This window comes from Sorex araneus, chromosome 8, assembly GCF_027595985.1.
Source record: "Sorex araneus isolate mSorAra2 chromosome 8, mSorAra2.pri, whole genome shotgun sequence".
NCBI classification, from domain to species: Eukaryota; Metazoa; Chordata; class Mammalia; order Eulipotyphla; family Soricidae; genus Sorex; species Sorex araneus.
The window spans coordinates 31,391,426-31,452,373 of NC_073309.1; the positions used below are offsets into that span (position 1 = coordinate 31,391,426).

Sequence of the window (60,948 nt, forward strand, 5' to 3'; positions counted from 1 at the left end):
AGATCAACAGCAAGGAGTTTATACCCAGAGACAACACAGCATGCACTGTGTAGAGGGTCTAATTTCTGCTACCACTTGGTTTAGAATTCAGCGTTTTCATCTTTATTTTATGCCCAATGCAGAAATGCCTCAAGTTTATTTACCAACTAGACACTAATGTGCATTCTAAGGGAAATTACCCTCACCAGGATTCTACTATGGTTGTAAAATGTTAAATAACAAATCACTTAGTGGGGAAAAAAAAATATTTTTTGCTTTTAAATAAAGATGAGAGGGATAGTAAAGTTCATAAAAATAAGTCAGTGAGTGCTGTGCTTTGCTCTCTTCAACGCCTCACTAATATCAAGGGTCCGTCTGTCTCCATTTATCTTAAACTGAACCAAGGCTCCCAGCTCTTGGAAAGGAGGCCACAAATGATCAATTACATCTTAGTGCACAAAGCCAAAGGTTAAATGTATTATTGCTCACCACATGCCGACCCGAACCTCAGGATTAATGCCTAAACAAAAAAGGGAAATATATTTAGGCCTATGAAGGTGCCAGTTTTAGTCTCTCAAGAATTACAAAAGGGAAACGATGACCCCTACTGGTGACAACTGGAACAGCCAACAACCCCCGAACACGCAAAGCAGAGGGTCCGCGTGCTCCTGCAGGAGCAAGCCTCCTTACTTCCGGCCCCCACTGGCCAGGAGACCCTGTGTGAGAGAAGCAAAGGACATTCTTGCGTGTAGGGTGGGGGCCGCGTTTGTGTTTTCAGAGCAGAGAGACTGGATGAGATGTTTTGGCCCATAGTGGGAAGCCTCAGGACAGGCTTCTGAGGAACAGGCACGACTGGGCCTCTCCCACTTCCTGCTCTGCTTTGTCTGCAAGGTGCCAACTGTCCACCCGGACAGGGTGGACAGAGCAGAGTGCTGCCAACCACCAACCCCATAGCTTACAAATCAGGCATTCAGAGTTCACAGCTCAGGTCCCAATTTAGATCCACTGCCTTGAGCTTCAACATGGGACCCGTCATTGCTCAAAGTCGCTTCTCGCAGAAGGGTCGTCCCTGATCCTCTAGACTATAGCAGAAGAGCCTCTGGATCAGGGTGGGCAAAGCTGGCCGTGCCATCACCACCCAGAAGCCTGCTGTGTGAGTCTCTGGTGCTGTTTGCCAAGAATCTCCTCCTCCCCACTGTCACACACCCTCTAGGACGCTGCTTTCTGGCCCTGTTGTAGGTGGGGGGCAGGGGCGGTCACATGGACACTTTTAGGGCCATGGAACATGATGCAGAAATAAAACTGCAGCTGTGGGTGTTTGTGGTGCAGCGTTACCCATTATTCTTGTCCGCCATGGCTGACTCATCATACATGCTACAGGGCTGTGAATCTTCCCTGTAGAAGAATTTTAAAAAATTTTTAAGGACTGTAAACAGCATCAGATAACCTAGAACTTATCTACTTTTTGAACTGAGAGGTGAGCCAAGAATCATCCCAGGAGTTTGGGATGATTATTGTTCCTGGAGTATATGTCGCCTCTCAACACCTCCGAATTTCACAACACTGACAGCCCCGTCGAAGCACAGAAAATTAGATGGGAAAGTAGCATAGAAGCCCACTAAGCTCAGTAAGCAAAAACAATAGCACAGAAGGCTCAACTAGCAACAAGCTGTTCAATAACTCCTCAAAGACTATAATAACATTATTGTGAAGTATAATCATTTTCACAAATTTTCTTTCCCTAAACTTTTTTCGGTAATCCCACTTTCTATTTTGTTGTAACAAGCAATGTATGATTAATTATTTTGTACCTGCCAAGGAGGGAAACTTTGGGGGCAGGGGACAGGAAACTGGGGACAATGATGGAGGGAAGGTCACATCGGTAGTGGGATTGGTGCTGGAGCACTGAAAGCCTGAAACAAGTGTCTTATAAACTTTGTAAACCATGGTGTTTAAATAATGTTTAAAAATAAGAAAAGAAAAGAGGGGGCCAGAGCGATAGTACAAGTGGATAGGGCATTTGCCTTGCACGCAGCTAACCTGGGTTTGATCTCCGGCATCCCATCTGGTCCCCCAGCACCGCCAGAAGTAATTCCTGAGTACAGAGCCAGGAGCAACCCCTGACCATTGCTGGGTATTAACCCCCTAAATAAATAAATAATTTCTTAATTAAAAAGAGGAGACTGGAGCAATAGCACAGCGGGTAGGGCATTTGCCTTCTACGTGGCCGACCCGGGTTCGATTCCCAGCATCCCATATGGTCCCCTGAGCAACGCCAGGAGTAATTCCTGAGTGCAGAGCCAGGATTCCCTGTGCATCGCTGAGTGTGACCTAAAAAGCAAAAAATAAATAAATTAAAAAAATATATATATAAACACGTATTCTAGAGGAAACAGAAAGGAAACTGATGCTCTCATGGGCTTTGGGGAAAACTTCCCTTTTCTTAACATTATATAATTGCAATGTGAAACACAAAATGCAAAGTTTCAGGGAACATATTGCCTATTAAACTTGGCACACCTGCATTTGGAATCTCCTGAATGTTCATTGAGAAACTTGGATTAGCTTTGATGAATATAATTTTTTCACTTTACTTTTTTTTTAATACTTAAAAACAGCCCCCCACAATTCCTGAGAAAGATTAGCTAATGATAATCCCAAAGCCTTGATAGTCATTATCTATGAGGAAATTGTATGTACAGATAGAGATCAAATATTTTAGCAATTTTTACAAGTGCTCTAAAAATGTTGAAATTATTTAAGACTCTAATGGCTCTTTTGAATGTTGAAATTCCCTATAATAATTCTAATCAATTTTCAATGCAATCCAAATTTTTTTGTAATAAGCGAGATGGAATTCTGACTTGCAGAACACACATGAACTTTCAGAGCAGCCATGCTGCAGTGACGTGGACGCCACTCAGAGTTCCTCATCCACAAGTGGACAGAAATATTCAAGGCAGGTGACGTTTCTGTGTTCCACCCAGAACAGCACATTCATAGGACCTCTTCTTTTACTTCTTTGCCATTTATTGTTGTTGTTTGTTTTGTTTTGTTTTGTTTTGTTTTGTTTTTGTTGCTTTGGGAGGTCCTACCCTGAAGTGCTGGAGGCTGCTTCCAGCTCGGTGCCCAGAGAATCATGTTCAATCACAGGCAGTTGAATCTATGCAAAGGCCTCCTCCTTGAAAAGCCTGTGCTTATTAGCCCTTTGAGCCACCTCCCAGCCCCACGCTACCTCTTCTTAAACTCCTCGATGCCATACATATATTCACTCATCTACTGAAAACCAGACTCTCTTTCCTGATTGTACCATCCTACACTGACCTCAGTGTCTACTTTTCATGCTTCACCATGCAGTTCCATTGACTTACTCCTTGACACCAAACTCTTTCCTGCTGCCATAATCTTCATTCTTGGTTCTTTGGGGGGCAGGGGGGAATGTGAGAGGAGGCTGATTTTTGAGCAACACCCAAGTGGGCTTTGGGCTTATTCATGGTGCTGCACTCAAGAATCACACCTGACAAGGCTCAGGGCACCATTATAGGGTGCCAGGAATTAAACCTGGGTTAGCCGCATGCAAAGCAAGCATCCCACCTGCTATACCATCCTTCCATCCCCCACTGAAGCTATTTGTTACATCTGCCTGAAATATTCCAGCCAATTTTTGCCTGGCTAACCTCCCTCCAATGCAGCCCTTCCTCAAAAAAAAAAAAAAAAAAAAAAAAACTTGTGTGATCCCTCTCAAAGTACAGGTTTCCCTACTTATTCCATGTTGCCTTATTTTAAAAAATGAAAATAGAGCCCGGAGGAGCAGGTAGGGCCTTTGCTTGCATACAGCCAACTTGGGTTCTATCCCCAGCATCCCATATGGTCCCCCAGAACCATCAGAAGTAAATCATGAGTGCAGAGCCAAGAGTAACTCCTGAGCATCGCCAGGTGCGACCCAAAAAGCTAAAACAAGAAGGGATTTACAAAACTAAAAACCAAATCTTTGAAAAGAAAAAGTCCTATTAGGAATTTTTTACTTCTCTGTATGTTATACTTCAATTAAAAAAACAAAACCTAAGAAAACAAAAGAAGGGACTGGAGCAATATCATGGCAGGTAGAGTGTTTGCCTTGCACACTGCCAACCCATGTTCGATTCCCAGCATCCCATATGGTCCCCTGAGCACTGCCAGGAGTAATTCCTGAATGCAGAACCAGGAGTAACCCCTGAGCATCGCCGGGTGTGACCCAAAAAGAAAGAAAGAAAAGAAAAGAAAAGAAAAGAAAAGAAAAGAAAAGAAAAGAAAAGAAAAGAAAAGAAAAGAAAAGAAAAGAAAAGAAAAGAAAAGAAAGAGCAAAAAAGCCCAAAGAGATTCCCCCTATGTTACAAATTCTGAAAATTACTATCCCATCGGCAAAGGCAACTAAGTGGCTTCCTGCCATTCCATTTTCCTCCACCAAATTTTAATATGTCTCTGCTTAAAATCATCATTTTTAACAAGTGCAGAGCTGGCTATTTATTTTTGTTATTGTTTTCTTTTAAATAAATAAAAATTTATGTTTAAAAAAGAAAATAGGTTTGCTTGGGGAAATAAGTGAAAAATGAGCCTCCAAAACAGTATCTGGTTTAGAATAAGAGTTCAATAATTCATCACTGTAACTTTTTCTTTGTGGCCCGTGCTGTAATTATAAAGAGATATTTATTTATGTACATTTGTTTCCCACAGTGATAAACTCCATAAGCTCAGAAAGCGTGTCCTTTTTTTTTTTAATCTATTACTATCTACCCTAGATCTGGCACATTCCCTAATCGGTGAATATTTGCTGGGTGAAGAAAGGAATTTATCTAATAAGGATACACTTGGAGGTAGGCAGAAATAGTTCAAAGGACTGGAGCACATGCTTTGCATTCAGGAGACTGGGTTCAGACGACAACATCACGAGATCCCTCAGCAGCAACACCACAAGCAACCCCAAGTGCCAAGCCCCATACACTTCCAGGTATGACCCAAAAATCAGACAGATCGACAGAGGGAGAATTCACTCAGTCATGGAAATCTACACAGTAGCGAATTCACATACAAGTAATTGAATGGTGAACCTTAAAAAGCCAGCAATGCTCATGTAAAAATGAACTTGACCTACTTCCTCTCACTTCCCACCTGCCTCCTTAGTCACACACTCTACCATTCTGCTTTCCCTTATTCCTTTTGCTTCCTGAATCTGTTTCTCTGGCATTCTAATTTTTTCTATTTTCTGTACCATACACATAGGGCATCTGGTACACAGTATGTGCTCAATAAATATTTATGAAATAAATGCTAGGATGGATGGATGAATGGGTGGATAGATGGAAGGATGGATGGAAGGATGGATACATGGAAGCATTATTCAATACGTGACGATGGATGTGGTACTTCTTTCTTCCCTCACCCCCATTCTATCCACCACACACACACACACACACACACACACACACACACACGTCAAGGAGGAAATTACTTCTGATGATTCCAAAAGATTTTCCAAAAAATTTCCCTGATTCTCTCCTCCTATAAAAAAGAGTTGGATAATCGCTTTGTAATTCATCTAAAAATCTGCACATGCATGAATCTGATGAGATAGGCCTGTGGCACTGGAGGCTGCATCTGGGTAGCCTCTCCATCACTCCTAATGACCAGCCTTGAAATGAAATTACTTCATTCTGCAGAGTTGAGTGTGGGGAGTTTTTCCCTCTCTGAACAGCAAGCACATACTGCAAAGACATTCTGCTTCTATAAATATGCTTTTCTAAATGTTAAAGGGTTAGAGCAATTTCCAAAGGTCTCTGCCTCAAAGGAGCCCTCGGATGATATTTAATTGAACTACTTTTGCTTTGAGAAGTGAGGAAACTGAAATGTAAGAAGTGGAAATGCTTCTTGGTTTTATGTCAAAACATAAACTTCTAGATAAAATAATGGAGAGAGAATTTTCTGTTATTAAACTCAGGAAAATGAACATAAACAGCTCAACCAAAGAGAGCAAAGTATAGAATTTTTGTAGGACAGTTGAAGGAAAAACAATTTCCTTTAAAACTCTATTTTCAAAACCTTTAGTAACTATCAAAGGCATCTCTGCTGATGAAAATCATCAGAAATATTTTTCTCCCCTTTGACATTCAAATATAACATAAATATAAACGTATCTCCCACAAGTTTAAATATTAACTTCGTTCATGTTATCTCTACAGCGTGTCCAGAGCAAATGACTTTGAACACAGAAAACCAAATTCTGTAAAACTTTAAAAGACATCAAGTGAGTGAAGCCAGCTCTGAAAATGGTAAAAGATCAATTTTTCAGTTTGTATTTGTGAAAATATTTGAATGACATTTGGCTTTCTTTTTCATTTTTGTTTTTTATTGCAGTGGCATTGGGTTTACAGGACTGTGTTTTTAAGTTTTAGGGATACAGTGATACTACACCTACCAACAAAGCGCCAATATCCCTCCACTAGAGTTCATAGGCCACGCTCCCCTCAGAACCTCAGTTCTTTGGTCACTGCCTAAGGATTTTTTCCCTTGCTTTGATTCTTTATATAAATCAGATAATTGGCTTACCTTCAGCTCAAGTCAGAGGAGTATTCAGCAATTAATATTTTGTTGCTATTCCCTGTATTCAGAAGGAGATGTGATTTTAAATTTTATGTGACATTCTCCACAGACAAAGAGAATTGGGCCAAGGTGGGGAGAAGTCTGATGGATTATCATTCAGAGGATGCTGAAAACAGAGAAGGGAAATTGTGAATTGGTTTTGATTACTGCAGAAAGCTGCTGTGCCCTGCAGAACCTCAATGGGCACCAGCAGTTAGACTAGGTAAATGGCACCTTTCAGACTTTCACAATGAATGGTTTGTGTATCTATACTTAGAATAGGTCATAATGTCCTGTTGTCTTTTGCTTGACCACCCACCGTGAACATCTCTCCAATTTAAAGGGAACCCAAGCCACAGGAAGACGGGGCCCCAAATTCCATAACTGTTGGCATGATTTAGACTAGACTTAAAGTCAGTCAGGACTAGACTCAAAGTAAGTAAAGATTAGATTCAAAGTAAGTGAAACCAGTTCTATGACCCATAATCTAAAATATGTGGCATGTAAACACAGACTAAGTGGAGATTATCTGAAACAACAGTAGTGCCAGCCTCAGGACTGAACTTGGAGAGACACTGGCAGCTAAGTTATCCCAGGAAGGCCCAGCTGCCACTGGACCATGATCTCTGGACCCTAGGCAGGATGTAGGCAGATTGAGTCCCTGCCCTGCTGAAGGCCCAGTAGCCCATCCACCCACATCCAGCTCCTACCACTGCCAGAGAAATATCCCAGCTTCAGGATTGATCTCAGAGAGGCCAGAGAGACACTTGCTATAGATTTCCCCAGCTCCAAGGCTGCTAAAACATGCAGCCACACACACAGTCGCATAACACCTCCAAACTTCCCAGAGCAGACAACCCAGGAGAAACAGAAAATTAGATGGGAAAACTGAGTAGAAGCCCACTTAAGCTCAATAAGTGAACACAATAATACACAAGGCCCATTTACATTTAATAAGTCCTCAGACCATGACTTTATCAACACCATTAGGAGATCTATGTTGTAATAGGCATAAAGGAAATTAACCAGTGCCTGCTAAGGGGGAAGACTTGGGGGGATAGCTAGGAAACTAAGGGCATTGTGGGAGGGAAGGGCACACTGGTGGCAGGACTAGTGTTGAAATAGTGAATGCCTAAAACAACTGTATTGTGAACAACTTTTCAAATCGTGGTGTTTTTAAAAAATACATAGCAATAGTGGAGTTCAGCAGCAGTGACGTGGGGCAAGCCACTGTTCAACTGCTCTCGGGTGTGTGGGAAAGAATAGGAGGAGAAGGGGCTGGAGCGATAGCACAGCAGGTAGGGCGTTTGCCTTGCAAGGACAAAGTAATGTCATCCTACAGACCAGAGTAATAGTACAGTGGATAGGGCACTTTTTTTGCATGTGGCTGATCTGGGTTTAAACCCTGGCACCCCATATGTTCCCCTGAGTCCTACCAGGAGTTATCCATGAGCGCAAAACCAGGAGTAAATCCTGAGCACCACCAGGTTTGGTCCCAAAACAGAAACAGACCCAAAAAATCAGGTATAGAGTGGGGGATGTAGCTTAGTGACAAAGCACATGTCTTGCATGCATGAGACATAAGTTATACCCATGGAACTGAAAAGAATAAATAAAAAATAAATCAGGAATTGCTGTAGGGATAGTCACGGGTATTTCTTTGTTCCTCAAATGAAATTCTTTGCCCTGAAAATGCCATTAGAGACCAATGCCGTTAGAGTGGAATAGAGAGTCTAGAAATAAAACTACACCATGTGTATGACCATCTAACCTATGGCAAAGAAAAGGATTTAAAACTATACAAAGGAGAAAAGAGAATCTCTTTGACAAATGATTTTAGGAAAACTGGACTGCAACATGTAAAAGTAAAGAAAAAATTAAATTACTTTAATACTATATTAAAATTAATGGATCAATTTTATTTAATAATTAATGCAATTCTCAAAATTAATTTTTGAATGTTTGGATATTAGACCATAAAGTATAAAATACATAAAAGAAAATAGGCAACACACTTAGGGTCTCAATATCAAAGATATATTTAGAGACTCAACTCTAATGACAAGGGAAACAATAGCAAGAAGAAATAAATAGGATTACATTACATTTAAAAGTTTATACGCAAGTGTAGCAGCAAGAGGAGCTGCCACAAAAAACAAAAAGGCAGCCCAATCATGGAAAGATGGTATTTAAACATCGTACATCTGGCAAAGGGTAAATGATCAAAATATATAAAGAAGTCACACAAGTTAAGAACAACAACAATTAGAAAAAAAGGGCGGGAGACTGGAGCGATAGCACAGTGGGTAGGGTGTTTGCCTTGCACGTGGCTGACCCGGGTTCAATTCACAGCATCCCATATGATCCTGAAAGCACTACCAGGAGTAATTCCTGAGTGCAAAGCCAGGAGTAACCCCTGAACATCGTTGGGTGTGACCTAAAAAGAAAAAAGTAAAAAGAACAACAATCAAAACTGGGCTATAGATACATTTTTCAAGTGCTTAACATCATTTATTATTAGGAAAATAGAACTCAAAACCACATACATGAAAATAGCCTGTATCAAAAAGATTGAGGGACTGAGGAGAGACCAAATTACAGAGCATATGCCCTGAATTCAATCGTTGTCACCACATGTCCCTAAGACCACTAAGTGTGGCTTGACAGCAACAAAGCACTACCAAACTGAAACAGTGAGCCATCCAAGCATTGCCAAGAGTGACCTCACCACCTCTAGCACCCACCCCTATAAAAAAGAAAGTTTGGAAACAAGTGTTGGTGAGGAACCCTGGTCACTATTGGTGGGAATGTTAATTGACACAGTCTCTGTGGAAAGCAGTATAGAGAGTCCTTAAAACTAATAAAAATGGCAACTCTGATGGTCCAGCAATACCACTCATAGACATTTATCTGAAGTATGTGAAAGCATCAATTTGCAAAGATATTTGCGTGACTGTGTCCATAGCAGTATTATTCACAGTTGTGAAGACTTGGAATAACCTCAGTACCCATCGGCACCCAACAGCAGTGCCCATCACCAGATGTCCCGCTAAAAATATGGTACTCGATGGAATACCACTGACAATTAAGAAAGATGAAATTGGGGGCCGGAGCGATAGCACAGCGGGTAGGGCGTTTGCCTTGCACGCGGCCAACCCGGGTTCGATCTCCGGCATCCCATATGGTCCCCCAAGCACCGCCAGGAGTAATTCCTGAGTGCAAAGCCAGGAGTTACCCCTGAGCATCGCTGGGTGTGACCCAAAAAGCAAAAAAAAAAAAAAAAAGAAAGATGAAATTGGGCCAGGAAGAAGTTCAAGGACTGGAGCATATGTTTTGCATACAGGAGGCACAGGTTAGATCCCTGGCACTGTATGGTCTCCCAAGCATCATCGGATATGGCTCATACACACACATACAAACCTTTAAAATAAGAAGAATTTTTTTTAAAAAAATATGCAATTGTGATTTGGGGACAAAATGGATAGATTTGAGGCAAATATGCTGCATGAAATAAATAAGGATGTGAAAAACAACTACCATTTTATTTCACTCAGATGTGGCATAGAAATAAAACAAAAACAACAAAACTAACGCCTAGACTCAGTGAAAACTCTGGTGGTTACCTAAGGGCAAGGGGCAGGATGGAAAGAACAGGTAGTAGGATTGATTTGGTGGTAGGATCACCCTGGGATGCTAGGGCTGAGAATGGTGACAAATGCACACATATGGGATATGAAGCTGAACCCTGCAATCCCATATTATTGTAAACCTATGATACATAGATTCTAATTTTTCCGAGTGTCAAATCTGGTCCTGTGGGTCCTAGTTTGCTGATGCCTAATGACCCTCCAATGGCCACAAATAGCTACAAAGTCTATGAGTGCATCCTCCAATAGCTACAAAGTATATATGATCAGACTCTTGTTTTTTCACTTTATTTAAACACTATGGTTTGCAAAGTTGTTCATAATACAGTTGTTAGGAGACTTTGATGTTCCAACACCAATCACACCTCTCTAGTCACCTTCCCTCCACCATTGTCCCCATTTTCCCAGCCCCTGATAGGAACAAGATACTTTGGTTTATACTCCATATTACAATCATATGCCTAAAGGAATTATCAACAATACTTGAGTAAAAGAAAATTTATTAAAATTCTTAGAACTCACCATGGAATTGTCAAGTCCTTGAGAATACATTAGACTGTTCATAGCCAGTTGAACCCTCCGTGTTATTGTTTTTGTTTGTTGAATTTACGTGGCTTCTATGTTACTCTGTGGTTCTCATCTAATTTGGTGTGCTCCTAGTGGAATTTCAGTACTACGGTCAGACTTCTGAAATCCAGCCCTTTCAAAGAGTAACATCATTTCTCTGATCCAGAGGTGGTAATTACTGCAGCAACAAACATCCTGGATTTTCCATAACAATAACAGACAGAGGGCTGTGTTTACAGGGGAGCAAACCTTTCTGACACATCCGCACTGTGGGACAATAGTCACCTACACAGAGGACAAAAGCCCTGCCGCTCCCCCTTGTGGGTCCCTCTATATAACAGGTAGAACATCACAATTCAATGCCCGGAATTAGTATGCAAAGGCTCATCTCCCCTTGCTAGCGTTCCTGCCTGAAAAACCAGGCGGCAGTCGCATCCTGACAGCACGAGAATAACCAACTTGTCATCCTGGTAATCGTCTAACTGCATATAAGTGTCTGTCATAATGAAAATTGGTCTCTTCCATTTCAATTTATTTTGTCAACAATCCAAATGGAGCCTGAATATATCTTCCAACACCACTGCACGCAGACCAAATAGGAAAGAGAACTTTAAAATGAACCTCATCATCATACGACTAAATATTTACATTAAAAAAGATTCTCTCTTCTGGAAGACATCCCAGCTCTACTGTTCTCCCCTGCTAGTACACCTGCAGCTTTTTGTAACTAATTAAGGAACTCCAGAAAACACATTCGAAAGGGCCTCGGCAAACAGATGCACACTCCATTAATTAAACAAGCCAGAGCAATCACCCGGGCTGTAATTGGAAAATGTGCTTCTTTCCTCCATTTTAAGGCAATCACAGTTTTTTGCAAATGTTTTTTGATAGTTTCTCAAAAGGGAAAGTCGGCTCGCAGCCGGCTCTGGCTTCCTCTGGTGGGGTTAGGGGGAGGGGGGCAGATGTTTGAGGAAGGCTGGAGGTATGAGGCAGTCACCCAGGTTCGCTAATTAGCTTCTCTGCCCTTCCTCTCCCTCCTGAAGACTGTGCTAATGAGAAAGAGAAGTTTAAGTGCTAAAAAAGAAGGTAAGCTTGCTAATGCTTCTTAAAAGCACACACACAAAAAAACCCTTCCCATGCAGTGCACTCTTCAGAGCTCTAATTGGCGGTGCTCAGTGGGCTAAGGTGTGTGCAGAGGCAGCTACAAATGAGAGCCCCCTCTTCGCCTCTGAGCTCCCACCAGAACCAGTGTTGGCAGCGGGAAAGGGTGGAGAAGGCTGCAGGAGGAAATGAAATAGCGTGGAGTTTCCTACAGACTGGTCCTTGGCTCCCAGCAATGCTTTAAAGGAGGCCTTGTCTTAACTAAAACTCTCTCTGCCATGGGGTTTTAGCCTGGTCTTGGGCTTCCTATGCAGAATTTACATATACCATAACCTCCAGGTAAGACATACTCAGCCATAAGCCCGTCCACCTCTATTTCTTTACTAAGCAGATGGGGCTCAGCTCTGCTTGCCGGTTTCCTGTGAGGAGCCACTGACAGAGAGAGCACTGGAAGGAAACGGAAAAGCTGGAGGAGGGGAAAGGGGGGCGCCCTTCCCTGTTGTTTTGCTATTTCTTATTAGTCCTATTGATCCTTCACTCCAAAAGCAACAGTTTATTCCGCTCCCTGGTTTCTTCCAGGGTTAAGCCCAGGACTATGGGTTCCCAAGCTGAGAGACGAACAGAGACACTCACTCGAGAATCCAAAAGCAGTGGGAGGTTTATTCCATCATAACGGGGTCAACTCTCTCATCCACAGAGTGGTCTCTTGATAGGGAGGGACCCTGACGTCAGGCAGCAGGCAGTTTATACAGGGTTTGATTACATAAGCAATACATGCTTTATTGTTTTAGCACAGCGGGTAGGGCATTTGCCTTGCATGCGGCCAGCCCAGGTTCGATTCCCAGCATCCCATATGGTCCCCTGAGCACCCCCAGGAGTGATTTCTGAGTGCAAAGCCAGAAGTGACCCCAGTGCATCGCCAGATGTCAAGCAAAGGTGTTTTGGCAATTATCTGTGGTGAAAGTAGTCAGGCAAAAGTTAAACAATGGTTTCCACTAGCAGTTTCTGGTTACATATGCTCCTCATTCTTTTAGGGTTAACAAAAAGCAGTTTCTGGGGTATTCTGACTGGGGCCATAGCGATTGATTGAGCCCCTCTTGCTGGGCCCAGGAACTTTCTCGGGTGGATTCAGGTTGGCTAGTTACACATTGTTTCATTGCTAGGAAACTGAGACTGCTTCAGTTTCAGGAACTGAACCTGAGGCCTAACTGATTTTGTTGATTTCTGCCGCCTGTCATGGCATCAGTTACGCCCTTACACCAGCGCTTCCAGAAACAAGCTCATTAAAACCCTCCATGCCCCGGTAGAACACACCAGCTGAGTGTGTGCCCCTCTTACTGCTCCGATTCCAGTTCCACAGGCCCCTCCTCTGCAACATCTCACTCATCATCTCAATTTTCTTCTCTATCCCAAAGACTCATCTAGGCTTCATCTGTAAAGTGCCTCTTTTGTCTTCTATCACTGTAGCACTGTCGTCCCATTGCTCATCGATTTCCTCGAGCGGGCACCAGTAACATTTCCATTGTGAGACTTGTTGTTACCATTTTTGGCATATCGAATACGCCACGGGTAGCTTGCCAGGCTGTGCCATGCGGGTAAAATACTCTCGGTAGCTTGCTGGGCTCGCCAAGAGGGGCCGAGGAATCAAACCCAGGTCGGCTGCATGGAAGGCAAACACCCTACCCGCTGTGCTATAAGGTCACTTAATAAGGAGAAAATTAGTGAGGTTCTATCCCCCGATTTTATTATAGCAAACATTATACCAGGTCTCGGAATAAGGAAGAGTGGGCCCTCTTCCTTATTCCAAAAGCAAGGAATTTTATTGCTAGCTAGAGTTAGGGTCCACACTGACACAGCGGCTCCAAGAAACGGACCCCAACTCTAGTTTCAGAGGGCATTATGTAGCATATGGTTAAACAAGCTACTCATTCTTCAGTTGAGCCCACTTGCTGGGCCCAAGGACTTTCTGGCTGGCTGGTTTTGCATTGTTTTATTCCAGGAAGAATTAGAAACTGTTTCAGTTCCAGGAACTGAACCTGAGGCCTAACTGATTTTTCTCATTTCTGCCACCTGTTATGGCATTGCCATTGCCTACCGTGTGACTCGTCTCTTCAATTTGACTCTGACATGGATCCAACACTTAATACCAACAGTGATCCTAAAAAACTGATTCTCAAAGATGGGATTCTTGTGTTGGTTTGTTCCTGTCTTTGGATATGAATGCAATGTGGAGGTTCTTCAGAAATGGAATGATGGGAGTCTGGAACGATAGCACAGCGGGTATGGTGTTTGCCTTGCACGCAACCGACCCGGGTTCGATTCCCTGCATCCCATATGGTCCCCTGAGCACCGCCAGGAGTAATTCCTAAGTGCAAAGCCAGGAGTAACCCCTGTGCATCGCCGGGTGTGACCCAAAAAGCAAAAAAAAAAAAAAAAAAGGAATGATGGTAATAGTATTGTTTATCAAATTATCACCTGTAAATGATCATGATAAAGTATTTAATGAAGCAATTGCCTTTAGTGCAGCAGAGTGAGCTGCTACTCTCAACTGTTAGAGAGGAATGACAAACACTCAAAAAAAAAAGAGAAAGAATTAATACTGCTAAAATGTCCATACTAACTCAAGTCATCTATAGATTCAGCAAAATCCCTATATAAAATTCAATGGCAGATGCTTCACAGAAATGGGGCAGGGGGTGGAGGTGGGGGGAATTCCTAAAATTTGTTATGTAATAACAATTGACCCTGAATAAAAAGGGTAAGAAGATTTATGAAAAAGAAAGTTGAGGGAATAATTTTTTTAACTGATTACCGTCTATACTTCCAAACTATAGTTTTTTTGTGTATGGAAATAACAAAAAATGGATGCATAAAAACTATAATTTTTTTCACATCCAGTTAACTTCTATTCAACAGTGTCCAAGAACTCTGAAAGTAGAAGACAGTCTCTTAAACAGACGGGGAAACGGATGACACCTGTGGGCAGGATCAGAGAGATACGACAGGAGTTAAGGTGCTTGCCTTGCTTGTGGCTGACTCCAGTTAGACACCCCTTCCCAACTCCAAATATGATCCTGAAACACAGTAGGAGTGATCCCAGAGCAGAGTCAGGAGTGAACAATGAGTTCCACCAGATATGGCCGAAAATCATAGCACTGCACTGTCATCCCATTGCTCATCGATTTGCTCGAGTGGGCACCAGTAACGTCTCCATTGTGAGACTTGTTGTTACTGTTTTTGGCATATTGAATACGCCACGGGTGGCTTGCCAGGCTCTGCTGTGCGAGTGGGATACTCTTGGTAGCTTGGTGGGATCCTGGAGAGGAATGGAGGAATTGAACCCAGGTTGGCTGCATGCAATGGAAACGCCCTACCCACTGTGCTATCACTCCAGTCTGAAAATCATATGAAGAAAAATTAAATTGAAATTTCATTTCATACCACTCACAAATATTAATTCAAAATATACCAAAGGCAAAGGCCAGGATAATACAGTGGGTAAGGTGCTGGTGCTTGCATTACACACAGCCAACCTGGGCTCGATCCCTGTATCCCATACGGTCCCCTGGGTACTGCCAGGAATGACTCCTAAATGCAGAGCCAGAAGTAGCCCCAGAGAATTCCAGATATATCAAAGACCTAAACATAGACCTAATATAAACTTTCTAGAACAAAACATAGAGAGGGGTTCATCAACTTAGTCTCTGCAATGAATTCTTGAACATCACCCCAAAATATACAAAAAAAAATCACCAAGTAGAAGTATATTAAACTTTAAAACTTATGCACAGCAAGATGAATAATAAACAAAATGAAAATGCAACTTATGGAATGGGAGAAAATAATCACAAACAATAAATTGATTATGGGTTTGATATATTGACTAAGGGTTTGATATCCAAAATATATAGAAATGTATGCACAATTTCAAAAATAATCTAATTTAAAGTGGAAAGAACTAAATAGACCTTTTTCAAAGGTGATATCTAAATGGTAAACAGGGACATAAAAAGATGCTCAACATCACTATTCATTATGGCAAAATAAATCAAAATCACAAGATGTCACCTTAAACCTGTTAGAATAGATAATGAAAAGATAACATCGGGCCCAAAGAGATAGTACAGGGTGTAGGCCATTTGTCTTGCATGCAGCTAGCGAGGGTTTGATCCCCAGCATCCCATATGGTTTTCCAAGCACTGCCTGAGCATATAGCCTGGAGTAATCCCTAAGCATTGCAGGGTATGGACAAAAAACAAAAACAAAAAAAGAAGACAAAATCAACAATAGAATAAGTAACATCAATAAATAGAATAGATACCATCAAGAAGATAAGAATTGTGAGGATAGAAAGAAAACGAAGTTAGTGTGAATGTTAAGTTGTGGAATTCCACTGGAAAACAAAAAAGTTCCTCAGAAGATCAAAAACAGAACTACTATTATGATCCAACAATTCTTCTGGGTATCACCCAAAGAAAATAAGAGTACAGGGCCAGAGAGAAAATACAACTTTGCATGCAGTGAGACCAGGTTCAACCCCTAGCACCCCAATTGATCCCCTTAGCCCTTAAAAAGTGGTCTCTGAGTACAGAGCCAGGAGTAAGCCCTGAACACAGCTGGAGATAGCACCCCCCCCTGTGAAAATAAAATAAAATATAATATTGAAGATATACCATTCCCTGTTATTACAGAATTATTCACAATAGCCAAAATATACATGGAACAACATGTCTGCCGGTGGACACATGGATAAAGAAATGTGGAGGTCAGAGAGGACAGCTACTAAGGCACTTATGTGTCTTGCACATAGTCAACTGCGGTTCCTTCCCCAGCACAGAGTCTGGTCTCCTGAGTCACACCAGAAGTGATCCTTGAACAAAGACCCAGAAGAAAACCCTGAGCACAGCCAGGTATGGCTCAAAATAAAAGTTAAAAATTTTTTGAATGATATGGAGGACATACACACAAACACACACACGCACACACACACGCACACACACACACCACAACGGGATATTATTCAGCCATGACAAAGAAGGAAGTCCTGGCATTTGTGACATGAAAGGACCTTGAGATAAGTGATCCCAGACAGAGAAAGACAGGAATGTACAATAGCATTTATTTTACGTAGACTTTTAAAATGCCAAATGCATAAGAACACAGTAAAATGAGAGTTACTGCCTAGGGGAATAGGAGAGATATCTAAAAATAGAAACTAGTTTACCAATTAATCTTAGATATCTAATACGCAGCCTAGTAAAATGGACGAAAAATATATTGTATTATAATGCTCAAACTTGTTAAGAGACTAAATCTTGCTTCCACTGTTAGAGGACCACCAACCAAAAACAACCTTTCCCATAAATTGTAACAAGATATTCTGGTTTGGAACAGGAAACTAACAGCTGCTGACAAAACCATATGCCCAAAGTGCCAGAAAGGACCACAACGGAGGAGGCGGCGGAAGCTTCCCGTAATAGATTCTGATGAGCTTCCCAGAAATCCCTGAGCCTGAGCTGTCTGTCTGACCTAGACCAGACTGAATATGGGCGCAGTCAAACTGACCAGACCTGCGCTAACCTGGAGCACCCATCCCTCTGCTGACACCTGAGCTGTAAACTAGAAGGCAGAATAGTCTTCCTTTGAGCTACCTTGCCCCGACTCTCACCTATCGATCATCCTTTCCCAGGGCATGAGTCTCCTCCAATAAATCAACTGACAAGTGTTAAGCAAGAGCCCACCCTTGGGCAGGGACAAATCCTCCCATAAAACCACCAAATAAAAACAAATTACATAAATGCATAATATGATACAGGTGCTAATATACAATGGAAATTCTGTTACAACATATAAACATCTCAAATCAACATATGTTTAACTTTTTTTTTTCTTTTTGGGTCACACCCGGCAATGCACAGGGGTTACTCCTGGCTTGTGCACTCAGGAATTACTCCTGACGGTGCTCAAGGGACCATATGGGATGCTGGGAATCGGACCCGGGTTGGCCGCGTGTGCAAGGCAAATGCCCGATCTGCTGTGCTATCACTCCAGCCCCTTATATATTTTAACTTTTACATAACCTATTTATCAAGTTCCGTTTAACCTAAAAAATTTCTCCAAAGACCGTAGAGTAGACCTGTTTCTACTAGCTGCACTAAAGAGATTTAGGAGGAAAAGGAGGAAAAGGAGGAAATTGAGAATTTAAGCAATGGTCAGAAGGGGCTGGAGGGATAGTACAGTAGGTAGGGCATGTGCCTTGCACACAGCTGACCCAGATTCAATTCCTGGCGCCCCATGTGGTCCCCGAAGTCTCACCAGGAATGATTTCAGAGCACCAGTAGGTGTGGACCAAAAAACAAACAAAAAAACAAAAACAAATAAATTATGGTCAGAAGTCAGAGAGCTTTGGGGCCGGATCGATAGCACAGCAGGTAGGGCGTTTGCCTTGCACGCGGCCGACCCGGGTTCGATCCCAGGCATCCGGCATCCCATATGGTCCCCCAAGCACCGCCAGGAGTAATTCCTGAGTGCAAAGCCAGGAGTAACCCCTGAGCATCGCTGAGTGTGACCCAAAAAGCAAAAAAAAAAAAAAAAGAAGTCAGAGAGCTTTAATGGGAGTCCTAAAAGAGATTCTTGTTTTTTATAACTATAATACCCGCATAACAGAAAACAAATCCAAGACTACATGTGTGAGTTGTAGAATTATAACTTAGGTTTAATTCTCATACCCAGTCTCATATAGAAACCATAAGGCATTGATTGGATAATGGAAATCCTAGACTTAAAAACAGAAATAAAATAGGGCATTTGCAGAGAAAGCAATTTAAACCTCTGGGTCATTGTGATATAATATTTTCTTGAAAGAAGAGTTCTCCTGCTACCTATTGAAGGATAATTTTCCCTTTTTTGATGACCTTGTTATCACGTGAGAATTTTTGCCTGGACTAACAAAAATATGTCTGTTTTCCTCTAAACTCAGTTGACTATTGTTGCACAACAAATATATAATTGGATACCCTAAAGCAACAGCAAACCTTTATTATCTCTCTCAGCCTGTGAGTCAGAAATTCAAGAGCAGCTTCTTGGTATTATTCTGGCTCAGGGTCTCTTTGGCAGTTGTTGAAAGTTGGACAAGACATCTGCCTCCACACTGAATTCCTATGACCAGAATGGTCCTCAGCATAGTGACCTTTACACAGGACAGCTGGTTTTCCTAAGGGTGAGTGAACCAGGACTGTGCAGGTAAGTCCCAGCACCATCCCCTAACCAAGCCATTAAACCAGTGTTGGATGCTAACAATTGAGGTTTCCTGGAGGGAAAATTGTAGAATAGAAGAAAAGGGGAGGGGAGGGGAGGGGAGGGGAGGGGAGGGGAGGGGAGGGGAGGGGAGGGGAGGGGAGGGGAGGGGAGGGGAGGGGAGGGGAGGGGAGGGGAGGGGAGGGGAGGGAAGGGGAGGGGAGGGAAGGGAAGGGAAGGGAAGGGAAGGGAAGGGAAGGGAAGGGAAGGGAAGGGAAGGGAAAACAACCAGTGTTGGCATGAGTGTGGGGGAAAAGGAAACTTCATTGGGGCTGGAGCGATAGCACAGCGGGTAGGGCGTTTGCCTTGCACGCGGCCGACCCGGGTTCGATTCCCAGCATCCCATATGGTCACCTGAGCATTGACAGGAGTAATTCCTGAGTGCAGAGCCAGGAATAACCCCTAAGCATCACCGGGTATGACCCAAAAAGAAAAAAAAAAGAAAAGAAAAAGGAACCTTCATTAATTGCTTTGGAAAACAATATGGACACTTCTCTAAGTTTTTCTCTAAGAGTTTCCATATGACTCAATATTTTCAGTCCTTGGTCCCCCAAAACCAAAACACTCTATTTTTTAAAATATCAAAAAATAATAAATATACATTTAAGTTCACTGAAGCACTATTCACAACAGCCAAAAACTGGAAACAATCCAAGTATCCAAGAACAGATGGCAAAATAAAAAAAAACATGGTACATATATACAATGGAATAGTATTTAGCTCGAATAAAAGATGAAATCATGCAATTTTTCCACCATGTGCATGGATATATATCATGTTTAATGCAGTCAATTAGAAGGATAGGGCCAGGTACAAAATAGTCTCTTTTATATGGGACATATAAATAAATGTAGTAAGGGAACACAAAAAGTCAATAATAAGAAGAATTGGTCTACAGAACCAAGCTAACCACAGTGGGGTGATGAAGAGGGTAAGGGGCCACAGAGATAATGGTGGGAAGAAGCAGACACAGGGGAGGAGGGTGTATTGTTGGATCACTGTATGCATGATACCCTATCAGTAACAGTATTGCAACTCCCAGTGCCTCAATTTAAAAAAAACAATAACTAAGAGTAATGGTGTGGGAGCCAGAGCAATAATACAGCAGGTAGGGCACTTGCCTTGCATAGGGCTGACCCAGGTTCTATCTCAGGTACCACAGAGAGCCCCCAAGTCCCTCCAGAAGTTATCCCTTTGCGCAGAGCCAGGAATACACCCTGAACACCTCAGGATTTGGCCAAAAGATAAAGTGTGAAGATGTTGAGCTGACTCCGAGGAAAGACAATTTCTTTCCCATGGACTAGGATAGTCATGTGGTCCAAGTTGTGCAGCTATAATATCTGTTCAAAGAACTCTTATATTTGTATTATGTGCAAATAACTTTAACTCTTACAAGTAGCCTGGGGTTTCTCCACTTCTCTCCACTTTCTGCTTTCATTCTTAGTTGGAGAAGGCAGTGGAAAACATACACTCATCCTTCAAGTCATACAGAAATTTGATAGGAAACATCTTTGGTCCCCATCTCTCTGACGCTGAAACCTGAGCTTTGTCCAGAGTGCCCTCAACAACTCTGACTAGCTTTGATAAGCATAGTGTTGTTTATCTAATAGGAATGTCAAATGTAGTATATCTAATTGGAATGTCAAAGTGCCAAATTGAGAGAAGCAGAAGCAGTAGCTCTCCTGCCTTTACCTGTTTTATGTAAAATGTATAATATGAAAACAGAGGAAATGGTCTAAACCCAAATTCTTTCAAATGTAGGTAAGAGAATTTCATATCAAGCTAGATTGAGCAAAGAATTATTGACTCACAGAACTAGGAAATGCAGGGGGTTGCTAGCTCCATGCACATACGAGTCAAGGGACATAAAATACTGCTCTCTTTCATTTATTCGCTTTTTCTTGCTCTAACTCTCTTTCTCTTTGCCCCTTTTTATTCAGTGTGTTGATCTCATTCCTTCCTATTGCAGTAAATCTTTCTCCATTAAACAGAAGATGGTTTTTGACAGTCTTGAATTCACATTCTCTCAACTTAATATACCCAGTCAAAAGAGCATTCCTTTGTCTCAGTGTCCATATATCAGCCCCAGAGAGAACTATGATTGACACTACCTAGCCCTGAAACAATCACCATTGCTATGAAATGAGGGAGCAAGATTGGCAAGTCAAGATTGATAGAACTTGAGGAAGGGTTAGAGATTGAAATTTCCAGTAGAATGCAATGATGGAAATACGGTGCCCATTTAGAGGTGGGGGGAAGAAGATCAGGGATAGCAACATATATTCACTGCAAGAGACACTAAATATTTTGAGAAACGGACTAAGAAGATGAAAAACAAGGAAAGAAAATTTTAAAAACACATGGATCATCTTTGAACAACCAGGGAAGTGATGACTAGCTGCACTTCCACTTCTAGCTAGGAGTAAATAACAAGTTTGAGTTTTCCAACATAAACAGGAAATTAGGGCAGTGGGGAAGGAACTCAGTGGTAGGACACAGGCCTTGCATGTGTGAGGCCCTAGATTTTATACCCAGAACAGCAAAAAAGTAAATAAAGAAACAGTATAACGTTTGAAAGAATCGCTTCAAGCATAGGACAAGGAACACAAGACAATGATCCCTGAAAGAAGGAAAACAAACAAACATAGAATTCCATCTATAACCACCCCAGATTTCAATCTAGACTCAATTTTAGGTTGAGTACAAGGAAGAAAACCTGAATCAAGAGCAGTGAGTGTGGGAATTGAGTAGACAAAGATTAGAATGTTAGAAAACTTGCATGCACCTAACTCCAGGTCCCCCAAGTACTGTCTGAACACAGAGCTGAGTCTTGCCTTTAAGTATCACTGAGTATCACCCAAATTCCAACATACTCACCCCAAAGTTGAAGAGTTTAGAGAAGTGGATGAGCTAGAATTTGTGAGGCAAAATACCAAAGAGGAGGCGGCAGTCGTAAAATGAGCTCCAAGAATTTGAATGGGGATTTCCTTGAGACTGGCTAAAGGCAAAGCTGCAAGTGATAAAATTCCATAAAGCTGGACAAAGAACAAACCCTTGGAAGAGAGAAGTTACTGACAATCTATAATCTAAATGAAATGTATAGAGTTCACTACAAGCCTAGGATTATTCAAGGACTCACAAGAATATGAATATGAAGAATATGAAAGACATGAATATGTACTCCCTAAATTTCACAGTATTTTAAACCAATGGTAATGCAATAAAATTTGGTTTTAAAATCTTATCTTTAAAGCCAGAAAAATAGTACAATGGTAGGGTGTTTTCCTTGCATGGAGCTGATCCGGGTTTGATCCCAGGCATCCCATATGGTCCCCTGAGCACCACCAAGAGTAATTTCTGAGGGCAAAGCCAGGAGTAACCCTTGAGCATTGCCAGAAGTGACCCCAAAAATAAAATAAATAAATTCGATTAAATAAAATCTTATTTTAAAAAATTAATCAAGGCCCATGTCCCACTGCCACTATCATGTAAGCTCATTTACTATCCATGTTCCAGAGACTCATAAATAAATATTGAAAGAGATCAACTAGCTGAAAAAATTTCTTGGAGACTGTTCCCGGCTGAGACCACCAGGGCAATCTCCAAAGGTGGAGGCAGGCCAGCTCCTATAGTAACAAAGCCCAAGTAGCCACTCCCACACCCCAAAGCCACTGCCATGCCTCTGGCTGGACTGCCCAGTTCAATATTCTTGATTTTCTGGAGCTAATATCTCCAAACTCTACAGCCCTGACATCCCAGTAGTAGTAGCAGACCAGATTGGATTGGATGTATTATAGAAGCCAACCCATCTCAACTGAATAAAAGCATTAACACAGAAGGCTTAACTTGGAACAGAAGCTTAGTAAAACCTCAGACAAGGACTTGATGTGCCCATGGTGAGATACAATTTTTTTTTTTTGCTTTTTTGGGTTATACCAGCAATGCTCATGGGTCACTCCTGGCTCTGCACACAGGAATTACTCCTGGCAGTGCGAGGAGGTTGGGGGACGGAGGGAACCATATGGGATGCCCAGGATTGAATTCGGTCTGCCGAGTACAAGGCAACGCCTAACTCACTGTACTATTGTTCCGGCCCCTTTACTTTTTTGTTGTTTGTTTTGGTTTGGTTTTGTTTGTTTGTTTTGGGTTTTTTGTTTGTTTTTTGGGGGGGTTGGTTTTTTGTTTGTTTGTTTTTTAACAGCTACAAACAACAAAGTAATTTATTCTCTCCTAGATCAGAATGTAAAATTTACAGTCCAGGTTCCTGTAGGTCCATGCTTCCTTGGAAAATCCTAATGAAGAATCCATTCTTCCTCTCTCTTAGCTTCTGCTTGTTGTCAGCAATCGTTTTGTGTGTGTGTGTGTGTGTGTGAATAACTGTGAAATACAGTTACAGACTTACAAACTTTCAGGGTTTTTGTTTTATTGAGATACAGTTTTCACAAATTTTCTTCAATGAAAATATTTTTGATCATTCTGTTAGCCATTTACTGGTAACAAGGAAATATCATCATCATCATCATCATCATCATCATCATCATCATCATCATCCCGTTGATCATCAAATTTCTTGAGCGGTTTCAGAAACATCTCCATTCGTCCAAGCCCTGAGATTTTAGAAGCCTCTCTCTACTCATCCTTCCAACGATGCTGTACTGGAGGCTCTTTCAGGGTCAGAGGAATGAGACCCAGCTTGTTACTGGTTTTGGCATGTTAATACACCATGGGGACCTTTCGAGGCTCTCTCATGTGGGCAGGAAACTCCCAGTACTTTGCCAGGTTCTCCCAGAGGGAGAAGTAGGCTATAAGATATGGAGCGGCTGCAAAGCGGCCACATGCTTCTGGGAGCTTGCTTTTAAGTCTCTGGATGCTGACTGTTGACAGGATTACACGGTGCCAGGGGCAGTCCCTGGGTGTGACCGCCTAGCTACTGGGAAATGGGAAATCTGGGCAGAGGAGGCCCAGTCCCGATCCAAGCAGCCTTGGAGGTCTCAGCCCCGGGTCGACCTGGGTTCCATTCCCAGCATCCCATATGGTCCCCTGAGCACCGCCAGGAGTGATTCCTGAGTGCAGAGCCAGGAGTAACCCCTGTGCATCACCAGGTGTGACCCAAAAAGCAATAAATAAATAAATAAATAAATAGATAAATAAATAAATATATAAATAAAATTTTTAAAAAATGAAAAAGAAAAAAGAAAATTTCACAATATAGGAACAACTGCCTACTGAACACTATAGGGAAAAAGAAAGAATTAAGAAATTGAGCCATAACCACACATTCAAAAGAGCAAAAGCAACCAGTGCTGGCATGGATGTGGGGAAAAAGGAACACTCCTTCACTGTTGGTGGGAATTGCAACTGGTCCAACCTTTCTGGAAAACAATATGGACAGTTCTTCAAAAACTAGAAATTAAACTTCCATATGACCCCGCAATATCACTTCTGGGAATATATCCCGAGGATGCAAAAAAAAGCACAGTAGAAATGACATCTGTACCTGTATATTCATTGCACCACTGTTCACAATAGCCAAAATACGGAAACAACTCAAGTGCCCTAAAACAAATGACTGGTTAAAGAAACTTGGCTGCATCTACACGATGGAATAGTATGCAGCTGTTAAAAGAGATGAAGTCATGAAATTTGCTTATAACTGGACAGACATGGAGAGTATCATGCTAAGTGAAATGAGTCAGATAGAGAGGGACAGACACAGAAGGACTGCACTCATTTGTGGAGTATAGAATAACATCACATGAGGCTGACACCCAAGGACAGCAGATACAAGGGTCAGAGGGATTTCCCCATACCTGGAAGACTGCTTCATGAGCACAGGGGAGAAGGCAGATGGAATAAAGAAGGGATCACTAAGAAAATGATGGCTGGAGGAATCAATCTGGATGGGAGTAATTCCTGAGTGCATGAGCCAGGAGTCACCCCTGTGCATCGCCGGGTGTGACCCAAAAAGAAAAGGAAAAAAATGCCAAGATAAGATGAAGGAAACCACTAGAAAACAAGAGAAGGTGCAAAATAATCTGAAAAGAAACGAATAGCATACCAGAGAAGTATGGGAGGAGCTCAAGAGGAAAAATGTAAGAATCATCGGAGTCCCTGAAGAACAGGAAGGCAAATTTGATGAAAAAAAAATTTTAAGAAATCATAGACACAAATTTCCTAAACTTGAGGATTATACACACGGAGACCCAAGAGACCCAAAGGGTCCCAAAAAAATAGGCCCAACTAGGAAAACCCCAAGACTCATTTTACTCAGAATGAGAAAAACCAAGAACAGAGACAGAATATTGAAAGTGGCAAGATCAATAAAGCAACTTGCATACAAAGGAGACTCCATAAAATTTACTGCATCTCTGCCAAATGAGTCTCTATCTGCCAGAAAGGAATGGATGGATGTAGTACAAAATCTCAGTGAAATGAAGACCTCACCAAGACAAGATTATCATTCATATTCCAAGAAGTGATTAAAAAGTTTCAGGAAGGGGCAACAGCTCAAAGACTTCAAAGCCTTAAAACCAGTTTTACAAGAAACTTTAAAGGAGCTTCTTGAAAGGAAAGGACACATCTCCAGCTCATGGCACTAAGTATGACATCCACTCACAATGCTTATGGGTGTCCTCTGCTAAATTAAGTAAGGCTTGTTTACTCCTAGCTTCCTAAGAGAGTTTATTTGCTTTCAACAATGAATTAACATCCCATTTATATCAAATGTTCTTTGTCTTATTAGTCTTTTCAATATTGCCTCTCTTTTAAAAAAAAATCACTTTGTATTTTTATAGGTCTACTCAGATTTTCCCTTTAACTTTTCTTAATTCTTTTCACCCCTATAGTTCTAGGTTTAAACTACTAATGCAAACTCTTAAATGCATTAGTGAAGAATTTTTGTGAAGAATTTTTGAAACTTGTTTATTAATGACAGAGAAAACAAGATTACTACCATAAAGAGACCCAGTACAAAATGGAAGTTAATGCAACATATTTTAGATATCAGTTGAAAATTTACCTGAGATTCAAAAACTTAAATGGGAGTAGACATTTTATTATATTATATTAGCACTGTAGCACTGTAGTCTTGCTGTTCATCAATTTGCTGGAGCGGGCACCAGTATCATTCCATTGTGAGACTTGTTGTTACTGTTTTTGGCATATTGAATACGCCATGGGTAGCTTGCCAGGCTCTGCCATGTGGGTGGGATACTCTGGGTAGCTTGCTGGGCTCTCCAAGTAGGACAGAGGAATCAAACCCAGGTCAGTCACGTGCAAGACAAACACCCTACCCGCTGTGCTATCGCTCCAGTCCTATATTATATTAAGTTATTTTAATTCCTTTATTTACATGGGCTAAAATAACATAGAAATCAATCATCACAAATTTATTTTTAATTTATTTTCTGATATTTGCATTTGCCACTCTTCTAAATTTTGCTTGGTGCAAGCAATATGAAATAAATTTGTTTTGTGACTGCTAAGAGGGCAGACAGGAGTGAGAGTGGTGACACTGGGTGGGAAGGCCACTTTGGTGGTGGACTGGTGTTGGAATATTTTATGCTTAAAACAAGTGTATTATGAGTAACTTTGTAAATTATGGTGTTTAATAAATGTAATTTTTTTAAGATCAGCAAAATCAACTGATCAGTTTTTTGCTATTTTTTGAAAGAATAAATAAAACAGCAAGTCATTAACTAGACTCACAAAGAAAAGAAGAGAGAAAACTAATAAAAATCAGAAATAAAAGGGGACCCATCACAACAAAAACCACAGAAATTCAAAGAATCATCAAGGATTACTGTGAAAATCTTTATGCCACAAAACTGGGGAATCTAAAAGAAATAAATTCTTGTCTCCTATAATCTTCCAGGGCTGAAGCAAGAGGAAATACAGCACGTGAATAGGCCAATTTCTATTAAGGAAATTGAAACTGTAATCAAATGACTCCTCAAACCAAAGTTTAGGCCCAGATAGTTTACTAGTGAGTTATTTCAAACCTTTAAAAACCTGTTTCCATACCACTCCTGGGAATATATCCTGGAGAGGCAAAAAAGTTTAGTCGAAATGACATCTGCACTTATATGTTCATTGCTGCACTGTTTACAATAACCAAAATCTGGAAAAAAACCAAATGTCCAAGAACAGATGACTGGTTAAAGAAACTTTGGTGCATCTACATATGGAATACTATGCAGCTGTTATAAAAGATGAAGTCATGAAATTTGCATGTAAGTGGATCAACATGGAAAGTATCATGTTAAGTGAAATGAGTCAGAAAGAGAGGGACAGGCATTGAAAGATTGCACTCATCTATGGAATATAAAGTAACAGAATGGGAGACTAACACCCTAGAGTAGTAGATATAAGGACCAGGAGGTCTGCTCCATGGCTTGGAAACTGGCCTCACATGCTGGAGGGAAAGGCAGCTCAGATAGAGAAGGGAACACCAAGTAAAAGATATTGGGAGGACCCATTTGGGTTGAAAGATTCGTGCTGAAAGTAGACTACAGATGGAACATGATGGCCGCTCAATGTCTCTATTGCAAACCACAACACCCAAAAGAAGAGAGGGAATGGAATGCCCTACCACAGAAGCGAGGTGGGGTGGAGGGGCTGGGGCAGGGGTTGTGGAAGGGATTCTGGGACGATTGGTGGTGGAAAATGGGCACTGGTGGAGGGATGGGTACTCGATCATTGTATGACTGAAACGCAAGCATGAAAGTTTGTAAGCCTGGGGCCGGAGCTATAGCACAGCGGGTAGGGCATTTGCCTTGCACGCGGCCGACCCGGGTTCGATCCCCGGCATCCCATATGGTCCCCCAAGCATCGCCAGGAGTAATTCCTGAGTGCAAAGCCAGGAGTAACCCCTGAGCATCGCTGGGTGGGACCCAAAAAGCAAAAAAAAAAAAAAAAAAAGAAAAGAAAGTTTGTAAGCCTGTAATTGTACCTCATGGTGATTCACTAATAAAAAAAATTAAAATAAAAAAATACAAACCTGCTTCCACTTTTTTTCAGGCTCTTTCAGAAATCTGCAGAAACAGAAACATTCCTGGTTTCTGTGACCCAAACATTACTCTGATACTAAATGGGACAGCGACATCACTAAAAAGAAAAGGCATGAACTTCTATCCCTGATGAGTATAGTATGCAAATATTCTCAACCAAATATTACCAAGCTAGACCAGAGAGATAGTACAGCAGGTAGAGCACTTGCCTTGTGCTTAACCAATCTGGGTTTAAACACTGGAGGATCCAGGTTTGTTCCGCTGAGCTCACCAGTAGTGATTCTCTGAGCACAGATCTAGGAGTGAGCCCCGAGCACTACCAAATGTGGCCCCAAAATAAAAAACTAGCAAACTAAACCCAACAACACATGAAAAAAGTGCATACACCATGAATAAACTCCCGTAGTAAGCTAGGTAAGGCAGTTTCCTTGCATGTGACCAATCTAGGTTCAATCCGTGTCATCCCAAATGGCACCCCAAGCAGGAGTGATCTCTGATAGCAGATCCAGGGGCAAGGACTGAGTGTTACCATATTTGGCCCAACATAAACAAAACCAAAAATCAAAAACCAAAAAAAAAAAATACAGCAAAGTAACAGACAACAAAATATATACACAAAAATCAGCTGCTTTAAACCTCTTTCGGCATGGGCAACTCCTCGCAGAATGTCTCCAGCCTGAGAACTAAGCCTCGGCCCCGTGCCCGCCCAGGAGAGGAAAGGTATTTCTCTCTCTCTCTCTCTCTCTCTCTCTCTCTCTCTCTCTCTCTCTCTCTCGCCTCTTTCTCTCCAGGGATGAAGGGTGCGGTGTCCGCCATATTATGACGACCACAGATTGGGTTTTCAAGCCTGCAATGATCCAATATCTGGAAGAAATCTCTCTGGACTTAGTTGTTAAAGTACAGAAATTCAAAATCTGTAGCAGCCACGCGACCTCATTTGTCTTCACAGTAGGTCTGACTCTAGTGGGGTACTCCTAACAACAATAGTGAGGTTTGTGTTTAAATATTGAATGTAACCAAAATAAACAGAAAGTAAAATGAAAAAAAAATCAGCTGCTTTTATGTATACAAATAGAAAACTATATAAGAAAGAACTGAAAAGACAACCCTGCTTAAAATAGTATCCAAAAATAAAATCAAATACCTAGAAATTAGCTTAACAAAGGATGTCAAAGACTTTAGAAGCTAAAGTCATTATTGAAAAAAATAGTAAAAGAAGAGAGCAGCAGGAGGTGGTGAGAAAAAGCAATCCATGTTCATAGATTGGAAGAATTAGCATTGTGAAAATGACCATCCTAACCTAAAGAAGTATACAGATTCAATGTCATTCCCATCAAAATTCCAATGATGTTCTTCAAGGTCTTAGAAAAAAAACTGTACTAAGATCTGTATGTAATAATAAAATTTGCCAAAAAAACTAAAGCATTTTTTTTGTTTGGGGACCATATCTGGCAGTGCTCAGGGATTACTCCTGGCTCTGTGCTCAGACATCACTCCTGGCCAGCTCTAGGGAATACATGGGATGCTGGGGATCTAATCAGGTTGGACACAGGCAAGGAAAAATTCCCTACCCATATACTATTCTCTGGACCCTGAGTTTAAGCAATTTTGAGAGAAAGGAACTAACTTTAACTCACACTATAAGGCTGTTGTAGTCAAAACTATGTGGTACTGGGTCAGAGTGATAGTATTGGGGGTAGAGTGTTTGCCTTGCATGTGACCAACCGGGGTTCGGTCTCAGCATCCCATTTTGTCTCTCAAGCACTGCCAGGAATAACTCCTGAGTGCAGAACCTGAGCATCGCTGGGTGTGACCCAAAAAGACAAAAAAAAAATTATATATATGTGTGATACTGCATGAAGATAGGTAGTCTCTTAGACTGATGAAATAGAATAGGGAACACAGATACAATACCTCCGAGTTATAGACATTCAATCTATGACAAGGGAGCTGGATGCATGAAGTTGAGGGAGAAAATATTTTTAAACAAATGATGTTGGAAAAACTGAATAGCCACATACAAAAAATAATTAAACTGGATCAATATCTCACACCAATAACAAAAGTTAATTCAAAGTGGATTAAAAATCCTTAGATTAGATCAGAATCTATAAAATATATCGAGGAAAAACATAGGCAGACCTTTCCAGGATACAGACCTTTATAATAATCTTTAATGATTTGATTTCACTGGCAAAGATAACGAAAATAAACAAACGGGACTATATCAAATTTAAAGGTTTTGTACGGCAAGAGAAACTCAGCGTAAAATTAAAAGACACCTTACTAATCACAGCCAGTTACAGATTTCTTTGTTCCTTCTCCACTCCCACTGCTTCACTTGACCGGCCTAAAAAAAAAAAAAAAAGACACCTTACTAAATGGGAGAAAATATTTGCACACGATGCATCAAATAAAGAGCTCATATTCAAAATGTATAAAGCATTTGAGGAATTCAGTGACAAAAAACGAATTCCATCATGACAATGGGGACGGTTGATGAACAGATACTGGCCGGAAGAAGGCATAGAAATGGCCATTACGCATATAACAAAGTGTTCAACAAATAACCAATGGCAACAGACTCGGTGACTTGACCTACAGAACGGAGTTGACCAAGAGTAGAGAAGGAGAGGTGCACGGAAGGATACCTTGAGACACTGGCGGAGGGCTGCTGACCCTCTGGTGGGGGAGTGTGGTACTGAACGTTATATGAGAGAACCCTCATTATTAACAGCACTGTACCACGCAGCAGCCTGAGGACCTGGGTGATGTGCAAGCGAGTGTATGAAGGTCCACAGCTGTCTGCGGGGGACGGGGGAGGTCTGCTTATTGCTGGGCTGCATCACAAACCGAATCTTGGATGCAGTATAACCAGCCCTGCTTCCCAGCTCCACGACTAAACTCAGAAGAGATGCCAAGCCAAGACTGGCCTTCAGGCGGAAAACTTTGGGGCCTCCCAGGAAGTGGGGCTAGCCAAGGGCCTGCCTGCAGAAATCCCGGCCGTGTCACCCCATACTCCGCAGTCACCAATGGAAATGGTCCAGCTTCACTATTTCGTGACTATCTGCCGAGAGGCCAAACCCACATAACTTCCAGCTACACCGATCTTCCAGCTGAAAATTCGGGGCCTTCTCAGAACTGGGGGCTGGACAGCTTCCCCCGACCCCACCTCCCGTGCTACCAGAAGCCCCAGCAGCCACTCCCACCTCCCACAGCCTCTGCCGTATAGACCGCTCAGCTTCACAGCTTCACAACTAATATCAGCAGACAGCAAGCCCGAGAAGTGTCCCAGTTCTTCAGCTCCTGAACTACAGGCAGCCACGTAAGGCCTCCAAATTCCACAATACTGTAGGAACACAACTAATTAGACGGGAAAGTAGCATAGAAGCTCACTGAGCTCAATAAACTAAACAGGGGCTGGAGCGATAGCACAGCGGGTAGGGCGTTTGCCTTCCACGCGGCCAACCCGGCTCGATTTCCAGCATCCCATATGGTTCCCCCGAGCACCACCGAGAGTAATTCCTGAGCGCAGAACCAGGAGTAATCCCTATGCATTGCCGGGTGTGACCCAAAAAGCAAATAAAATAAATAAATAAATAAATGAATGAATAAATAAATAAATAAATAAAACAATGACACAGAATGCTTTTGGTGGTATTCAGGGACCAAGTGGTGTTGGGGATGAAACTACCAACCAATAGCTTAGTAAATCCTCAGACAATTACTACAATAACACCATGGTAGGACATAACAATTTTTACAAGTTTTCTTTTACTGAATTATTTTTTGATAATTCCATTTACCAATTTTCTGTAACAAGCAATATAAAATAAATTATTTTGTGCCTGCTAAGGGGTAGGAAACTGGGGGAAATGGTAAAAGGAACATCACACTTGGTGGTGGGACTGGTGTTGGAATATTGAATGTCCAAAACAATCTTATTATGAACAACTTTGGTATTTTAAAAAAGTTTTCTTTGTAAAAATGATGTAAAAATATTTAAAACTTAATAAAAACATGGGGCAGAGCAATAGTATGGCAATAGTACTTGTCTTGCATGGTACCAACCTGGGTTCAATACCCAGCCCACCATATGGTCCTCAAGCACCTCCAGGAGTAAGCCCTGAGCACAGAGTCAGGCATAAGCACTGTGCACCACCAGGTGTGGCTCAAAAACCAAATGAAAAAAACGTAACTTGTCACTTATTATCATGAAATGAAAACCAAAACAATGAGATATCACCTCATACCAGTCAGAATGGCACATTTTCAGAAACACCAGAAACAGCAGTGTGTGTGTGTGTGTGTGTGTTGGGGGGAGGGGCTAGTGCAAAACGCTAATTAGTGGAGGTACACAAGTTATGGTTGTGATGCTCACCAGGAATCACGTGGTGCTTACCGATGTACTCAGCAGAGGCTGCACTTGTTGGCTGTGGGTTCTCAGCATCGTTTTAGTTGCAGTGCTTGCCGGGGGTTGCACCCCCCAACCCTCTGAGGTGCTGACTCACACCTGGATTTGGTGTGAGCTGCTGGTGATCACAGAGAGCAGAGCTGACAGACTCAAACAGCAGAGCCTCCAGGATTGTGTTTGCCATATGTGAGACACTAGGAATTGGAACCTGTTAAACAGATCTGCAAGGTAGACACTCTATGTTGCTAAGCTACTTCTCTGGTCAAAATTGCCCTCAAATTTAAAAGTATTGAAATTATGCAGAATATTCTGTCTAAGCAGCATAAAAATGAATTGGAAATCAAGAACCATATGATGCCCATGAGCCATAGAGGTAGTGCAAAAGACTGGAACACATGCTTGACATGTTTCACAGTCTTGTCCCCAACATCACCCGGTCCCTGAACACCAGCATAAGTGACCTCTAGATACTTAATTAGGAGTATGTTATCCTAGGCACCACTGGATGTAGACCTCACAATCAGAACAAGAAAAAAAAAACCTGGTAATTTTCTAAAACTTTTTAAAGTATTCGGGTTTCTATGTATCACTGTATCGCTGTCATCCCGTTGTTCATCAATTTGCTTGAGGGGCACCAGTAACATCTCCATTCATCCCGTCCCTGAGATTTTAGCAGCCTCTCCTTACTCATTTTTCCCAATGACTGGGGAATGAGACCTGTTATTGCTACTGTATTTGGTGTATCAAATATGCCACAGGGAGCTTGCCAGGCTCTTCCGTGGAATTTCCATGGATTTTCCGTGGATTTCTATGTAATGCATGAACAAAGAGAAAATTTCATAATCATAACAAGAAAACACTTTACATTAAATGTAGCAATTCCCAGATCAGTCTCCTCCTGTCTGGACCCCTGTAAACTATTTAGGCTACCAATCAGTTCTAAACCACAGCTGAGGGGTAAGTGATAACCTGAACTAGCTGGGAAAGCCTGGACTGTGGACCCAGCTTAGAGGAAAGAGTGACAGTAGATCTCACTTCCTTCCGTTTAAACACTAGCCGCTCTGGGGGAGGCCCATTTTGAGGACCTGCAATAGTAACCTATCCATTTCCCCACAGCCTCACCTATTATCCTTTCCTGTCACTAACCTCCAATTATCTAAATAGGAATAGAAGTATCATTATATAAATCAATAGGTCTTATCGTCTCCTTAATAACTAACCCAGGATTACTTCCTATATCCTACAATCCTGGTTTAAGTCCTACACAGAAAGGTTAGGAAGATAACTGCTCAACTTGACACACGGATGTCAACATACAAAATGAGGAAATAAAGGAATGTATCACCAATGAGGAGTAAACAAAAGCCCAAAAGAAAATTCAAATGCAAGAGAACTGGGTGATTTGTCTGAAGTAAATAGTTACAACAATATCACGTAAAATTAAAAAATAATTGATAAAAATGTTATTTATAACAATGAAAATGATTTAAGAGTTAAAACAAAAATAATAAGCTTTAAAGTACAGTCACTGAGTTGAAAGATACAACAGAGGAGCTTAGTAAACAAGAAGTAGCTGGTATGGGACTGGAGCAATAGTACAGCGGGTGGGGCGTTTGCCTTGCATGAGGCCGACCCGGGTTCAATTCCCACCATCCCATATGGTCCTCTGAGCACCTCATCACTCAGGGGTGATTCCTGAGTGCAGAGCCAGGAGTAACCCCTGTGCATTGCCAGGTGTGACCCAAAAAGCAAAACAAAAACAAAACAAGAAGTAGCTGGTAGAATTAATGAGTTGGAAAGAATGGCAGAGGCAACAACCAGACAGAACAATAAACAGGAAACAATCAGAAGATGTGAGAACATATAAATGCCCTAAGAAATTACATGAAAAGTAACAACACCTGCATTATAGTGGTCCCAGAAGACAAAGAGAAAAATAAGCCATAGAAATCCTATCTGTGGGGCTGGAGCGATAGCACAGCGGGTAGGGCGTTTGCTATCCCAGTTCGAATCCCAGCATCCCATATGGTCCCCTGAGCATCGCCAGGGGTAATTCCTGAGTGAAGAGCCAGGAGTAACCCCTGTGCATCGCCAGGTGTGACCCAAAAACCAAAAAAAAAAAAAGAAAAAAAAGAAATCCTATCTGAAGTAATAATAACTCTAAAAGTCCCCAGCTTGGAGAAGGAAATAAATCTCTAAGTACAGGCAATTGAAAGAGACCCAAACAAAATAAACCCAAGCATACACACCCAGCCAAGACTTCAACACTTAATTACAGCATCAAAAACTAAACATAAGAATATACAAATAAAATATAGAGAGAATTAATGAATTAATATTGATTCATTATTGATATTGATTGATATTGATTAATGATTCAGATAAATAATGAATTAATATTATAGACCACTATTAAGATTATCTTAGAATTTTAAGCTCATTTTAGGCAGCCCAAACCCATGTGCTGCTTGTGTCCATGTGGCTAAGCACATGTGGTGCCTGAGCACATGTGTTACCCACATTTCCTCTCTTGAGATGTGTACTGGGGCCCTCTCCATCTTTGGAGAAGCCCACATTCTCTCTTGAGCACCTTACTCTTTCTCCTTCTCTCTCCCCACTCTTTTCTCTCAAAAAAGCCTCCAAATAAAATCTGGTTTTGCTTTTCAAAAATTATCTTAGAGGGCCAGAGTGATAGTACATTGGGTAGGGCGTTTGCCTTGCATGCGGCCGATCTGGGTTTGATCCCCAGCATCCCATATGGTCCCCCAAGCACTGCCAGGAGTAATTCTTGAATGCAGAGCCAGGAGTAACCCCTGAGCATTGCTGGTTGTGACCCCCCAAAAAATTATCTTAAAATTTTAGTAGAAAGAATGCAGGACAGAAGACAATGGCATGAGATATTCAAATTTCTGAAAGAAAAGGATTTTCATCTGTGGATACTATACCCTGACAGATATATTTGTAACTAAAGAAAGAATAAAGAGTTTTGCAGAGAAACAAAACTTTAAGCAATTCATCATCATAAAACCAACATTGTGAGAGTATTAAAATGACCCATAAAATGAAAAGCAATCGCACCTAGTATAAGGCACAAAAATTATACATATGGTATGTACAAAAAGGTGAAAATGTGACCCTCTAAAATGAATATAAGGAGCTGAAGCGAGGTGGGCATTTGCCTTGCACACAACCTATCCAGGTTCAATCTCAGGCATCCCATATGGTTCCCCAAGCACCACCAGAAGTGATTCCTGAGTGCAGAGACAGAAGTATTTCCTGAACACTGCCAGGTGTGACCCAAAAAACAAAAATTAAATAAAATTAATTTAAAATCAAGTCACCCTGAATGCACAAAAGGCAGAAACCATACATACTTCAGGGAAGCCTTAAAACAAAATCTGCAGAAGGTAAACATAAGAAATTTGCGAAGGAGTCAGAGATAGTACAGTGAATAAGACCATGCATGCTGCCAAACCAGGTTCAATCTCCAGCATTTCATATGTTCCCATGAGCACCACTGCCAGGAGTGATTCCTAAGCACAAATCCAGAAATAAATCCTGAACACAGCTGGGTGTGGCCCCAAAACAGAAAAGAGGAGCGAGGAGAGGAGGGAAGGAGATGGGGGAAGGGTGAGAGGGGAGGGGAGGAGGAGAGGGAAGGGAAGGAGGGAGGAGGGGAAGAGAGGGGAGGGGAATAGAGGGGAGGGGAAGGGAGGGGAGGGGAAGAGAAGAGTGGAGTAGTAGAGCAATATGTACAAGGCCAAGTTCAATCATGAGAACCACATATCCCACTGAGTGCTGTAGGTGTAGAACTGATGACTCAAAATGCCCGATGGCCTTCAAAAACAACTGGAGCAGGGCACTGCCAATTGTGGCCTTAGTCACCCACAAGCACCACCAACTCATACCAAGCAAAGTTATGGTAGTATCTCTGCCCCCCACCCCCAAACACTGCTAGGTTTGGCTACTATTAAAAAAAAAGATTATACATGGCTGGGCTGGAGAGATAGAACACAGTGTTTGCTTTGCACAAGGCCAATCTGGGTTCGATTCCCAAGTACTACATATGGCTTCCTGAGCACCACCAGGAGTGATCTCTGAGCCCTGAGCCAGCAGTAAGCCCTGAGCCCTGACAGATGTGACCCAAAAAACAAAAAGAAAGAGAAAGAAACATGGCTGAGGCCAGAGCAATAATACACCTACAACTATGTATGTTCTACTAATAAGTTGATAGATAAGTAGACAATACTCTTAAATAACAAACCAGAACAGATGGGTTTTGTAGACATTTAAAGAACACCTTATCTGAAAAACAGCTGAATCTACATTTCAGATTCACATAAAATATTTATAGGATAGACCATATTCTGAACACAAAGCACTGTAGCACTATAGCACTGTCATCCCGTTAATCATCGATTTACTCGAGCGGGCACCAGTAGCATCTCCATTTGTCCCAGCCCCAAGATTTTAGCATTGTAAACTTTACACAAAATAAGTGTAAGTAAACTTATGAATATTTAAAACATGGAAGCTTTTTTTCTGAATACAATGCTATAAGATAAAAAAAAATCAACCAGAGGGGCCAGAGAAATTGTGCAATAGTACAGAGGGTAGGGTGCTTGCCTGGCACATGACTGAGCCAGGTTCGATTTCTAGAACCCTATATGGTACCCTGCCAGGAGTAATTCCTGGGGGAAGAGCCAGGCATAAGCCCTTAGCACCACCAGGTGTGGCCTGAAAACAACAAAAAATTAATCAGAAAAATTTCAAGTATGTGGAGACTAAACAATCTGCTTCTTAGCAGCTATATGAAAGTAAAGCAGAAATATTTGGAGACAAGTGGAAATGAAAACACAAGTTATCAGAACCTATGAAACACAGCAAAAGCAGTACAGACAGGTAAATTAATAGCATTGCAGCTCTTCATAAAAAACAAGAACATTGGAACTTACACTTAATGTAACTATGAGGAGAGCAACAAATAAAACTAAAAGTAAGCAGAAGGAGTGAAATAATAAAATGTCAGGATGGATGAGACCAGAGATGGTACAGCAGTTAAAGTGTCTGTCTTGTGGATAACATCCCTAGCTTGATCCTTGGCACTGAATATGGTCATTTGAACTCTGCCAAAAGTAACCCATGAGCATAGAACTAGGTGTTAGCTTTGAGCACTGCTGGGTGAGGCCCCCAAACTTTCCCAAAAATAAAGAAAGTAGAAATCAGAGTAGAAGGACCAAATGGTAGCTCAAGAGTAGAGTACCAATCTTAAGTATGAGGCCATGAGTTAGATTCCTGGCATTATCTCACATGTGCTGAGTGCAATCCTGGTAGCAATTCCACTGGGTTTCTTGGTGCCACAAGAGTGGAAAACCTGGGGCCGGAGGGATAGCAGAGAGGGTAAGGCTTTTGTCTTACACACGGCTGACCCAGGTTCAATTCCCAGCATCCCATATGGTCCCCTGAGCACCGCCAGGAGTAATTCCTGAGTACAGAGGTGCACTCCAGGTGTGACCTCCCCCCAAAAAAGAGTGGAAAACCTGGCACACCACAACCAAGTACATGACCCCTGATCATTATAACAGAACCCACGAGGGAGGGGCTGGAGTGATAGCACAGCAGGTAAGGCATTTGTTTTGCACGCGGCTGACCCGGGTTCGATTCCCAGCATACCATTTGGTCCCCCAAGCACCGCCAGGAGCAATTCCTGAGTGCATGAGCCAGGAATAACCCCTGTGCATCTCCGGGTGTGACTCAGAAAGCAAATAAATAAATAAATAAATAAATAAAATCAATTAACTAAGATTTCATCTTATTAGTCTGGAAGTTCACTTCTTACTCATTCTTTGTGTCTACCAGGATATGACCTTTACAGAGAAACATAGATCATCAATAAAAATATTATGAAGACAAATTCAACAATATATTAAAGAAATCATATATAATGATCAAGGGGGATTCATTCCATGGATGCAAGAATAATCCAACATCTGCAAATCAATGAAAATGATTCAGCATATACACAAAATATGAAAATTGTATAATCATATCAATAGACATAACTTCTAACAATATTCAACATCGATAAAAAATGAGGATGGAGGTAGCGTGCCTCAGAGTAATAAAGGTAATACACAATAAACCCACATCACATCCAATGATAAAAAGCAAATGTTTTTCTTTTGTTGTTGTTTGTTTTTGGTTTTTTGCAAATATTTTTCACTAAGATGGGTACAAAACAAAATTTTGTACACTTATTATTCAATATATCTATTAAAAGTACTATCTAGAGAAAGAAATAAAAGAACATAGAAACATTGACAACAATGAAGGGAAGAGGGGAGGGAGGGAATTTTTTTTAGCTATTAAAAAATAGCTCCCACGCCTGGCTGTCTTCACTGGGGCCCCTCAGAAGGGGGCGGGTTGAGTTTCCCTCCACAACCTGAGCAGAGTGCCGGCAGCCAAAGATCTCCAGAACCCAGGCAGAGCCATGCTCTCTTCACACACTCAGACAAGCCTCATGCATGAAGGAACCAGCAGAGGAACCCAGGTGTGTGGGACCCGGTGCTGAGATCTCCAAGCCTGCTCAGATCCGAACTGGGCCTTCTCCACCCAAATCCCCCATTTTCTGGTAGCTAGGCAGTCACACCCACAAACTGCCCCCAGCGCCATGTAATCCAATCAACAGCCAAGATCCTGAGACTATAAAAGAAAGCTATAAAACAAAGCTCCCAGAAGAGAGAGATGCAGAGTCTCCTGCCCCTGCGCCTGGCTGTCTTCACAAACAAAGCTCCTGGAAGTGTGTGGCTACCACCTTTTATTGTCTAGTTCTCCCTCTTGGGGGACCATATGGGATACTGGGAATCCCATCAATGGCCAAGATCCAGAGACTATGAAACAAAAACAAAGCTCCCAGAAGCGCAATGGGTCTCATTCCCCTGACCCTGAAAGAGCCTCTAATGTGGCACCATTGGGAAGGACAAGTAAAGAGAGGTTGCTAAAATCTCAGGGTTAGGATGAATGGAGACGTTATGGCCACCTGCTTGAGCAAATCAATGAACAATGAGATGACAGTGATACAGTGATATTAAAATTAATAGATCAATCTAATAAAGAGTCAGACTATAGGATCAATGCACAAAACTGTTACACACACTTATATAAAGTAAAATAAAACTACACCACTAACAATAAAAAATGATTAAGTGTCTAGTAATAAATTTAACAGAAGAGTTGAAAATCTGTCAAAGAAAATTATGCAGTATTGTTGAGCAGGAAAGACAGTACAGGGGCCAAGGTGTTTGCTTACAGCCCACCCTGATTTAGTTTCCAGCACTACATAGTCCCCCAAGCGCTGCAGGGAGAGATCTTTGAGCACTGCGCAGGAATAACCTCTGAGCACTATAGGTGTGGTCTAACCAACCCCCAATACATTGTTAAAATGCATAGAGGACATTAAAATATGGGGGAATCTGTAGTGCGTATAAATTGGTATAATTAACATTGCTCAGATGGCCATCCTATGGAAAACAATTTAAAGATAATACAAGCTCTACCAAAATTCCAGTAGCATTATTGAAGGAATTATAAAACATACTACTAAGATTTGTATAGAACTACTGAAGACCTCAAATAACCAGAGCAAAGCTGAGAGAACTGAAGTGATCATACAGCAGATAAGGTGTTTGCCTTGCACACAGCTGACCTGGGTTCAATCCCTGGCATCTCATGTGGTCCCCCAACACTACCAAGGGTAATTCCTGTGTGTTGAGCCATGATTAGCCCCGAGCATCACTGGCTGTGATGCAAAAACAAACAAACAAATAAAACTCACACTGAACGAGTCTTGCATCAAAATGAAAAGACACGACAGAGAAACAGGTGCTTGTCTGAGCCTACCATGAGTGATCTGTGAGTTCAGAGCCAGGAATAAGCCCTGAATACAACCAGGTGTGGACTTAAAACCAATTTTTTAAAAAAGGACATCTCACAGACTGGGAGAAGATATTTTCATATCATACTTACAACAAAGTGTTAGTATCCAAAATATACAAAAAGCAAAACACAATAAAGCAAAAAACTGGATTTGAAAATGGCAGAGGATCTGAATAAGCTCTGCCTCAAGGAAAACAACAGACGGGCCATTAGCCATATGAAAAGATATGCTTTTCTTATCAGACAAACGCCAGTCAAAACAACAGTGAGGTATAGCCTCATACCTGTAAGAATGGCTCTGATCAAAAAAGATAAGAAACGAGTTTTGGAGAGGATGTAGGGAGAGAGGATGCTTACACACTATGGAATGGAGTGTAAATAGACTCAGCCATGGTGGACAGCACTATTGAGAGTCCTCAAAAAGATGGGGTTGGAGAGATACCACAGTGGGTAGGGTGCTTTCTTGCACACACCCAACCAAGGTTTGATACCCAGCAACCCAGATGGTCCCCCCGAACACCTGAGTGCAGAGCCAATTGAAACCCAAGAGCATTGCTGGGTGTGTCCCAAAAACAAACAAAAAAAGGCACATGCAACACTATGTTTATTTCAGCATTATTAACCACAGCCAATAACAAACTGAAAAAGACCTAAAGGATGAGTGAGCATGAATATGGAACACTGAACTTGAGCAATATTATAAACAGGTGAAAAAAACATCTGTTTTTAAAGCAATCTTGCTCAAGAAGTGTTACAGTGGGTGGGGCTGGAGCGATAGCACAGCGGGTAGGGCGTTTGCCTTACATGAGGTCAACCCAGGTTCGATTCCCAGCATCCCATATGGTCCCCTGAGCACCGCCAGGAGTGATTCCTGAGTTCAGAGCCAGGAGTAACCCCTGTGCATCGCCAGGTGTGACCCAAAAAGCAAAAAAAAAAAAAAAAAAAAAGAAGTGTTACAGTGGGTAGGTTGCTTGCCTTGCACGTGACCGACACGGCATCCCACCTGGTCTCACAGACATTGCCAGGAGTAATTCCTGATTGCAGAAAGGTATGGCCAAAAAATATAGATAGATAAATAAATAAATAAATAAAAGGATATGGGCTACTATTTAGAGCAAATCTTTAAAAAATTAATTAAACAAATCACTGTATCACTGTCATCGATTTGCTCAAGTGGGCACCAGTAACGTCTCCATTGTGAGACCTGTTGTTACTGTTTTTGGCATATCGAATATGCCACAGGTAGCTTGCCAGGCTCTGCCGTGTGGGCGAGATACTCTCGGTAGCTTGTTGGGCTCTTTGAGAGGGGCAGAGGAATCGAATACGGGTCAGCTGCATGTAAGGCGAATGCCCTACTCGCTGCAAAATAAAAGATGAAATTCTGCCATTTACAACCTGAATAAACACAAAGAACAGTATGTGTATAATCCAGTGAAATAAGCCAGACAGGGACAAAGAGCATATGGTATCACTCACAATAGTAAGAGGAAAGAAAAAAAACACCAAATGAGCTGAAACTGAATAAAACAAGAATACACTTTTAGACTATACCACCAATTTGTGCTTACCAGAAGGAAGTGAATGGAGGGTGAATCAGCTAAAAGGAGTAAATTGTATGATGAAGGATAAAACCAGACTTTTAGTAGTGTACTTTTAATTTTTTTTTGGGGGGGTCACACCTGGAAATGCCCAGAGGTTACTCCTGGTGGTGCTCAGGGGACCATATGGGATGGTGGGGATGGAACCCAGGTCAGCCGCTTGCAAGGCAGACACTCTACCTCCTGTGCTGTCATTCGGCCCCAAGTAATGCACTTTTTGGGATCTGTGCGATCTGTCACCCCGTTGCTCATCGATTTGTTCTAGCAGGCACCAGTAACGTCTCTCAATGTGAGACTTATTGTTACTGTTTTGGCATATCCAATACACCACAGGTAGCTTGCCAGGCTCTGCCGCGTGGGTGGGATACTCTCGGTAGCTTGCCAGGCTCTCCGAGACGGGCAGAGGAATCTAACTCGGGTCGGCCGCGTGAAAGGTGAATGCCCAACAGCTGTGCTATCGCTCCAGCCCAGTGCACTTTTAATAAATATTATTTTCTGACATATGCATTTATATAACATCCATATATTTTATACATTATAATATATACCTTTAATATAGCATATTTATTTAGTTTTTTTTTTAAATGCTGGGGTTCAAAACCAGGTTTCTCACACATAAGGGACATACTCTACATTGCCAGCTCGTAAATACTTTTAATATTATATAACACAAGTTGATTTTCAATGATGTACGCCTGAAATTTATATAATGTTTATAATAAAATGTCATTTAAATTGTCTAAAGAAAAGAAACATGTTACGAACAGGTAAGAACACCTGGAGACTTCTTGCTCAAGAAATATTTATGTGATTATGTGAATAGATTGATGGGTTCCTTAAATTCCAAATTCAGTCAAAATGGCCTGAGAACTACTTAAAACTAGAACTGTATCACGGTATCACTGTCATCTGTTGTTCATCAATTTACTCGAGCAGGCGCCAATAACGTCTTCATTCATCCCAACCCTGAGATTTTAGCAGCCTCTCCTTACTCGTCTTTCCCAAAAATTGGAGGCTTTTCCAGGGTCAGAGGAATGAGACCTGTTATTGTTACTGTTTTTGGCATATGGAATACACCATGCCATGGGGAGCTTGCCAGGCTCTACTGTGCGGGCAGGATACTCTCGGTAGCTTGCTGGGCTCTCCGAGAGGCATATATATATATATATATATATATATACATATATATATGTATATATATATTTCTCCCTATGATTTTATGGAAAATGGGTAGGGAGTGTCTTATGATGTGTCCAGGAATATGTTCACTCATGCGTGAGGCTTGGCCCGATCGTATGGAAAGCAGCCTGGAACGTGGAGGTGGTTGGGTAGTGGAGGTGGTCGGCTTCCAGGGCTGGGTCCCTCGAGGTGTGGAGGACTCTCACCCACCCCCCCTCTGGGGCGTGAGAACAGCCTGGAGCAGAGTCCAGTGGCATGGTTATGAGGACCTCATATTATGCTCCCTTCCAGGAGAAGCAGTTGTGAGTTCTGGAGGGTGGCCGATGAGGAGATTATCTGGCACCTGCAGGAGGTGGCTTATGGGTGTGACCCCTGGGCCACTGGAGTCTGGGGAAACAGGCAGAGGATCTCTGCTCCTGGGTCCCGTTGAGCCCAGAGTCCAGGATCACAAAGTTCTGCATTACCTGGGTTCCGTGGGACTTCACTCATGCATGAGGCTCGTCCGATCATGTGGGAAACAGCCTGGAGCGTGACAGTGGTTGGGTAGTGGAGGTTGGCTGCCGCGGCTGGGTCCCTTGGGGCGGGGAGGGCTCTCGCACACCCCCCTCTGGGGCACCCCGAGTGAAAACAGCCTGGCACAAAGTCCAGTGGCATGGTTATGGTAAAACTAGAACTAGGGAGGCATAAACAGGCTGATTAGCTTTGTTCAAAAGGAGTGTGGGCGGGAGAGGGAGGTGGGACAACTCAGGAAATGAGAAAAAAAATGCAGGTATTAGTGTGCCTCAGCACTGCCCAGAATATAACTGGGGTGGGGTACGGGAATTTATCCAGGCACCCAAGTACTTTAAAGTGGAGGCATTTGCATCCGAATGCCCAGCCCAATGTCACCAATTATTAGATGACCCTACCCCCGCAAACGTTGACATCAGTGAGCACGAGAGTCCAGCGAGATTAATTACATAACATGTCTCATGGTTTATCTGTGTCACTTTTATTTAATTTTGGTTTTGGAGACACCCGATAGTGCTCAGGGCTTAACCCTGGCTCTGCACTCAGGATCACACCTGGCTGGCTCAGAGGACTGTATGGGATACCCGTGATCAAACCAGGTCAGCCGCATGCAAGGCAATCACCCTACCTGCATTACTATCTCTCTGCCTCTGCATCACTTTTAAACACAGTGGCAGGGTAGTTTTTTTTTTTTTTTTGAGTCTGCCTCAAATATTACAAAAACCTTCTGGGTGATTGCATTTCCCACACGTGTCCTTTGAAGTTGATTGTGGTCATGTAACTTGCTTAGACCAATGAAAAGTGATTATAAGTCACCCGCATGAACCCTAACCTAAATTATCAACCCTGTGTGATACTGGTGTTCATTCATTCTAACAAAGGTACCATCCTAACGGGAAATGTTGAAGAGGAGGAAGCTGTGTGATGGGAAGGCAGGGTAGAAGGGAAATCTCTGTACCTTCCACTCCATTTTTTCTGTGAACCCACAATTGCTCCAAAAATTAAAGCCTGTTTTTAACAGTGAGACGTAACATGGATCACCTCTAGGCTTTCAAAGGAAGTGAGAGATTTTTCTCAGCCCTGTACTTCCTTTGTAAGTACCGTGATAGAGATCAGCTTAAATCTCAAAGAGATCACCACAAGAAGCCCCCTGCTGAAGGACACCAGGCAAATAGCAGAGTCAAGACATATGCTTGACTGGGGTCAGAGCGATAGGACAGCAGGTAGGGCATGTTAAGTGGCCACAGCCAACCTAGACACACAGAGATAGGACAGATATTTCAAGGTTTTATTCACACATCACACACACTCATACAAGGGATTCAGCACTGAGGGTTCACAAGCCTAAGAAACTTGGAACCTCGAGGCTCTGAAAACTTTTTCATTTTATACACTCTGAGGGCTGCATGAGCAGGCTGAGTTTTGCATTTTTATTCTGATCTGTAGCAAAGCACAAGTACAGAATCAAAATGGGCAGTTAGTTTCATCTGGCTCTCCAGCCTTCTATTTTTTGAAGTATCTAGTCAGGAACAAACCTCAGGACAGTCATGGAGTTGTCCTTTGGCAGAATACATCACTCATGTCAACAGACAAACACACACACACACACACACACACACACACACACGATATGGAAACAGGGTCACTCGTTCTCTATGGGGCTGTGTGCCACCTGGTGATTTGCTTACTCCAAGGTCTGCTCTGGGGGAGGGAAAAATATTTTTTCCTACAAAGAAAAGGCTATGCTAGTTATGTCCTTTCAGGGCATTTGCCTGGCATGTAGCTGACCCAGGTTTAATCCAGGGGACCCCAGATGATCTCGTGAGCCTGCCAAGAGTGATCCCTGCCTGCAGAGCTGGAGTAAGCCTGAACACCACTGGACCTGGCAAAATTTTTTTTTTTTTTAGATTTTATCACTTTTATTATCAATCCCTTCTAAAGGAGTGCTTATCATTCTTTTGAAAAATTATAGTTTTAATGCATCTTTTTAAATTTTTTTTTAATTTTATTTTTTTTTCTCTTTTATTTCTTTTTTTTTAATTAGTTTATTTTTAATTAGAGAGTCATCGTGAGGGTACAGTCACAGATCCATACATCCTTATGCTCATGCTTCCCCCATACAAAGTTCAATAACCCATCCCTTCACCAGTGCCCATTCTCCACCACCTGTAAACCCAACATCCCTCCCCCTCTCCCCAGGCCCGTCTCCCCCCACCCCACCCTGCCACTATGGCAGGGAATTCCCTTTTGTTCTCTCTCTCTGATTAGGTGTAGTGGTTTGCAATAGAGGTGTTGAGTGGCCATTGTGTTCAGTCTCTAGTCTGTATTCCGCCCGCCTCACCCTTCCCCCACATGACCTCCAACCACATTTTACTTGGTTGGACCTGGCAAAATTAATTAATCACTGTATCACTGTCATCCCATTGTTCTTTGATTTACTTTAGCAGTAGCCAGTAATGTCTCCATTCGTCCCAGCCCTGAGATTTTAGCGGCCTCTCTTTACTCATCTTTCCCAATGATTGGAGGCTTCTTTCAGGGTCAGGGGAATGAGACCTGTTATTATTACTGTTTTGGGCATATCGAATATGCCACAGGGAGCTTGCCAGGCTCTGCCATGCAGGTGGGAGCTTGCCAGGCTCTGCCATGCAGGTGCCATGCATGTAGCTTGCTGGGCTCTCCAAGAGGCATCGGGTAGTGGAGGTCGGCTGCTGGGGCAGGGTCCCTTGGGGCGGGGAGGGCTCTCACCAGCACCCCTCTGGGGCACCCCAAGTGGAAACAGCCTCTGGTGCAGAGTCCAGTGGCATGGTTATGGGAGTTTCAATTTATGCTCCCTTCTGGGAGAAGCAGCCGTGAGTTTTTTTGAATCTCTAATTTTCAAAAAATAATATATCTGTATTTTCAATGACTTTGTTTTTAGGGGAAGGGGGCCGCACCCAGTGATGTTCAGCCATTACTCTTGGCTCTGTGCTCAAATTTAAAATGAATACTAAAACTGAGTCCATCATGACTGATACAGTGAGTGTAAGCCAGTCGTGCTAGTCTTTTCAGCTCACGGGTACGGAAAAGGAAAAATAGATTTCCAAACTAACAAAAGTTTACAATCAGTCCTTAAGATAAAGTGACCAGCCTTAAATGGCTAACTATTCTTTTTTCTTCTCTTCTGCTTGCAATCAATACTATTTGCGGTTTTTCATTTGATCTGAATTCAATAATTTATTATTGGGTGAAGTCCTCAATCTATGTCTTCAATACAAAATACAAACCAGCTGTCCATGAGCCATATTTAGTCCAAGCTAATATTCATTTATCAGTGTGTCATTTTTTTATTCCGTTAAAATTAAAAGATTTTTACACAAAAAGTCACAGCCCAGATTTTTGGTTACTCTTAGCAACGAAATAATAGATAATCTTAGCATAATCTTGCTCTCTTGGTCCTGCATTTTTTTTGTTTTGTTTTTGTTTTTGTTTGGAGGCCACACTCAGAGGCACCAGGGCTTACTCCTGTCCCTGTACTCAGGGTTCACTCTTAGTGGTTCTTAGGGGACAATATGAAGGGTCAGGGATTAAAACCCAGGCCATCCAAGTGCAAGGCAAGTGTACCCGTTGAACTATTTTTCTGGATGCTTAGTGCTGCATTCTATGTGGCTTAAAGCCAGATCAGGGCCAGAGTACAGCAGGTCGGGAGCTTGCCTTGCATGCAGCCAACCTAGGTTCAATTTCCGGCATCGCATATGTTTCCAAAGTCCACCAGAAGTGATCCCTGGGTACAAGCCAGGAGGAAACCCTGAGCACCACCAGGTGTGGCCCCAAAAAACAAACAAACAAAAAGTAAACTCCAAAGTAAGAGCATGCTGGAAAATAGTACTGTCTTCAGAATTCCCTATTGTCTCAGGCTTATTTCATATAAGTTATGTTACATGCCTGAACTCTAAATGCATTTGAGTTTGTGACTTGTGTCTACTACCATCTTCCCACTCTTACCCCACACACACACATACTCACGTGCGCACACACACACGTATGCATGCACGCACACACTTCCAGTTGCTTTGCCTATCTTTTTATTTTTATTCCTTTTGACTCTGTATTTTATTTCCTCTGATTAGGATGTCCTTCATTATTACTGCTGACCAATATAGGCCAATTTAATCTGTCAAAACCAGTTGAAAAACTACAATCTAAGAACTTTTTTCCAAAGAGATCTTTTATTAAAACTTTTATTTAATTAAAGACTTGTGATTTGAGTTATTTTGACACCATATAATATTTTGACACCAATCCCACCATCAGTATCAACTTCCCTTCACCAGTGTTCCCATGCTTCCTCCTGGCGCCCCCATCCCTCAATATACACACACCTACCACTTTGACAAGCACATTTCGAAGTGCTATAGTTGTCGTTTAGTGTTTTCACTAAACGACATGTTTTCAGTGTTGTTGAGTCTGTGTTTGGGATATACAGTTTCCTTCATCACTGGTAAACCCAAGTCCCCTGACCCCTATTTCCCCATTACTTCCCTTTTTCTTCTTCTCTCTTCCCCCTTGATTTCTTCCTTAAAAGATTATTTTCATAGTTTGCTACTAGAGTTTACCTGAATATGTAAATTTATTTGTAATTGATAACTATCAATCTATATATTTACAAATATTATCACAGAATAGTATACATGGATCTTAATATAATTTATGCATTAAAAATTACCAAGTAGGGGCTGGAGCGATAGCACAGCGGGTAGGGCGTTTGCCTGGCATGCGGCCGACCCAGGTTCTATTCCCAGCATCCCATATGGTCCTCTGAGCCAATTCCCAGCATCCCATATAGTCCTCTGAGCACCGCCAGGAGTTAATTCCTGAGTGCAAAGCCAGGAGTAACCCCTGTGCATTGCGGGGTGTGACCTAAAAAGAAAAAAAATTACCAAGTAGAGGATCAGAGAAATAGTTGAAAATGCTTCTCTTGCATGCAGCTGACCTGGGTGATGCTTGGAACCACATATGTTCTTCCAAATACCACCAGGAGTGACCCCTGAGAACAACTAGGCATGATCAAAAGAAATAAAATTTCAAAAAATTAGTTGAGTAGGGACTGGAGAGATATCTAAAAGGTAGGAGCACAATGTCTGGCACACAGAGTTCCAAGTTCAACACTTGGCACTTCATACCCACCTGAGCATCACCCAGCTCCCATATGGTCCCCAAAGCCTGCCAGAAGTAAATTCTGAGTGCAGGAATTAGCCCTTGAGAAACTCAAAAATGAGTTGTCAGAAAAGTATAATTAACAGTATTTTAAATCTCAGTACTTCAATTAAAATGGTAAAAAAAGAAAGATTTGTCTACTATTGATTAGCAATTCCATTTCTGGCTGTTTATCCAAAGAAGAGAACACTAATTCAAAAATTATATATGCACTTCCATATTCCTTATCACACTGTTTACAACAACAAAGATATGGAAATAACTCAAATGTGGATCAATGAATAAAAGACATAGAAAATATGGGAATACTTTGGATCAATGTGGATCAATGAATAAAAGATACAGAAAATGTGGGGATATTCAGAAGAATAGTACTCAGGCATAATATAAGAAATGAAACATTTGTTGCCATTCGCAACAACATGAATGGACCTCGAGGACATTATGAAATAAGAGAGTGAAATAAGAGAATGATAAATGCAATATAATCACACACTTTCCTTTTTTGAGCTACAACTGGTAGTGTTTGTAGGATGTTTTGGGGTATCGGGGATTCAGGGGTCTCACATGCCAATAAAACACTCCAGATCTTTAAGTTATCTTCCTAACGCCTATAGAAACCTTAAAGGAAAAAGATAAAGCAAGGCCACAGCAATAATACAGCAGGTAGGGCATTTGCCTTGCACACAGCTAACCATGATTAGATTCCAACATCCCATATGATCCCCCAACCCCTGCCAGGAGTGAACCCTGAGTACAGAGCCAGGAGTAAGCCCTGAGCAACGCTGGGTGTGGCCCCAAAGCAAACAATGACAACAACAACAAAAAACTGGTACCCAAAAGATAGTACAGAGGTTAAATCAGGTTAAATTGACCCTGGTTCAATCCCCAGCATCACCTAGGGTCCCCTGTTGCATTCTCATCCAAGAGGCTGGAGATATAGTAAAGGGGGTAGGATGTTTGCCTTGCATGTAGCTGACCTGGGTTCAATCCTGGCATCCCATATGGTCCCCCAAGCACTGCCAGGAGTAATTCCTGAGTGCAGAGCCAGGAGTAATGCCTAAGCACTACTGGGCATGACTCAAAAAGAAAAAAAAATCTCATTCAAGGTCTCAGCACTCTAGATTACTTGGAAATCCACCCAAGGGTGAAATACCATCAAAGGACATATTGCTTTCTCCTTTCCTTAGCTAGGAATCCATTTAAGCAATTATATTAAATTTACTTCTTACTAATCTAGTCATTTTGTAAGAGATACAACACTACAAAAAGAACAATGCTCTAAAATAAACTATGGAAAGAACATAAAGGAAAGAGAAAAACAATATTTCACTTGACATTTATCACTTGTTATCCCGTAGCTCATTGATTTGCTCGAGCGGGCACCAGTAATGTCTCCATTCATCCCTGTTGCGTGTTAGTGTAGCCCAGTGGCATCTGCTCAGTCCAGGAACATGAAGAGCATCAAACCGTTCATTCAGGGTCTTGACAAAGAAGTCTGATCATATCGTAGGTGGCCAGGCGTTCTTCTGACATCCCATGGAATTCAGTCGCTAACAGTTCTAGTCTGGTGGTCATCTCCAAATCACATTACGTGTCCAGCCCATCTGATTTTTGATGCCTTGGCAAACGAGGCAGCGTCCCTGATCCTCGATCGATCATCGAAGGCAGTCGGAACTCCAGATTCCTTCTCTCACTTGAGTGAAACGTGATACTCCAAGCATAGCTCTTTCAATTCCTCTTTGGGAGACCTGAATAGTGTTCTTATCCTGTTTTCCTAGGACCCAGGTCTCTGAGGTGTATGTTAGTGCAGGAAGAACGGTGGAGCTGAAAAGATGTGCCCAGAGCCCGAGTTCCTGATGAACTCCAAACTAGTTCCTGACATTCCATTTGCTCTCAACAGAAGAAATATCTCCGAATGCAGCAGTTACGTGTACCTGAGTTGAGAACTCAACATGACGAACAACTTGGCACTAGAACTGCAGAAGTTGTTAAGAGGATGAAGAACCTCTGGCTCCGGGCAAAATATATCACTTACATATACAAAATCCAGAGTCCTCAGAAGATTTAACCTACAGGTTACAGGATCTGATTTGGGGATATTTATGATTAACAGATACAGGAAGAAGAGCACAAAGGAGAGGTTAATGATAAACACAGAGGATTAGAAGTGCCTGATAGGCTTAAAGGGCATGTCTCTGAACTTGGAACCTGACAATATCGGTGTTGTCGTGTTTGGAAATGATAAGTTGATTAAGGAGGGAGATATTGTAAAGAGAACTGGTGCAATTGTGGATGTGCCTATTGGTGAGGAGCTCTTGGGCCGTGTAGTAGATGTCCTTGGAAATGCCATTGATGGAAAGGGTCCAGTTGGTTCCAAGACCTGCAGGCGAGTCGGCCTGAAAGCCCCTGGTATCATTCCTCGAATCTCTGTGCGGGAACCAATGCAGACTGGCATTAAGGCTGTGGATAGCTTGGTGCCTATTGGTCGTGGTCAGCGTGAGCTGATCATTGGTGACCAACAGACTGGCAAAACATCAATTGCTATCGACACAATCATTAACCAGAAACGTTCCAATGATGGCACTGATGAAAAGAAGAAGCTGTACTGTATCAATGTTGCTATTTTTTATTTTTTTTTTTGCTTTTTGGGTCACACCCAGCAATGCACAGGGGTTACTCCTGGGTCATGCACTCAGGAATCACCCCTGGCGGTGCGCAGGGGACCATATGGGATGCTGGGATTTGAACCCGGGTCGGCCGCGTGCAAGGCAAACGCCCTACCCGCTGTGCTATCACTCCAGCCCCTCTATGTTGCTATTGGCCAGAAGAGATCCACTGTGGCCCAGCTGGTGAAGAGACTGACTGACGCAGATGCCATGAAGTACACCATTGTGGTTTCAGCCACTGCTTCTGATGCTGCCCCACTTCAGTATCTGGCTCCTTATTCAGGCTGCTCGATGGGAGAATACTTCAGGGATAATGGCAAACATGCTTTGATCATCTATGATGACTTATCCAAACAGGCCGTGGCCTACCGTCAGATGTCCCTGTTGCTTCGCTGACCCCCCCGGTCGTGAGGCCTATCCCGCTGATGAGTTCTACCTGCACTCCCGTCTGCTGGAGAGAGCAGCCAAGATGAATGACTCCTTTGGTGGTGGCTCCTTGACTGCTCTGCCCGTCATCGAAACACAAGCTAGTGATGTGTCTGCTTACATTCCAACAAACGTCATTTCCATCACTGACGGACAGATCTTCTTGGAAACAAAATTGTTCTACAAAGGTATCCACTCTGCCATTAATGTCGGTCTGTCTGTATCCCGTGTCGAATCGGCTGCCCAAACCAGGGCCATGAAGCAGGTGTCAGGTACCATGAAGTTGGAGTTGGCTCAATATAGTGAGGTTGCTGCTTTTGCCCAGTTCGGCTCTGACCTTGATGCCGCCACTCAGCAGCTCTTAAGTCCTGGTGTGCGTCTGACTGAGTTGCTGAAGCAAGGACAGTACTCGCCCATGGCTATTGAAGAACAAGTAGCAGTTATCTATGCTGGTGTGAGGGGATATCTTGACAAACTAGAGCCCAGCAAGATCACAAAGTTTGAGAATGCTTTCTTGTCTCATGTCATCAGCCAGCACCAGCCCCTCTTGGGTGATATCAGCGCTGATGGAAAGATCTCACAGCAGTCACATGCTAAGCTGAAAGAGATTGTAACAAACTTCTTGGCTGGATTCGAAGCTTAAACTCCTATGGATTCACGTCAGAGTGCCAGTTCACATCAAAATGCCAGTTTGCTTTTGTCTTTAGTAATCGGTTCCATTTATAAAAGGAGTACTGTCATACTCCAGATGTACATAAATCATGGTTAAAAATAAATGGTTCGGTATTGGTTGGACTGTTAAAAAAAAAAAAAGAAGTGCCTGATAAAATTGGGTGTGCCTTGGGAGCACTGTGATGGGTGTAATCCAATAAACTTAAACTCCCTCTGGAAGGAGCAAGGACAGACCAATGTCACTTCTTAAAAATGCTTAAAACTACAATCCAGCAGTCATTTATCTTTTCCCCACCTTATGTATACGTGATTTGCAAAGTTGCTCAATATTTCAATACAAATCCCACCATCACTGTCACCTCCCCTCCACCATTGTTTCCATTTTCCAAACCACCTCTCAAGCCTGCACACAGAGCTGGCTCACAAAAATTTATTTTATATTGTTTGTTAACCCTAATTGGCTAATGGAATGATAAAAAATAAAAAGTTTCCATATATAGGAAAAGGTGTATTTTTCACCGTTCTTCCATATATAGGAAAATTTGTGAAAATTGCTGTATCTTACCATGAGGATGTTTAAGTCCTTGTCTGAGAGTTTACTAAGCTGTTGCTGCAAGTGAACCTTCTGTATTCATGTTTTTGATAGTCAAGAGCCGGTTTCTGTGTTATATCCCATCCATCCACTACTGTGATATCAATGTTGTAGATATTGAAGATACTCCAGAAAATTCAGAATTCAGAATTCTTAACTGAGCAGTCCAGCTGGAGTTAATTTGTAACTGGACTGTGGCTTTCAGGAGCGGAAGTAGCTTCCAGGGCTTTGTTTGGGCAGGAACTGACCCGTCCACCTCTGAGTGCGCTCCAGAACTCTCAGCCAGGAATGGGTGTCTGAGAAATGTTTGCAGTAGGTGATCTCTTTTGAGGTTTATTTGAGTCTCTGGAACAAGGCCAGGAGATGCGCTTACATGATGGCATTGATGGGACAAGGACATGGCTGCTGAGGCTTCCAGAAGCAGAGGGAGGTGGGAGGAAGTCACCCATCCCAACTCTAAGGAGTTCTGGAAAAACTTGTCATTTAATTACAGGTCCATAATTACATGTCAATTAAAACACTAATTAATTACTGCTGAGATGTGAGGGTCTATGGTTAACCCAGAACAAGTAAGTCTGACAGAGGCAGAGGCTCTAGCTCCTCACAAAAGTCACAGGTTAAGCCTTTTTTGCTGAGAATATTGGCGCCATCTCCCCTTTCCCATAGCAAGCAATTTCAGGTCTCGCTTTGTTTCCCCAGGGTTCTCTTGGGCCCTTGCAAAGACTGTAAAGTAAACAGCTCAAATATTTTATTAGCTCTGCTACAAACTAGAAAAGTGAAGTGAATGACTGGCCTGAGGCTCCCTGGGTAAAAGAGAGGAGGTCAGCCAGAATCCAGTTCTTTGGTTCCTGGTTTAGGCTGTATTATTTCATTGGTATAAATAAATTGCACAGATAAAAAAATAAATAAATAAATAAATTGCACAGATAAAAAAACGTGGTGCACACACACACATACACACATATATATACATATATAGACGTATATATATATATATATACATACATATATGTACACAATGGATACTACTTGACTCTAAGAAAAGATGAAACCAGGGAACTAGAGTGATGATACAGCAAGTAGGGTGTTTGCCTTGCATGCAGTCAACCTAGATTCGATCCCCAGCATCCGATATGGTCCCCAGAGCATACTTGGAATGATTTCTGAGTGCAGACCCAAAGCCCTGAGTATCACCAGATGTGAGTCCCCCATCTCCCCAAAAAAGAAAAGAAGAAATCATGCAATTTTTTGCTATATGTATGGATCTGAAGAGTATCGTGCTGAGTGAAATTAGTCAGGAGAGGGACAGATACAGAATGACCTTACTTGTGTATGAAATAATATAAAGAAACATGGTGGAAGTATGGTGCTGCCAGCAGGTCAGTCTGTACCTGTGGGGCGAGTGCATCAGCAGCCTGATGGTGGCTTCAGACTTCCAGATACCCCAAAATTGCTGCTGTGCCTTTGGCCAGACCCCAACAACTTGGGGCCAAATTTACCAAGAAATTAAACAGCCAAAAGTTAGGTATGTGGGAGACACACCCACAAACCACCTCCTGCTCAGCTTTATGATCTCATTTATTGCTCTTATTTCAGAGATCCATAAATCTCAAAAGAGATCAAAATACACAGTTCCTGTAGTGCAGAGGTAGCCGGGAACCCGTGACTCAGAGCTCCAGGCCTGCTTGGATCGGGACTGGACCTCCTCCCCCAGGTCCCCAGTTTTCCAGTAGCTTGGCAGTTGTACACACAAACTGCCCTCAGCACCATGTAATCTCATCAATGGCCAAGACCGAGGGACTATAAACTAAAACTCCCAAAAGAGAGCACTGCAGAGTATCCTGACCCTGCACCAGGCTGTCTTCACAGGGGTGCCCCACAGGGGGATGGGTGAGAGCCCTCCCCACCCTAAGAGACCCAGCCCTGGCAGCCAAAAAACTCCACAAACACAACTGCTGCCATGCTCAAGGCCGCTCCCCATGCACTCAGGCCAAGCCTCACACATGAGTGAAGTCGTATGGACCCTAGGTAATGCAGAACTTTGTGACCTTGGACTCTGGGCTCAATGGGACCAGGAGCAGAGATCCTCTGCCCGCTTTCCCCAGTCTCTGGTGACTCAGGGATCACGCCCACCTCCTGTCGGCACCAGATAATCTCACCATTGGCCGCCATCCAGATCACACGGCTGCTTCTCCCGAAAGGGGGCATAGCATGAGGCCCCCCATAACCATGCCACCGGGACTCCACACCAGGCTGTTTCACACAGGGCACCCCAGAGAGGGGTGGGTGAGAGTCCTCCCCGCCGCAAGGGACCCAGTTCCAGCAGCCAGAAACCTCCACAACCCAACCGCCGCCATGCTCAAGGCCACTCCCCACACGCTCGGGCCAAGCCTCACATATGAGTAAACATATTCCTGGACCAAAAGGCCAAGGAACACATCACAAAACACCCCCTACCCATTCTCCATAATTACCACACCACATTTTATGGGGTTTAGTTAGTAGGCAACAAATCATAGAGGGAAATTTATATATGTATATGCATATATACATATTTTCAGATATATATACCAAAGCTCACATCACCCAAACTTTAACAGCATGTTAGTGATATCCTATAGAGTGTCTTAATGGCGCCTGCCCAAATAGAACAATCTCACACTGTTTCCTATATAAACACTTTTTTGTAAGCATGTTCAGAAGTACTTCATAACAGACAATACGAAATATATTTTTTCGGTTGTGTTTTGGGACAGGGATTGGGGTTTGGGATGGAAACATCCCGAATTTAGTAGTGGGATGGTATAATGATGGTGGGATTGGTGTTTGAATATTGAATGTAATCAAACATTGTGAACTAACTTATAAAATTTTTAAAAATTTTTAATTAAAAAAGAAACATGGTAAGAGAACAACAAGTGCCCAACTGCAACAGAAACTGAGAATTGGTCTTTACTAGGGAAATGTACCACAAGGAGAGAAGGGGGACAATGGTAGATGGAAGTGGACACTCTGGTGGAGGGTGTAATGTTGGAATGTGTTATGCATGAAATCCTGCCATAACAGTACTGTAAAATATGGTTCCTAAAATAAAACATTCAAAAAAAAAAAGCACAGATACAAACATCTGAAATCTGGGAAGGGCTGAGGCAGGATCACAGCAAGTAGGGCGTTTGCCTTGCACGTACTGACCCAGGTTACATTTCTGGCATCCCACAGGGTCCCCTGAGTCAGCTAGGAATCACTGCTGAGTGCGGAGCCAGGAGTAACTGCTAAGCACTGCTGGGTGTGGCTCAAAAACCAAAAATAATAAATAAATAAATAAATAAATAAAATCTGGGTGTACACACCAGAAAGAACTCCTTCTTTGGGGTCTGAAATGAGAGTGTAGTGGGTAAGGTGCTTGCCTTGAATGAGCCTAACCTCAGTTCAATCTCTGACACCACATATGGTCCCCAGAACACTACCAAGAGGGATGAAAGAAAGAAAGAAAGAAAGAAAGAAAGAAAGAAAGAAAGAAAGAAAGAAAGAAAGAAAGAAAGAAAGAAAGAAAGAAAGAAAGAAAGAAAGAAAGAAAGAAAGAAGAAAGAAAGAAAGAAAGAAAGAAAGAAAGGAGGGAGGGAGGGAGGGAGGGAGGGAGAAAAAGAAAGAAAGAAAGAAAGAAAGAAAGAAAGAAAGAAAGAAAGAAAGAAAGAAAGAAAGAAAGAAAGGAAGGAAGGAAGGAAGGAAGGAAGGAAGGAAGGAAGGAAGGAAGGAAGGAAGGAAGGAAGGAAGGAAGGAAGGAAGGAAGGAAGGAAGGAAGGAAGGAAGGAAGGAAGGAAGGAAGAAAGGAGTGATCCCTGAACGAACACAGAGCCTGAGCAACTCCGGGTGCACCCGGCCCCAGAAAAGAGCTCCTTCTTTTGCTGCAGAGGACGTGAATCTAAGGAAAATCCAGACTTAGCTCCCCCCCCAGGCTTCACTGCTCAGGGAACCGGGGGAAAACTGCTTTTCTCTCCAAATCGCTAGTATCCCAGTCTCGAAGGAAGTAGCCCCTATTTCATTCTCTGTGAACTTTAAATAAACAACTCCCGGAAGAGGGTTTGCTCATTGAGATTAAAGTTCAATAGGATTTAGCTGTTGCCTCCGCATTGCAAGCCGCTAAAAGGCCATCTCGCTCCCTGTTTCTAGAGTTGTGTTCCAGACCGTAATGCCTGGATCTTGCCACACAGTGGCACTGTTGTCTCTGAGTCACTAAATTCACGTCTCAAGGCAAGGAAGACAAAAATCTGGGTAATCTGGTTAAGAAAAGGTCCGTCCCGTCACATCCAAGGGGCAAAAACAGCTTTGTTGACTCATCTTTGTTGTCGCTCCGTCCCCAAACTTGCCTGCGCGTCAGAAGAGGCTAAAGCAGCGGGTAAAATCTGGTTCGCCGCGCCCGCCCGCCACCCGCACAGACCTCAGCGATGGGTAATTGGAAGACACTTAGGAAGAATGCGGCTCTCTAGACTCAGCAGTGTGGGCAAACCAGAAATTGCTGACATTCCAATTCTGATTCGGCTGATCTGGGATCAAAGCCTGGGATTCTGCATTTCTAACATGCTTCCAGATGACAGGCGCCCAGACGGCTGGATGAGAGAGACACCCCCACTATGAGCTCAGAAGCTCCGCCCCGCCCTTTACATGGCAAACTGAGCCATGGGCATTTCTTGTTTGTTTGTTTGTTTGTTTTTTTAATTTAAAAAAATGCATATTTAATTAAATTTTATGTGAATATGGCATGCCATGGGCATTTCTGAGTGCTGGCTGTGCGGATGTCCTTTGGGAAATTCCCATGCAATCACGGCCATCGACCCATTTGTATGGTTGGGAAACAAAAGCATTAGGTCATTGTCCTGACTGAAACCCCTACTCAGAGCCAGGAATCAAAAGCACCCGTCGCTAACCCCAGTGTTGTTTAGTGTGGAGTTTGAGTAAGCACCTTCATTTTCCCTCTCCAACTGTGCAGGACAGCGAGGAAAGGCCAGAGGGGGCCTGGAAGAGTGGCCTGGTTCACAGTCTCAGCTCTGCCACTGTGGGACTTAGAAAGGTTTATAGCTCACTGTGCCCGTTTTCTTTTTCTTTTTTTTTTTCTTTTCCTTTTCTCTTTTTGTTTTGTTTTTGTTTGGGGGCCACATCTGGCGGGGCTCAGGAGTCACTCCTGTCTCTGCACTCAGGAATTACTCCTGGCAGTGCTTGGGGGATTGTAGGGGATCGAATCTGGGTCAACCGGTGCAAGGCAAATGCCCTATGGCTGTACTATTGCTCTGGCCCCGGGGGCCCCTTTTTTCTTCACTTCAAAACTAAAAACAGTAATACTTGGGGGAGTTGTTACAAGGATGAAGTGAGGTCACCAAGTCCTTCGCTGAGCTGCCACCCCACACCCTCCCACGGGTCCTGATCCTTGGAATGGACAGGAGCCTATTGGTGGCACCAGGGACTAAGCTCCAACCTCAGACTGGCCCTTTTCTTCCTGGGGATTTGAAGCAGCAAAGTTGTCGATCAGAATTGCCTCTGTTCTTACAGGAGACTTCAGAGTTTTAACTCATGACCTTGTATTTGTCAGGTAAGTGCTTCGAGTTATCAAAGCATTTAAACCATCTTCTGGGGCCTTCAGCTTTGGGCTTTAAGGAGCCCACAGCCCACTAACACAGCCCACTAAAGGACAGGAGCAGGGGGTTAGGGGTTCTAAGACAAAGACCTTGAGAGTCCCCGTGGGCTGGTGATTACTACCATGCAGGCCAGCAGGAAGTGCCCCCCCACCAGGACCCCAGGAAGCCCCCATGAGATGTGAGATCTCCACTGCTGGCTCTCTGAGGCCCAGCTTTGGGTACCAGAGAGATGAAAGGCGGTGATCCCAGAAAGAGGCGCCCTGGGTGTGGTGACTCCAGTTGGCAGCAAGGATGCTTTGGGGTGTGCAGGGGTCAAATCTCTCTGCTGAAACCTGCATCATCACGTCCTCTTCATACGGCAGCAGATCTGTATCTCAATGCTCACCCACCTTATTAGATTGATTTTTCACTCATTCATTGAGTTTCTACTGCAGTCCCACAGCCGCGCACTCTCCACGATGGGAACGATGGGCGCGGAGGGGGCGGGGGGATGCAAATACCCAGAACTTGCTGGACAGCCGGAAAGCGCCAGCTCCTAAGCTTTAATAGCTCCTAAGCGAAAGCAAGGCCAAGGGAGCTGCTGCTGAGTGCCCACTTTCTTTCCTTTGCCTCTGAGGCCACCCTCTGGCTGAGGGAGGCTTTTCTGACCACCGTACAAACTCTTTTTTTTTTTTTGGCTTTTTGGGTCACACCCGGCGATGCACAGGGGTTACTCCTGGTTCATGCACTCAGGAATTACTCCTGGCGGTACTCGGGGGACCATAAGGGATGCTGGGAATCGAACCCGGATGGGCCACATGCAAAGCAAACGCCCTACCCGCTGTGCTATAGCTCCAGCCCACACCGTACACACTCTTGACTTTGCATCTCTATCTGGCCTTTCCACCTGCTCCCAAAAGATCAAAGTCCCCTGGTTTCTCTGGGTGCAGGCTTTGTTTTTGCTGAACTTGCGACCAGCCTGCTAGGTCGGAGGCGGCATTGATGCCATGCGAACAGCAGGTGGCGCTCGGGACTCGGGCGTCAGATAAAAGGCACCTACAACCTGGGAGAAGTGCTGGGAGGCCCCCGCCCCACCCCCATCCCCTCCTCCCCACCGCGCCAGGTACCCAGAAGCAGCGATAAGCGCACCTGAGCCGGAGTGCGCTTGTGTGAGGAAATGTGGAGTGCGTTCCCGTTACACCGGCTCCTGTTTAAGCACTGAAGCTGGCAGGAGGGCGAAGGAAGGAGGAAGGAGCCCCTAGAAAAGCGGGGCTTCCTCATTCCAGAAATGGGGAACCCAGAAATGGGCGGATGCTGGGCTGCCCAGTCCCCCACCAAGAAGGGCAGAGCCCAGAGGCCTGGCTGCTTCTTTGGTCAGCCTAGAACTCGCCTTTACGACCCCAGGACCTCTGGACGTGGCTCTTCCCGAAGATCTGTTGCTGTCCCCACCCAAGGAAAATGTACAGGTCCCAAAGCATCAACTGGGATGAATCTGCCCTTGAATCTGTATCCGCCTGCCCTGCTTCTTGCCCTAGCAACACCCAACCCCAGTTATCCTGAGCTCAACTTTTTTTTTTCTTTTTAACGTTTCAACTCAGTTTGTGTGTTTGTTGGGGCACCACACCCTTCCGTGCCCAGGAACTATGCTCCTGGGAGAAATGCTGAGAGACAGGCACATTCTGTTACCGCAGTGAGAGCCTGGCCTCCCGCACGCCAAGCTTGCATGTGCTCCAGCCCTTTCAGCCTCTCCCCGACCCCTTCATCAACTAAAGTTAAATATAAGGGAAATTTTTATTGCTACAATAACTGGAAGCCCGGTATTTCTTGCCAAAAATCCGTGCTGTAAAAATAAATATGCAACAATTGCTGTTTCTTTAAAGTCTGGCTGGCTCCCAATGAAAAACATCTGCCATACATCCATAGTATGTTTTCCACAC

At 42.8% G+C, this 60,948-nt stretch overlaps 1 protein-coding gene across 1 annotated transcript; it reads left to right on the forward strand.

Moving 5' to 3' along the window:
* Nucleotides 1–42,915: 42,915 nt before the first annotated feature.
* Nucleotides 42,916–52,812, forward strand: LOC101544645 (ATP synthase subunit alpha, mitochondrial-like). Its single transcript, XM_055145670.1, is given in 4 exon segments — nt 42,916–42,928; nt 51,225–51,661; nt 51,848–52,105; nt 52,107–52,812. Coding segments are annotated over 4 exon segments (1,383 nt in total). The 3' UTR covers nt 52,782–52,812.
* The last annotated feature ends 8,136 nt before the right edge of the window (nt 52,813–60,948 follow it).